The sequence below is a fragment of the Gobius niger genome, assembly GCF_951799975.1.
Source record: "Gobius niger genome assembly, chromosome: 15".
Lineage (NCBI taxonomy): Eukaryota > Metazoa > Chordata > Actinopteri > Gobiiformes > Gobiidae > Gobius > Gobius niger.
The window spans coordinates 8333906-8404941 of record NC_136866.1 but is presented as its reverse complement, the minus strand read 5'-3'; the positions used below and the strand labels follow the sequence as shown (position 1 = coordinate 8404941).

General features: G+C 40.0%; 5 protein-coding genes across 5 annotated transcripts; 3 read left to right on the top strand and 2 right to left on the bottom strand.

Moving 5' to 3' along the window:
- Positions 1–3421: 3421 nt before the first annotated feature.
- Positions 3422–5741, bottom strand: LOC306974409 (protein c-Fos-like). The gene is made up of 4 exons (XM_079571642.1): positions 5476–5741; positions 4866–5081; positions 4669–4776; positions 3422–4560 (listed from the first exon to the last, which is right to left on the bottom strand). Exons 1-4 carry the CDS (start codon positions 5605–5607, stop codon positions 3907–3909), a joined length of 1110 nt encoding a protein of 369 aa, XP_079427768.1. The 5' UTR covers positions 5608–5741; the 3' UTR covers positions 3422–3906.
- Positions 5742–8532: 2791 nt separating this feature from the next.
- Positions 8533–11075, top strand: LOC306974778 (protein c-Fos-like). Its single transcript, XM_079572165.1, has 4 exons — positions 8533–8789; positions 9069–9224; positions 9740–9847; positions 10031–11075. The coding sequence occupies exons 1-4, from the start codon at positions 8670–8672 to the stop codon at positions 10655–10657; spliced, it is 1011 nt and encodes a 336-aa protein (XP_079428291.1). The 5' UTR covers positions 8533–8669; the 3' UTR covers positions 10658–11075.
- Positions 11076–14637: 3562 nt separating this feature from the next.
- On the top strand, positions 14638–21885 carry LOC306974952 (jun dimerization protein 2-like). Its single transcript, XM_079572354.1, has 4 exons — positions 14638–14804; positions 20373–20587; positions 20882–20986; positions 21107–21885. The coding sequence occupies exons 2-4, from the start codon at positions 20396–20398 to the stop codon at positions 21296–21298; spliced, it is 489 nt and encodes a 162-aa protein (XP_079428480.1). The 5' UTR covers positions 14638–14804; positions 20373–20395; the 3' UTR covers positions 21299–21885.
- Positions 21886–27700: 5815 nt separating this feature from the next.
- ylpm1 (YLP motif containing 1) lies at positions 27701–62425 on the bottom strand. The gene is made up of 37 exons (XM_079572552.1): positions 61621–62425; positions 61262–61429; positions 57515–57553; positions 55368–55556; positions 54786–55141; positions 51904–54699; positions 51701–51830; positions 51482–51605; positions 51309–51398; positions 51036–51192; positions 50926–50949; positions 50676–50851; positions 50009–50148; positions 49864–49926; positions 49662–49781; positions 49392–49568; positions 49238–49321; positions 49081–49164; positions 48929–49003; positions 43515–43566; positions 42556–42668; positions 42316–42459; positions 31239–31301; positions 30540–30573; positions 30415–30457; positions 30266–30330; positions 30115–30189; positions 29974–30029; positions 29794–29902; positions 29320–29469; positions 29170–29243; positions 29001–29098; positions 28801–28931; positions 28655–28728; positions 28512–28595; positions 28258–28425; positions 27701–28174 (listed from the first exon to the last, which is right to left on the bottom strand). Exons 1-37 carry the CDS (start codon positions 62170–62172, stop codon positions 28040–28042), a joined length of 7212 nt encoding a protein of 2403 aa, XP_079428678.1. The 5' UTR covers positions 62173–62425; the 3' UTR covers positions 27701–28039.
- On the top strand, positions 32376–37210 carry LOC306974951 (prospero homeobox protein 1-like). The gene is made up of 4 exons (XM_079572353.1): positions 32376–33354; positions 33738–33839; positions 33972–34166; positions 36836–37210. The coding sequence occupies exons 1-4, from the start codon at positions 32518–32520 to the stop codon at positions 36992–36994; spliced, it is 1293 nt and encodes a 430-aa protein (XP_079428479.1). The 5' UTR covers positions 32376–32517; the 3' UTR covers positions 36995–37210.
- Positions 62426–71036: the final 8611 nt, after the last annotated feature.

The following is a 71036-nucleotide window of genomic DNA, read 5'->3' as shown; positions in this document are numbered from 1 at the left end:
GCGTTACACTGTTGCTCTCCAGTACAAGAGCTTCTAGATTTGGGTAATGCTAATTTGGGCCAGACTGGTCAGAGTCCAGGGCCGTTTTTAAGTCCCAGTCCGCCCCTGCCCACAGGTCAATGCCATTTGGTCTGAGACACAGTTTCCCATAGTGACATAGTAAGTTCGTTCCTCGAAGTAGGATCTGAACCACTCGAGAACCTTTCCAGAGATTCCCACCCAGATTTTTAACCTCTCTAAGACCCCATGGTCCACTGTGTCAAACGCAGTACTCAGGTCCAGCAGAACTAAAACTGTGACCGTGCCTGCATCTGTATGTAGCCTGATGTTATTTGTCACCTGATCAAGGCTGTCTCAGTACTGTGACAGGGTCTAAAGTCTTTGTGCGTGCCCTCAGTCACGCAAAACGACCAAAGATGTTGTTAGCATTTGGCCTCTCCCAATGTATTCCTTTAGCGCCAAATGGGGGTGACGTTGGAAGCGACCACGCTCTTCCACGGGTACAAAGACCAGACAGGTGTTTTTGCGTGCCCTCAAAGACCAAAGATGTTGTTAGCATTTGGCCTGTCCCTGTATATTCCTATAACTCCAAATGGGGTGATGTTAGAAGCGACCAAGCTCTTCCACGGGTAGACACAAAGACCAGACAGGTACGTACAACTCGTCTAAGCTCCAATAAGAACAAATCTCAGTGTGGAAAAACTATTACTGTTCCTTTAAAGACATTTTTAATAGGCTTAAAACCTGCAAATGTTCCCTTGGGTTCTCACTATATTGGTTTCGTAGCTGTCATACACTCAAATTGTTACATATAAATAGACATGGCCAATATTATGAAACACGGTGTCACCTACAGAGGAGGGATTACCCATTGCAGGCAATGAGGCCTTCCAGTTTCCAGGGAGACATCTTTGTAGCTTATCCGGGGACACGCTGCTCAGAGAGAGTCTAGCACCAGCCCTACACTCATTATTGGAGCGAGAAGTCCCACTCGTAAGACAGCAGCTCTTACGTCAAAAAGGCTAAGAATAGAAAACATGCTCCCTGTGAAAGTGAGATATTTTCTAACATTTATATTGCGTCACCACAAAGATTGTATTTCTAACTAATCTTACATCTACTTTACACGAATGTATACACCAATTTCTTTTTCCGTTTCAAAGCAAGACAAAAAACCCTATCTATAATACTATAATGTAATGTTCCTAAAAACTCATGTCTATACAATCTAAAATCTTAGGGTTGTCAAAAATTTTATTGTAAAATATTAACTAATTGAACTACTGAACCAGTATTGGTTTATCACCTTTGGCACGGTCTGTCACCAAGCACACCAAGATTATCTTTAACATCTTGCATGAGCCTGCCCCATGACGTACAAGTCTACACACCCTTTTTGTTACTATGATGCAATCTCATTTCAAACAGTATTCATTAGGCTACATATCGATTGATGAGACTTTATCAAATCAAGAAATACCTGATTTCATTGTACTGAAGAAGGCTAATAAGAAACAAACACACACCCAGAGGACAAAGAGTTTCCGTGATCATATTTAGGAGAATCCATGTACCACAAAATCTGCATGTTAACATGTTAGAAATAGATTTCTCTGTGTGCATCGATTGTCAGTAAACAATGAAGTCACAATTAGGTTAATTGTTTGCATTGTATGTGGCTTGTTCTGGATGTGGAATTTCATTGTGAGCTGCCATGGTTCTCTGTAAATTCACCATCAGGTTGATTTTTAGTTTGACTCGCTTGCCTGCTCTCGCTCATCTCCTCATCATGTTCTCCTCTCCTCCTCCTCCTCTCGGTGCCACGCTCCAGCCTTTCCCCGCTCTCTCACTCAAGCTTACGCTCCTAGTTCCTCCCCTGGGTTGAAGCTCCGACGCAGGTTGGCGTCATAGTGGTCTAATTTTACTGCTGTTGATGCTGATGTTAAAAGGAGCAATAGGCACCTGCTATTTCTGCCTCTACCTCAACCCCATGGGCCAGCAAGGAGTTATTAATAAGCACAGGTTCTTAGGCACAGCATATTGAAAGGGGGAAACTTATCTCAAGTGCTAACAAGAAAACATAATTAGAGTGCAACTTGTATTGTTAGTTTTGACTTCCAGAAGCACTTTTGGTGGAGGAAGTTAGTGATTTCTTGAACGTGTTGCACAAAAGGTTGTGTATAAATTGGAAAACCCTCCAACGGCATTGAAAGGTGCTTAACGTTCTTAACCCATCACAGTATATTTCCTTTATACACACATGTTGGTCTATGCATGTTGATACATCAATATTACATGATCAAAGATCATTACTCAAACAGTACACAAATGCATGTCTAAGTATTAGAAGGTCAAAGGTTCAACTCCTGGGCTGGATGGGGCCTTTCTGTGTGGAGTTTGCATGTTCTACATATGCCTGTTTAAGTTTGCTCCAGATGCTCCGTTTTCCCCTATTATTAAAACATGTACAATAGGATTCCCTCTGGGACTAGGACTCCCTCCCTTCAAAAAGTGATTCTAATCTCAGGGATTGTCCTGGTTGAAAAAAGGTAAAATATTTGTAACATGTGAAACATGACATTTACAAAATTGTATCCAGGAAGGGGAGTTGCGCGTCTTCAAATGTTTCCGAGTGCTAAACCCCCAGAAAAATGTAAAGGGTTTTAGAGATTATGTTGTTGCCATATAAATATACTATGAGTATCTCTGTCTGGATTTGTGAACCACATCAATGTGCGACCCTTTACATTTACAAAATATTTGAGCTGTTAAAAAATGTTAAAAAATGTAAAAGTTTGTTAAGATGTTTCATCGTGAGGTGGTTATGACATGGCAATTTAACGCTTCTCATGTAATTTCTGGGGGGCGGGCGTTATAACTGCGCGTAGCTACAATTTGAGGGACATGCAATACCTGCCAAATCGCAGGTATTGCGAATAACAAAAATGACGTCGGTAGTAAATTTTATTGTATTGCATCATGTATTGTCAGGTTGAAGCCTACATGCATTGCCTCACGTTCTTTGCACAGACTAGCTTTCTTATCCTTAAAGAAAATATGAATCAATTACGATCTTGATGTTACAGATACGTTTTAAATGAGAGCAACGACGTTCAGTCTTCGCCATAGCGCTCCATGTCCTCTGTCTTTGCGACTCTCAGCTAGAAACTGCAGTTCCTTGTGGAAATGCTATATTTGGGCACGGAAGTAAAACGTCATGACGCTAGGCTTGCAAATAAAAAAAATGGAAAGAACGTGCTGACGTGAGGGCCCTGACGTATGGGTTAACCCTGGCAACAAACGGAACAATAAATAGAGCTTGTCAAGGGTTTGGAAAACTACTGCTATGTACATCTTTTGAGAATGTGTTCAGTTCCACGGAGTGTGTGAGGATCAAGACAAGACGATTAACAAAAAGGTTAATTTAAATATCACTACGTTTTATTTACATGTTTTGCAAACACATAGACGCTCTGTAAAAAAATAAATTTAAATTTCATAAATAAAAGCACTATTGTTTTCACAGAAAACTTTATAATATAAGACCACTCAGACCATGGTTAGGACAAAGCACATACGTTTTAGAGTTCTATATAAACTTCACAATTATTCTCACATTCCATCAACCACAAACAAACTGGGCCAATAATGACTATTGCTGCAAACACAATACAATGTATTTCTAGCACCATTAAATCAAATATAACTTAAAACTCTATGTAGCATTGTTAAAACATGCCATATACTTGCTACACTGGTGTTATAGGCAAGTCTAGATCTATTAAAATAAAAAATAGAAAGTAAATTGCTAGGTGTTACTATTCTTTTTCCATAGCCCTGTGATCTGCACATTCCCTTTACTGGGGAAATGTGCTTAGAAGGAAGCATTAGAGTTTGTGAAAGTCTTTAAAGGGCCAGCAGCGTGGGTGAGTTGAGGGAATCAGAGGACTGGTCGTTGCTGTTGCTGCCTCTCCGGTGGGCAATACCGCAGCTGGAGAAGGCATCTGCTTCTGGGAACGTGAACACAAATGAAGAGGTGTACGTGGTGTTTGCTGGAGTGCAGGTCACCACAGGTGTGCACAGGGGTTCAAAGTCATTGTTACTGGTAGAGGTGTGAAGGGCCTCCCAGTCCTGTGTGGTGTAGAGGGAGCTGCTCAGGTCCACCTCAGGCACAGAGCGGGCGGTTTCCATCTCAGTCTTGGCGAGCAGGTCCAGAGACTCTTCCAAAACCGAACTCTCAAGATCGGTCATTTTGACTGTAGTGCTGGAGACGGTTGCGGTGGAGAGAGTGGGCCTGCTGGTGGAGAAGATGGAGTTGGAGGTTGAGGTGAAGGTGGTTTGGCTGGAGACCCTCGTCTGTGTCTGAGAGCAGGGATCAATAGACAGGCAGGAGAGGACTGGAGAGACAGCTGTCACAGGGAAGTCCACGTCAAGCTCAGACGGGATTTTGCAGATGGGTTGGTGGGCAGCAAGAATAAACTCAAGCTTCTCTTTTTCTTTAAGGAGTTTGGCAATATCATTTTGCAGGCTAGACTTCTCATCCTCCAGCTGGTCAGTTTCCTGTGAGCAAAAAGGAATATATAACATTAATTTAAATGACAATGGGGAACACTGAATATCATAAAAATGTTGTTGAAACACATTTCTGATTATTTAGTGGATACTTACAGCTTGGAGGGTGTCCGTCAGCTCCCGCCTCCTGTTGCGGCATTTTGCTGCTGCCTGCTTGTTTCTCTCTCTGCGAATTCTGCGTTTTGCATCTTCTTCTGCTGAGATCTGTCAGAACAAGTAAAAGTTAAATCTCCCATTCAGAAACATTAAATGCATAACTGATTGAGTGGGACCTATATATATTAAATATTTACCTGCTCATGTCTGCCTCTTTTGGAACTGTGAGCCTTGGTGGTGGACCTCATGCCTTGCCTGGAGTATGATGGGCTGGAGCTTGAAGTATATGGGTGAGCTCTGTTTGAGGGGGCTACTGAAGAGATCAAAGGCTGGACCATCCACTGCAAGTCCGGACTTGTTGAGATGGCTGTGACCGTTGGAATGAAGGTGGTACTTGTCAGCTCAGTGAATTCCTGCAAGAAATAAAGCACAAGCTCTCATCAGTACACCTGCTAAACTTGAAGAGTGGAGAGCAATGTTGGTTGCTTTTGAATAAAACCAGTCTATAAAAAGCAAGATGGGTTAAAAATATCCATATGATGCAACTATGACGTTCCACATTCTCTCTGGAGTGTCTAGTGGATGAATGGGGAAAGCAGCTCCGAGAGCAATGCTATATTAATGAAATACTACTTTATTGTTATCATTATCATTTAAAATTAGTTTTTAGCCTATAAATAATAGTATAACATGAGGTTTTTTTTTAAATGTTGCATTACATTAGCTATGCACTATTTAGTTAAAACAACAACAAACAAAGCATGTTAATTTCAAAGCAAACCATTCAAAGTTTTTAAGTGGACTCACCTGAGACTGGGGAGACCCCATGCTGGAGTAAGATCCGGCTGGTGAGGGATAGTAACCCAAGTTATCAGCCGGTGAGGCTGTGCTGCAGCGAGACGAGGAATCACACTCTGCGTTGAAAGCGTTAAACATCATTTTCTCAAAATGGAATAAATCCAACAAACTCTTCTTTGAGGGACAGTAAGACTAGAAAATCCCTTGAAAAGTTTGTTTCAAAAAATGTGAGTTGTCCAATATATTTGATCGTCCTGTTGCTCCGCGTTAAAAGTTGGACTGCCAACAGCGACAGCTCGCAGGGCTTTTATAGGCGCTGGCAATGACGTATGTAACGGGGAGTGCCATTACGCGATGTCCCGAGGAGCAAATGCACCAAACAATCGTATAACAGCGCAGTAATAGAGCAACTGGAACTTCTTATGGTGTACAACAACATTAAATATTGAAGATTCATTAACACAATGTGCACTTTTCAGTTTTAAATTAGCAAAATATGTTTTTTTCCCCCACAAAACTCATCCCAAACAAATGGAATGTTCCAGAGCGGGATCCCCTGTACGTCATCTTCCATATATGGTTCATCCTGTGGAGGGGCGTGCCCTGCTGGGAAATACACCGATCTGAGACTGGCCGACAGCGACAAAATACAAGACAACAGACACAGAAGCCACTAAAAAAAGAGTCTAATCGTCTGTATAGGTCCTGGTTTACATAACAAAGCAAAGAAATAAACCCTCTATATTTAGCTGTTTGAGTCAACGCACATGAGGTTGCTATAGACTATGTTTTAGTAGTAGTAGTAGGCTAATAGCCTAGTAGTAGTAGTAGTAGTAGTAGTAGTAGTAGTAGTAGAAGTAGTAGTAGTAGTATGGAGTAGTAGTAGCAGCAGCAGCTAGTAGTGGTAGTAGAAGGGGTAGTGGTAGAGTTTGTAGTAGCAGTAACAGTAGTAGTAATAACTTATTAATGAAATGTTTTTTGTTCCACATAAAGGCCTAAACAAATACAATAGTATATTGACTTCATGGGCGAAACTGGAAAGCACGAAACATAATTGCAATTGTATTTTAGGTCAAATAAAACGCTAAACCAAAATGCAGAGTCAGTGCGCTTTCACCCACGGGCAATCCTTGAACTTCTAAGAGGGGTGTGTTCAGTTGTCAGACAAGCTCATACCATGTCTGTGTACTTTTCCAATGTGCTTCTCTGTGGGTGTCATGTAAGAGAGGGTCTTTTCCCATGACAGAGGGAATCCCAGTCCTGTTTTCTTTTTTATTAACTAAAAAAAATAAAAAAATAAAAAAATATTTGCTCTAAATAATGTAGACCTACACAACTGAAAAAACTAGTCATGGTCTAAATTACGTGTTACCATTTTTACCCTATTTTATTCTAAACGCAATAACTGCCCCCACTGTGCAACTACCACATTCAATGTTTACATTAAATGTTTACATAGGGTTGTGTATCTAAGTCCACTTTGCCTACTATTAAATAACGTTGCATGTAACATGTACTTTATAGTAAACTTGTAGTTTCTTAGATACTTCGTAAAAGTTCATAGTTCATTGTTTTTATGTCAAAGTTCACACACATACACGGGGGTAGTTAAGACAAGTGTTTAGTTCCTCGCGCGGCTGTTGTGTTCAACATTCCTGGTTGGCATAGTAACACTAACACTCCACCCCTTCGGAGCAGTGACGTCTCAGTTTTTGCATAGTAACAAAGATTGTTAGTGGGAACGAACCATCACTAGTTTCCCATATTAAAAACAAGGCTGGCGTCAGTGAAGAGAGTGAGGTTACCAGATGAGGAGTACGTCCTCTGCTTCTGCAAGAATCTGTGTATTCGACTGCGGAACGAAACGGGACACCAGCCATCCAGATCCTGCAAACTAGAACAGGAGAAACTTCAAATGATTGTTTCACAGGCACTTTAAACTAATGTTTTTTTATATTGTGAATATAGGCTATTATTTACGTCCAAATGGACGCAGCCCCATAAAACATAGCCTATCCTACGTTATTTCTATGAACGCTAACCCCCAAAACCCCATAAAGCTGCACTTTGAACCTTTTGAGAAGTCTGTCGGACCCCTGATCCCCAGCTAATGATATGCCGGTAAACTTTAGGGGTGGGATTGCCGGGAAGCATCCGGGAGCAGGGCCCCATTCATGCATCACTGGATCTGTGAGACTGAGACTACTCTGCTAAAAATAGCAATGCAAAGTAGAGACATGGGCTAATAATTGCAACGGGGTCAACACCACAATTAAATGGAAGCCAGCGTGCATTTGGGCCCAGTCACATCTATCCTATGCTCCAACATCGACTGCCTCGGCCACTTCACGTGCCAGTGCGGCAGAGCGGTGTGCATTTGGCACTTTATTTATAGGCTATAGCTAATCTAAAATTGTTACTGAGACCGAGTCCTTAGACCATCACGTCCATCTAAGACGTACCTGGTCACCGGAAACTCCATAAATGGTTTTGAACGGGACCACTTCATAATTGGCTGATTTTTCTTTAATTCTGCGGTCTGATGGAGAAATTATGTTCGGCCAGTTGAGCAAAACTTTATTTTTGCTGTATTATTTTGAAGCGCGAGAGGCTAATTACCGTTATTGCCTAAATGTGTTATTTCTGTTATTTCAAAACACTAGTGCGGCATTTCTTGTGAGCAAAGGTGATCTGATATGGGGATAGCCCCGTACTCCATTTAGATATAAAATCAATGTTATCAAACATCAGTGGCACAATGAGAACATAATGTATCCTATAACCCATGATGCTGCAGATGCTGCATACATGACGTGACGTAGTGAGGTAGGCTGACATCTTAAAGATGGGCACAACTACAGCGTAAATGAGTGAAATTGTAAGCATTTTAACCATCACATTTTGCAATCAAGCACGTTTCCTAAATAAGATGACCGTATTTGCTTCACCTTAACATTATACTGAACGGCTAATCTGTTTGGAGTAACAAGACTTGAGTGTTTTACCCCCTCACACCTCCTCATGCTCTGCAATGGTTTGGTCTTACCACAGCGATTTCATTCATAAAATTCCAGCTCACTATAAAAGGAGAGTCTTCACTATCTGCACGGTGTAAGGACCTGGTACAGCATTAGGCCTTGATCAAATTAACGCAGGAGCCTATATTGACACATATGCTGCCGTTTTTATTTTAAAGCAGGATCATGCGTAAAGACTCCAGCCTCGAGCTAGACTCCTCATCCAGCTGCAGCGCAGCATCTTCCGCGGGGGACACCCCTGAGCATCAGCCGCCTGACTCGCTTTTATCGGTGGACGACGCTGAGGTACAAGCTCTTGTAGCATTCATAGTGTGCTGTTTTATTGCATTGAGTCATCATGATCTTGCCAATTGGCAGTAATGTCTCTGCAGTAGAAATGTAATATGACATTATTATTATAATATTTATTTATTTTTGCGTAGGCTATTGTTTAAGGGTTAGTTGCCATTCCACATGCTGAATGATAGATGTGCCATTTTGGCACAAAGGTCACGATGAGCATGGATGAATTAAATACAGATAATTGTAATTCACTACATGCATTTTGATGTCTGGCTATTTCAGGACACTGGAAACAGTGCAACAGACTCAGTCGTGCCCACATCCCGGGCATTCTCCACATCCAGCCGCGCCAAAGCCAAACCCCATGGCGCAGCCTCCAAGTCGTCTTCAGCAGGTGCATCCAAGGCAAAGTCCTCCAAGAGGGGACAGAAAGATCAGGTAAATGAAATTGAAATTAAATGCCCAAACAATCAACTGGCATCTATAGCTGATAAAAAGTATAGTGAGAAGATGGCCAACTAGACATTTTTATTATTAGGTGACTGTTGTTAGTGATAGAATTTAATGCTACTTAAGTACAACATCAATGGATCCAATATAGTCAATAACCAATAGTGGTAAGGCAAGTTTATGGTTACAGCACAATTCATAAGGTAATTCAAAGTGTTTCACAGCTACATACAATTACAACACGGTAGATCAAATCAATCCATAAAACATCAATATAAAAATGTATTTATTACAATAAAAGCAAAGAGTGTAGATAAAATACATTCAGTTGTGTGAACAGGATATGGTACAGCCCTCTCACAGAGGAGTCAGTGGTGCAGCAGTTATAGTAGCAGCAGCTCAACTGGAAGAGTCTCCACTAATGTGTGACTGCTTTAGATGCTGTGTAAGTGCTAGTAGAAGACATGTCGAGATAATCCAAAAGGCATTTCTCATTATTTCAGCTCTCCAAAGAGGAGGAAGAACGGAGAAGGATCAGGAGGGAGAGAAACAAAATTGCTGCAGCAAAATGTCGCAATAGACGGCAAGAACTAATAGACACACTCCAAGCTGTAAGTGTACCCTATCCATCCATCCATCCATCCATCCATCCATCCATCCATCCATCCATTTTCTTCCGCTTTATCCGGGGCCGGGTCGCGGGGGCAGCATTATTATTATTATTGGCAACATTTACCCTTAAATAACATAGAAGCTGTTTTCTAATGGCATACTGTATGTTTCGTTGGTGACAGGAAACAGATCAACTTGAGGATGAGAAGATGTCACTTCAGACAGAAATATCTGATCTGCTGAAGGAGAAGGAGCAACTTGAGCAGGTTTTAGCATCTCACAAATCTTCATGTAAACTCTCTGTGACTGATAGCAGTGAAGAAGTCCCTGAAGATTGTCCAGGCTCCCCACAGTTGATATCCATGTTAGACATCGTAAAGAACTCAGAAGACCTGGACAGTGTCCCTTGTAACCCTGCTGCCGCCATTTTAGGAAACTCCAACATCCTGCTGTGTTCTCATACACAGGAGCAAGTTCCAAATGCTTTGGAGGGAGATGATTTGGATGACCTTGTGCCCAGTCTAGAGATGGAGTTGATGACAGACACTGCAGCATCAGTACCTGACATAGACATGGGCACTCCCCTCTGCCTCCCAGATTGGGAAACCCTGTACAAGTCAGTGGCCAATGACTTTGACTCTCTCAGCACACCAGTCATGTCTTCCAGTCCCACATGTAGCAATTACCGTTCTGTGTTTTCCTTTAATTACTCTGAGATTGTTTCTTTGACTGAGGGTTGTGAAAGTCTCAAAGGAGCTGCATCTGACTTCACTAAAGATCTCCACTCTCCGACACTACTTGCTCTGTGAGCTGAAAACAAAATATTATGCAATGTTTTCAGAATAGATTTCAACCAGCCAACAAGCTCTGTACAGGATATTTAGATTTGATTGACTTAAAGAAAGATGTTTGTTACTGTAAAATTGACTACTTCCATTCTTGTGTTCTGGTAACAATGCATGCAAAAACACATCTCAAATGAAGTGGGTATGATCAGTTTTTGTGAAGTAAAGCGAAGTATGCTACGTAATTGTATACGTATCATGTGTAAAACTGGTTCACCAATGTGTGATTAGTTTGTCTTTATGGTCCTCTGTGATTTGTGTTTGTCTCATGAAATAATAGCTGTCAAGTAGCTAGTTGTGCTCAAATAAGTTTTATGATAACGTTTATTTTTTCAATGGCTGAAATGTTATATATGACTAAAAACAGGCAGACAAATCATGTCTTTGATTCTATGTTATTTGATATTCTGTATCTGAGATAACCACAATAAGAAGAATAAATATGCATATTTTATATTAATTTGTTCAATCATTATTAAAATGATGTCATTTAAAAGAAAAAAGAAATCACAAGGGATATACTTAATAAAATGATTTTGGAAACCATATTATAGCGTTGAATGTAGGACAGCCTACATGAGCGAGGTTATAGCGTCCTCTCCTGCCTGTTCGGCTCCTCAGACAGATGTCCCACTGCATATTGTGAGAATTACATAAGGAGCTGCGCGGAGAGCGTGTTCGTCAAATGAGTGGGAGCCGCAGATACAGTGGGCTAATTATTTATTCATAGCTCGATTTACAGCCTCTCTATTGTCACGGTCAAGTGATCCCGACTACACAACAGCGCAGTGGATACGTACAGCATGTGACGTCAGCACGTGGGGCTTCTTACGTATCACTTCCCTTGCCCATGTTTGGGCACATGCAGCTGTTTTGTTTCCACAGCAACGGGTGTCATATTTCGGGATTGAAAGATGTCGGGAAATAGAGAGGGAGAAGGGCAAGAGCTATTACCTAAATATACGAACGTTTCTCATCAATTACAAAGCGACTGACTTTCTAATCAGTAACACTGGCAGTTCAGCTGCAGCACTGGGCACAGAACAGAGGGTAAGATCCCGCTTCCATAGCCCGCTGCAGCCATGTGTTCACGGGGATGCTGTCAACAAAAAAAAACATTTAGATGGACCAACAAACATTGTCAGTTATTGTCAGAGACAAAAACGAATATTTTACTTAGTCGTTTTCAGTAGACCCCTCAGCCCCCCCAACCCCCCCTCCTTTTTCTTATCACAATATCCAACAGGGGGCGCCAGCGCACGAGGAACTGTCAACAGGGTAAAAGGGTGTAAAATCCACCTAACGTTAAATTAAGCCTAAACTTACATGCCTTATTGAAGCATAAATGTTAGTTTATTCCTATGCTTAAAACAAATCTCAGGACATAAGTGTCTCCCAGTACCACACTGAGCAATTTTCATGTGTCTTTAAACAACAGGGCTGCACAATATACTGCCACTTATCATTACTGCAATAATAAGACGCAATATTTAGCACAAAAAGCCACAATATATCATAAAACAGAGGTCTTCAATCATTTTCGCTTTGTATGTGTATTTCTTTCTCAGATTGAAGACCTCTGTTTTATGATATATTGTTGCTTTTTGTGCTAAATCTTGTGTCTTATTATTGCAGTAAAGATAATTTGGCAGTATTTTTGTGTACACATGGTATCTTGATTTATTGCATTTTCACTCATGATCTTTCTATTGAAATTCTAATTTAGCCTTGTTTTATTCTAATTGTGTCTTCCTATAAGTGTGGATTTTTAAGAAAATCACTTTTTTTTTTTACACTTATGTGTATCGTTCAGTCAGGCAGCTCTACTTGAAACTAAATAAAGGCACTTGTTCCACATTACTCATCCCTATTCAACTAATGACTGTTATCTTTCCTACGTACTGTGATTTTCCCAGGGAAGTGCAATATTAGCCTGGATATTTTAATGCTATTTAGTCACCTGACATTATATATAGGGTACCACAGAATGAAAGGCACATATGAAAGAACATTGATTGCTGCACAAAGTTACACTAACACAATCACCTTACAACAGCACTGTTCCAAGTGCACACTAAGGAAAAGCAATGACATTTAGCCAATTGTGACTATTAAAACTTAAGGTGTGATTTCTACTTGAATGTGATTACTTATGCACTCACTGGTATCATCAGAAGCATAAAAAGCTTGATGGAAATGTTTAAAGAAAACAATTTATTGGTACAAATTCATAAAGTCTTGAGCGAGATCCACCTTTCCACCTTGGATGCATAAATACAAAAGAACAGTCCTATGGATCAAAAATTCTTTCTTTTTTTTTTTTGTGCTGAGACAACTAATCGATTATTGAAATAGTTGACATGAACATGTTGTATTTATGATGAAAAACGACTTTGCTTTTAAAGTTAGGTTATGTAGTGTTTTGTAATTTCGTAAACATCTGTCTGTGTTTCCTTCCATCAGAAACCAGCACTAAGAGCGTCTTACAAACAACTTTAAATTTACTTTAAGTTTACGCCATCAACGTGTCCTCAAGCGGCGTCACTTAGGCTTATGTGGTAAAAAGTTTAAAAAAAACAACAACAATTTTCATACACCTTTCACAAGCGATTAATCGATTAATAATAAAAATGAGACTAATCTAGTTACCAAAACAACCGTTAGTTGCAGCCCTACTAAGAAGGAAGGTGAATAAACGTGAAGTTGGATGACACTGCTGTCTGGGGTCCCTGACTCACTGTCACTCTGTCTGGGTGCCAGGGTATTTCCCCTTCATAATTATAACACATCATACAAAGGTCTTTATGTAACTTTGGAGTCCTATGTTTTTGAACAAGCATAAAAGTACAACATTCAAACTGTTTATTAAGCCTGTAGTAAAGACTGTATTTTGAAATGCTTCACATATATTTCTGCACGCTCAGGTCTTACATAGTGCTGTTATCATCGCCTGTTTTTACTCACCGGTCTGCACTGTGTTTAGGAGAGTCTCTGTGCAGCCTTTCTGCAAGAAACAAAACAAAATGTAATATTAAACCTAAAATGGTAAGCAAAAATATATATATTCTCTCATGATGACTGATCTTACTTTATTTCTAATATTAAAACTTGAAAAATGTATTTGTATACTGCCATGCAACACTAAAATCATACGGTAAATGCATATGTGGCAATAAAAACAGTAAAAAACTGAACGAACTGTCAAAAAATATGAGTCATAGCTGAGGGGCTTTCCAGAGCTACAAATGAACGATAACACCAAGCTAAATACAATAACAAATAATCTTTTAGTAATACGGTAATACGTGAGATAGACGTTTCAGACTAAACCTCATCTTAATTAAACAACAAATGCTTTCCACCACTCCAGTTTCCTTTAACACAGAACACTTCCAATATGAATCCTCCAAAGTACAAACTCACTCTAAACATTTGTGATCAGCCATTCAGGTGTTCAGATAACTGAATTTTGTGATTGATATAAAAAAAGGAAGAGACGGTGATCCACAGTTTTCCTTCAGACACATTACATTTCATGCATAATTGTTGACCTAAATTGGAATAAAAAATAAGGGACAGTTTTGTAATTTGGCTACAAGTTTTCTCAGCTATGTGTCAAACCAGATCAAAAATCACAACAACATGGTAATGATGAACAGTCAAGAAATCACGCTCGTGGTATTTGGCAGGGTTTTGTTGTACTTCTGAATCTTTAAAATAGCACTCTTCTGATCTCTGAAACATAAAGTGCTTAGGGGCGAGAGTGTATAAACAGTGGGCAAATAAACAAAGCTATTATTGTCAACGTTGTGGCTGTAGGCGTTTGTTTGTGGCAGTCTCTGTCTCCAATCTGAAACTTTCCTTTCCTTGTGTATGTTTTGGTTGCTAGGGGTGGAGCTAATGAACGAGCGTCTACAACCCTCCTCTTGCATTATTTTGATCCATGCTTACGTCTGGGACACAAGTTCCGCATTCCTGAGCCTCATAGACCTGAGCAGCAGTACTTAAACGAGCTGATGCAACGAGCTCGGCTAGCCCTGCACAAGCACATCCAACTCCAGACTCCAAAACGAGCCGCTACAAGCTCCTGCGGGTTTTGGGCGCTCTACGGGTAAGCTCACGTCTGCTAGAAATGTAATCGATTATTTTCGGACCGGAGAGGCAAACAATATTTAAGATTAAATAATTGTCACGTTATTCTTATGTAACTTGTATCGCTCGTAGGCTACATGCGCGTAAAACGGCTCTTTGAAAAGTATAACTTTGAGTAAGTCACCATCATGCTCAAACTTTTTCCTCTGCCTCAGTGAACGTGCGGAGCTGCTGCGGTCGTTACATTGTTGTTACATCTGCCTTTAGCAGACAACTCGTATCTAATACAGCTACCGCTAAATCACTCTCTCTAGACTGAGTCGGTGACCAAACGCTAACAGTCTGTGAGAAGAGCCAGACTGCAGTGGGTGAGCTGCTTCTATAGGCTATTATGTAACGCTACACGGCACGCAGAAGTCTACTCTTCAGTGCGCCTGTAGGAAAACGGTTAGCTAAACGGCTTTAACACTGAGGAAGGCTGTAGTGCATTAAATGGGCTGCATCAATGATCGTTATCAGCCATAATGCTGCTCATTTGTTTACCAGGCTCTCTTTTCACGTATACTTAAGTCCTCAGTCATTGAAAGCTTTGTAACAGACTACCTCGTTGGAACGGTGTGCAAGGCTCATATTGAAGTAGTAAAGTACTGCAGCTGCATTTACTGCATAACAGGTGCATCACCGGAAGAAAAACAAAAGTTAGTAGTGTTTATGTCTCACAATGAATATAAGTGTAATCAGTATAGGCCTAGCTAAACACAGGACATAAACACATCTGGTCCTGTTAAGAATAAAGGCTAGACAATGCATGCTCATGTTATGTGTTGTGGACTCCATGAGGTTCATAAGTTCAGTGTTTTCCATTGATGCCACAGCATGCTTTCCGTCTTGTGCAATGCACACTGTATGCCAGACAGGACACACTTGTGATGAATGTTTTTCTTTTGTTTCTGACTGCTTGCCTGTGGATAAATGAGCTGGCCAATGTTGCAAAGGGTTTAAATGCCCTGGCCCCTGCCCGGGCACATCTATGGATGGCTTCTGCATAAATGGAACGCTGCAGTGGATTAATAGGAAAGGGCTGGCGAGCCGACAAGTGGTGAAGGGCCGATGGGGCTGAGAGGCTCGACGTGGGCGCACAGGGTTTATTTTAAGTAGAAATGCCTTCCAGTGCGTCTCTGGAGAGCAAGAATTGCCAAGCTACACCCCAGTACACTGAATAGACAGCAGACGCATTGCAGGCGAGCCAACTATGCAACAACCAGCTCTGTGATTCTAATACTAATTCTGGGAGTATCACATTATCAAATTCACATTGTAGTCCTCATAAGCCTTTCCACATGGCCTGTAAAAACAGTGTTGAGGCAGAGACAGGAGGTACACGGTGAAAACTAAAGCCCAAATGTCCAGAGCTGTAACTGAGAAAGACATTAAAAGCACTTTTTTTGTAGACACAGCACATAATGTGGCCTTTAACAAGGTTATGATTTCCAGATTGCCCACATTTCTACAGGAATGAAAGCCAAAAGTGTCTATTTACACGAAATATTTACCAGGTCTCATTCAATCAATCACTCAACAAAATCACGTGACTTGCAACACTGAGCACCAGGGATTTCATTTATGATTTAACTTACTTATTGACAATTGACCTTTCACAAAAGCATTAGCCAATGTTTTGCTAGCTCGGTCAAGAAGTGGAGTTTATCAAATATCATAATGGGGGAGAAGTGCGTGTAAATGACTCCTTTTAGTCCCCATACAAGCATGATATCATGAGGCAACTGGGTTGCAATGTCTCTTCTTTTGTTAAATGAGTATTGATTAAAATATGGCCAGTCTGCGGTCTCCCCACGGACAGGCCTGTGGAGGAGAGGGAGGCTGCAGTGGCTTTGTCTCCCCTGGCTCAGCGAGGCAACTCAAAATGAATATTCTCTGGCATAGACTATATATATAAGCTGCGATGTCCCGTGTGCTATCAGTGCAGTGACAACAACAAATCCACTCACAGTTTAAATCTCAAGGCTCTGCTAAGAGCAACTAAATGCTTCCTGTAGCACTTAAAAAGTAAATGTGCCAGATTCCAGCGTCAGAAACAGTTTCTTTGTGATGATGTGCAGCAACGGCAGCTCATGAAACTCTTAGCAAACTACAAGACGCATGGTAAACGAGTATTAGCTTGGCTCTAGTTAGCTGCCGGTGTTTTTCTTTAGCTTGTCCATCTCCTTTGAATGGCGAGAAACGGCCATTGGTTTAAATGGGAGGATATGTGACCACCCAGAGGTAGAATATAGATGTGAACAGGACTCATGCCAACTATCACAAAGCTATATATTAGAATAACGTCTGCTACAGCACTTACATTTTGTTTTATGTCCAGAGCAGCTTCAGACAGATTTCTCACTTTCTCAGAAATACCTGTTTTGTTGTGTAAGTTAGCATGAACTCTAATCTCACTAAAATCACAATATTATGTTGTTCATAATGTAACCCTAGATGTTACTGGTGACACAAATTTTACAAAGGAAACCAATTTAAATGAAATCACATTTCATGTTGATGCTGCGTGCGTATTTGAACTGTCTTGTCCCGGTGAAAGATATGCCAAATTCCCCGGTTTCCTTTGGGGATTGCAAGAGGCTGTAACTCGACACAAAGCCTGACTAAGAGCAGACGATAATGATGATCGCTGAGACCTTGGCCAGTGATGGAGACTAGAGAGCGCGCCGTGGCCAAAGGCGCTCATTGTTCATGCTAATGTTCAGAAAGGTGTTCCTTTTACTCAATGCATGGATTTAAGTAATCTTCCTTGCACTAATTCTCCTGGTAAGCAAAGAATGTTTGAGAAATGTGTTTCTCTTGCAGATGTGTGCTGCAAATGGAGTGGTGTTAGTAAATAAAAGAGTGTATTTTTATTAACAATAATACAATTTGAAATAAATTAATCAGTATGCTCGTCACAGTCTGATAAATAATAGAACTGAACCAAGAATTATACAAGAACTGCCCTTTAAACACACAGTATTGATTTTAAAAATATATATATTTTAGATTAATTTGATAATTTTTGTTTTGTTTTTTATTTTACTCAAAAATACTTAAAAATTTACTTAAAATGAGATTTACAGTAGTTGGTACTCATTTAGGTAAAAGACTGTCGTAACTCCTAACCCACTCATTTGGGTTCTCTGCAGGCATGAAGATAGTGGGGCGGGTGGGCTGACGGCGAGGGGTTGAATTCCTTCGTCGAGTTAATGGGGCTCAGGAAATGGGCCGATTTAGTGCATCTGAAGACTGATCGTGTGTCAGCAGAGAAGTCAGTGGACTGTGTATGTTTATGTAAGGCCAGCATACTGATACAGTCACAGAAGACCTTTCTCTTCTCTCTGCTATCCACACAGCTCATAGTGAGAGTGGTTGGTTTTGGGCCAATGCCAGCACCTGCACTCTGCACTGTATTTCATAACTAATAAATGACATTTCCGCTACCCGCCCTGTAGCGCGTGTCTTCATGCTGTTCATGAGAAGCAGTGGCACTGTGTTTGCTGTAAGGGTTTTGCAACATTATCCGCTAGTTTTATGGTAACATGGTTGTTGTGCTGTTCAGGTGTTGTGCACTATGTTATAACTATTTCAAAACACGTAGAGCATGTCCTTTGTATCTATGTTCATTTGAATCTTGAAGGTAGATTAGTTCCATTTCAGGTCAAGGTTTGTACTTGTCAATACTCTCGAATGTGCCGTGTGTGTCCGCCTGCAAGTTTTAACATGCAGTGGTAAGGAATGGGGCTTTCCTTCCATATGGCTGACTAAATCCATATCCGCTCACTCCACAGTACATTTGTAGCCATCTACTGTGACTCAGACTAAAATAACATTAACTTTCCAAATTGTTTAATGTGTAAAATCCAGTTTTTTCAGGGTCAGAGATATTTGTCGGTGAACAATACTGGTGTGGTGTGTGATGGTTGCTCCTCTGGTGTCCTTACTTCAACATAAAGTAATTTGCTGAATATAGCATATTAGGCTTTAACGCCTTCTACACGCACACCTCTCAGGGGAGCGTCAGAATGAGGGGATTCTGTTTGAGAGATTTTTACCAGAGCTTGTTCTTTTCCTCTCCAGTAAAAACAGCTGGCTTCAGCCAAGCGCAGTGTCAATGGGAGTATACATACAGTACGGTGGGGGGAAGAAGGGCGGGAGGCGAGCAATTAAATAAAAAAATACAAAAACGCCTCATTGGACATTTGCACCACACGAAAACTTGTCCTCGGGGTGAATAAATCTTTTTCTTTTTTTGGGGGACGGGTCGGGTCACTAAAACACTGCTTTGGCACCACTTCTGATCTGTGGCTGACACTGAACAACAGTTGGACACTCGCCTCTGCGTAGGGTGGAGTCAATTAGAAAAGGCTTACATAACGCTGCTTTTATGCCGCTGTAATAGTGTGGGTTTGCTTTCATTTTAGCAGAAAACAGTCAAAGAGAAAGAGAGACTTTGGATACAGTCAGGTTGTCAGCTACTCAGCCACCAGCAAAGTCAGCTGTTTTACAGACCCTCACAATGCACGTCTTTGTGGTTTATACATGAGAGGGGCTTTGTCTGGTCTATGCCCAACCTGCCCAACCTCCAGCAGGATAAATACTGTATGATCCAATAAGGCTCATTCTAGTGTTAATATTTTTAAGATTCTTAACGTCAGACCAGTGTGGTTTTCATACTTGCCTGCTCACTTCTGCAGTCTTCCTCAAAATGGTCATGTGATGTCACATTTAGGGATAAATATTGTTCCAATTGAGATAATGTTTAAATTGAGCTTGTAATCTTTAATTTACAATGATATGTCGCTTTAGAGTGAGCAAAGCTTTTTCTTTGGTATTTGTGGATAATATTTGCATACGCAACACAATTGTATTTTCATCAGCAGTTAATTTCATCGTCAGGATGTACACAGCCTGTGGGGCATCTTATGTGCACAGTGTGACAGAGTGTGCCAGGGTTTTCTGAACACCTCTTCTGAGGTTCTGAGATTCATCTCAGATTTCTCAGTTTCCTCTTCTAACATTTGTTTTGTATTCATCCATTCGTGGTCTTAAAGCCATTTGAGAGAAGTCTTCATTTACCAACTTCCCTCTGGACTTCACTGGTTCTGCTTTTTTCTCTGTTCTCATTCCTCGCTGATTGCATTAAAAAACCAGTGGTAAAATGCTCCACACGTCAATATCTGGGATGAAAGACCTGACTGTGGCGTGTTGTTTTGAGATTTTACTGAAACTAGCTAAATATTTAAAAGAAAATTCCTGAGTTTGACAAACCATTCTCAATTGTAGAAAACACATTTTATTGCTTTTCAGTGTGAAGTGTGAACATGTAGCTACAGAGTCTAGTGTGATTTTTACTGGTTGGTTAACTGGTTGCTAACAGACAGAGCTGCCAATGTGCATTTAGGGAAAGTATGACTGGTATTCAGATCTGATGAATTATGCTAAAAGCTGTATATACTCTTGTATAAGGAACATAAATATGAATATGAATATGTTTGCTTAAAGTTTCTTTTTTGCCCTTTACCCCCATGTTTCTGTTCAGGAGCCGAGGTGTCCGGGGTGGACATGATGCCGGGACAGATCCCTGACCCTGCTCTGGCAGCAGGCTCCCTCCCCAGTCTGGGCCTGGCGGGCATCTCGGCCACCACACTCACAGATCAGCTCAAACTGGCTGACTTTCACCAGCTGGGTTCCATGCTGGCCCCCCTGCATTTTCTGGGCCGGCTGGGGAAGAGGCCACTGCTAATAAAGACGGAGGTGAAGACCATTAAAATAGAATTTGAAGTGAGAAGTTAAAATAAACAGTCTCTGTGAGAACGGCCAACTGTTTCAACTATTTCTTCACTTACTGAACCTGAACTGCTCCAAATCTGGCCTTTTTAAATTAGACAATACATTAATATTAACTAATTTAGTGGAAGTAATAAGAGAGTAAAGAAGAATGCACCTAAAAGCAACCACGTTGAAGTAAATGTATTTATAGATTAGCAGAAATCTAGAAACAGAGATATAACAGTATGATATAGTTATCATGCAGCTTTATGGTTACAGATGGATGAAGATGAGGAAAGAAGGAAACGTCGAAGAGAGAAGAACAAGGTAGCAGCGGCGCGCTGCCGAAACAAAAAGAAGGAACGAACCGACTTCCTTCAGCAGGTGAGACTTGACACTGTTTTCATTTTTTTACTGATGACCAGAGATTGACTGTGTAGGATAATAATACTTATTTTATGATACTCTGTGTTTTTCTGTAATAACATGTCTTACCCTGTCCAGGAATCGGAGCGTCTGGAGATGGTGAACTCTGAGCTGAAAGCTCAGATTGAAGAACTGCGGCATGAGCGCCAGCAACTCATGATGATGCTCAACCTGCACCGGCCCACCTGCATAGTGAGAACAGACAGTGTCAAAACTCCAGAGACTGAGGGCAACCCTCTGCTGGAGCAGCTGGCCACAAACGAGAAGTGAAAGGCGCACACTGGGACTGAGATGTGGAGAACAGGCTTAATGCACAAACATAGCCATTTGAGGACAGAACTGGAAATGCATCTAATAAGCACTTGAGCTCTGAACTGGAGACTTTAAAGACTCTGCCCAAAGGCCTGCAGGACTGCTACATGAGCTGGCTCTGTCTTTTACAATGTCATTTCTGCACAAAAATTATGTCTGTGTTGACACCTGCTGTGCCTAGCTGTATCTGGAACCACCTCTACGTAAAGGGACCTTCAGTGGAAAACTTTAATAATCACAAGAAACAACAGCGAGGAAACACTAACATCAGCACGGTGCTCTGTATCAAAAGCCCTGAGTATTATAGCTTATTTCATGATGAAGGCCTGAAAAGCCCAGTGTTACAGTTTTCTTGATATGATGAAATACACCAGGCCAGGGGTGACATGTTGATACATGAAGTAGGTTTATTGTTTATCTATAGTATGCCCAAACGTTGGCAGTTACTGGTAGAACGTAATAAATGGTGACGCTGGCGTCTTACTGTATAAAAAGCACATACTCAACAAATGTTTACAACTTCTTGGTTCATTATTGAACTTGTTTTATACTGCTTTGTACTCATAAACTTATAAAACATACCATTGTTTTCCCTTTTCATTCTGTCACAAGGGCATTTAATACATTTGGGTTAGGCAGTGAAAACTATGTGCTCTGGAACTTGTAGCCTAGTCCCTCTAAAATAATATCATCAACTTTTATTTTATATTTTGGACAACATTTTACAACACACTCCATGAGGAAAGATAGTAAGAGAAATAATTACAGATATTAATAATAATTGAAATATATTAATTATGAGGTTTAACACATTTTATTTAGGCTTTCAAATTATTTTTGTGGTCAATTGCCCCACCTAGTGGATATAGTAGTGATTGCAGACACTGTTTGGCTTCAGGATTCATATTCCCATAACGTTACAGATCTATGGAAATACAACGCGACGGAAAATTATGTCAACTTTTCAAACGTGTTGCCCACTAGATACAAAGCAAGCATTATTCCAAACCATTCGATAAAATAACTCCACCAATTTACCCGCAATATAAATTATAAGTTGTAAAGATGACGATTCAGCAGCATCCTTTTAGTTAACGTTACGTTAACTGAAAAGCTAACACGCTAACCGCGGCGACGTAAAACTGTGCACATACATATAACTGATAACGTTATGCACCAATAAGTGTCACTTTGGTGAACTTTTACACTTTAAACTCACATTGGGCCTGTTGTCTGCGACAGGTGATAACGATGGATGAACAACAAGTAGCACAACAGTCTCGTCCGGAGGTCCCGCAAGAAACTGAGGAGGAGATGCGGGGAAGCGACGAGTATGACACGGATTTGGAAGACGGTGAGTTACAACAGTCTGGAGAAGGAAAACAAAATATCTCCCATAACCGAGGCAAAAACACATCATGTAAAGATGGATTTTGTGTGTGTGTGTGTGTGTGTGTGTGTGTGTGTGTGTGTGTGTGTGTGTGTGTGTGTGTGTGTGCGTGTGCGCGTGTGCGCGTGTGCGCGTGTGTGCGCGTGTTTTAATCTAATTTATATTTTTTATTGTTAGTTATGGAGTGCACGCTGGAATAATATTTCATATTATTCACATAATGATAACGCTTTTTACAATTGTCCCTGGTTTGACCTTTTTTGTTTTCGAAAAAAGGGTGTTTTCTCGTTTTATGTTTCTTCTGCAGGATATAATAAAATATGGTTTAGGGGCAGAATAAATAAAGTGTCATCAAATATAGTAGTAGATATATCATATACTATAATAATAATAATAATAATAATAATAATAGTAGCAATAATAATATTTTTTACATGGGGACGTGATTTTGCATCATTTAGCTACAACAGAGGAAAGACAGATGTAAATGCATGAATGAATGCCCCTCCCTTCACTCCATCAAAAGCTGACTATGGTTTTGACTTGAATTTGTGCTTTCAGATATACCTAGTGAAGAACATAGTCCCTCCCTGGAGAACATGTACCTCCAAGCCTGTAACAGGCTTGGGACCGTCCCCGTACGCTCTTTCCTCCGTCATCTGGGTCAATCCTCTCTGAATCTGAACCATTATGGTGTAGGGCCTCTGGGGATGAAGGCTTTGGCCATGGTGTTGCAGGTAGGCACGTTAGATTGGACCCAAAATGGCAACATGACTATGGCATGTATATGATTTTTTTTTCTTTGCTTTTTTGAGTATGACAATAGTTTAACAAACCTTGAACTGGAGGACAACGGTCTGGGGGTGGAGGGAACTCTCTATGTGGTGAAGATGCTGCAGTTAAACACGAAAATCAACACTCTTGTAATTATTATTAATGAATTTACACCATTTAATCTTGCAGCTGCACCGTTGTTCATAAGCTCTGACATATTTTACAGAATCTTTCCAAAAATGACCTGCGTGTTGAGGGTGCACATGTCATCTCCAAAATGATGTCGAACAACTATTATGTCAAATCCATACGACTCTCAGGTAATTTACTGTCTATGTATTTTGACTATGAAAATTCAGTTCCACTGTTCATGAAAAACATGTCCCACTGTATGAAAAGGAAATGGCTTTGATGATAATTCTGCCAAATATCTCGCCGATGCCTTAAAGGTTTGTTAACTTGAATATTTGTAACAGTAAGCTCCCGTTTTTGTGTGTAATGTTTCTGTTGTTGTTTTTTTTAACCAGGGGGACTATGTAATCAAAGAGCTAGACCTCAGTGACAACAAGTTTTCTAATACTGGAGGAGAGCATCTGGGTGAAATGTTAGGTACAGCGAGCCTTGTTTTAAACATGTGAAACGCCTTGTATTGTAAATTCAATCATGTTAAATATGTTTATCATGTTTTAGCCGGCAATGTGGGCATAGAGGTGTTGAATCTGAGCTGGAATAACCTCAATATGAAAGGAGCAGTGGCTTTGTGTGCTGGTCTGAAGGTACCTTTGAAAACTTCCTGCTCGAACGGGCAGAGCTAAAAGAATATTTGATCACTGTCTTGAATATTGCACAATTTCAACTGAGTATGTTACATTAAATTCAAATTTAACTTGTAAGCGATTTGTCTTTGCATCAAACTGTGTCAAACGTTGCTTTAAAATTGTTCTAAATTGGGACCAAAACAAGTCTGAAATGGAAGTACATAGGAAACTTAATTTCACCGTGATTTGTTTTTTCAGGCTGTGTTAGTAAGAAAAACGTCAATCTCAGTCAGATGGAAAAGTAATATTGCGATATATTGTGGCTTCTTGTGATAATGATAATTTGGTGATGTATATTGTGCAACATTAATGTATACTTCATCTGCTGATTCCACTTTATGATACTCAGGTGAACTCGACACTGAAGCAGCTCCTGCTGGCGTCAAATGGTTTTTCTGGTTTCGTGGCAGAGTCTTTGAATCTGGCTCTGAAGGTGAACAGTACACTGGTTTTGCTGGACCTCAGTTATAACCTCATAGATGACCATGCAGTTAGTTTGATCAGCGCCGGCCTGGCTGTTAACGGCACACTGAGATTCCTAAAGGTAAAGAGTGTTGACAACAGTAATCACTCAACATTTACACACAAACAGGTTTGGCCATCTAAGCAAGGTTTCACTCCTCATATTGCCACTCTTCTTCCCTTTGACGACTTCTGAAATATTGACGTGAACCTTGCACTGCAAAAAACATTTCAGTGACATTATAGTTTAGAGCAAACTTTTTTGACTGAGACCCCCATTGTATAAAGTTATTGACCCTTACGCTACTTTAGGGAAGAAAAACATGTCATAATCAAGTTAATATGTATCTTAACAGTTTATGAATAATTGAATGGATTTAACTAATTATAGGCTGGTTTGCACTAAAAAACATACTATAAACAGCAGCATTTTTCTTTTTGTTTCATCTTGAAATCGACCCTCAAATTTGGAACCACTGGTTTAGAAGACGCAGAAAAAGTGTTAAATGCCGACTGACAAGTACCAGTTTAATTCAGTTCAGTTAGCTTTATTGTGTATACTGCTTCATTCTCAAACTCTAATGGCTTTATTGAATAGTTAATCTGTGTTATTTACCAGGGCCTGATTTGTGTGATTGTTATTGATACTCATATGAATCGGTTTTGTTTTGTTAGCTTTCTCACAACACCATCACAAATGTTGGAGCTCTGACTCTTCTCAAAAGTGTTAAAAACAACACAAGGTCGGCGCTGGAGGACATTGATATATCTGTAAGTACAAGAAAAGAGCATTTTGGAGGATAGATTCTGCATGTTTCAAACGCTCTCGCTCCCACGTCACAACAGACAGTCTTTGTTTGTGAAGCCTTTGTGGAGTTGCTGGCCGGTTTTCGCCAGAGGTCACCTGCATTAGTTGTCCATTACAGCGTTATGTCACATGTCACCAAGAGACTGTCTGCCCTGCCAGTGTTCAAGGTTGGTGTCTGCGTTTAAGCTGTTTGCCACACTAGTTTATCCAAAAGTAACATAATTTGACTTTTGAAGGAATATCTGAATGAAAAAAGAGAGCCTCTCATGGAGTCTTTCCGGGCCGTGGATAAGGATGGAACAATGACGATTTCCACTGCAGACTTTAGGAGCATTTTAAAGGTTTGACAGCATTTGACATACTTTACCTTACAGTTATAATACACAGTTTTCTGCAGTCCGCCGAAATACCTCTGGACCGAAATCAGATTGAATGGTTAGTTAGAAAGTTTGACAGTCAGTGCACAGCCAGTATCAGCTACAGGTAACTTGTTCATCCTGCGACCTCATTCTCATTATAATTTCAAAGGTTTCTGCTTATTCTGTTTTTTATTTTTCAGCCAGTTTGCCTCTATGGTATAGCGCTAACAGAACCTGAATAAAATGATTTTTGCACACACCACAGACATCATATGAGTGGAATTATTCATTCTTCACTTATTATGCTCTTGTTCAGGGAGCGCACTTGAACCCCTGACACCAACCAAACAGCTGCATGTCCCTCAGTGCTGCGAGGCCTGGGCTCATTCATTCGGCCCCAAATAATCTTCAGGTATGACAACAGGGCAGGAACAGGAAGACGAGCAGAACTGGCATTGATATCAAAGGCTCCAGGAGAAAAATAATGGGACCAGATGCAGGGTAGCTGTTGATGCCTCATTAGTTTGTAGTGAAATACAGTAGACAGCAAAAGGAAAAACACCTATAAATATGTGCATATGCAGCATTACTTATGCAGGCTGCATGGTGTGGGATTAACAGCGAGTTGGCTCATTGTTTATTTTTTGTTATAAATCAATGGACCTTTTCTATGGCTTCTTGTGATGGGGAAGGACAATCGTTTAATTGTGTGCATTCTCTGCTACAGCAGTAAAGATGATGTCTCAAGGCCATAATAACCTATGCTAATGCAATATTAACAATAACCCACTGAAAGAATAGGCCAACTGGTTTCTCTTAAAACATATAGGGAAGAAAGGGCTTGTTAAGAGGAGTTAGATAAAAGCATGTTAGCCTTCAAATTAATTTCTTCCAAAACATTCCAGTTTCAAAACAAGACAAAGGGATAATAATTTAGGTAAATAATGCTAGTGACCTGGCAAAAATAAATATAAACAGAGTTGCCAATTATTAATGGATCATCTTTTCTCTCAACAGGCACAAAGATGCTAAACCCACGTTGTTGAGCAGTCAAATTGAAAATTCAATCATTTAGCCAAGATTCAAAGGCAAGGCCAAAAACCTGCCAACAAGCCCTTGAGATATCGATGGTCCCGCTGGTACATGCACCAATTAGCATGATTTGAAAGCGATAATGGAATCTTGAGAGGTAATACAAGTAAATAATTAAATTAGATCAACCATCGAATCATTGTTAGCCATATTCAGGCCCATTAGAAGCTCGAGTATTCTTATGTAAATCTGTGGCTTTGGTTGTGTGCTCTCATAATGAACTCGTGTGTTTTTCCTGCCAAGTGTTGTTGAGACGTTTGTGTAGGCACTGGCACAGAAACAAAGACGTACATTAGAAGCAATTGTCCTCTTGTGATTATGAAAGTAAACAGACGCTGAAGGAGCATCATACACAGCTGCACACACTTGAGCGTATGCTTATGAAGTAGGAGAAAAGAGCCAACACAACCCTCAAGTCTTGGTCCGAGACGATCCCAGTATGGAGGGCTTCTCAAGAGCCGCACTGCACTGAGGGCTGGGTAATGAGGCTTTGAAGATCAAGCTTTGGCAGAGTTCACCCAGAACATCATGACAAAAGTTGGCAAACTACCATACGCCAAGATAACTAATTTAAATATCACAGGGTTGCACACATGGACAAAACAATAATGTTTATTCTTGGTTCTTTAAATAGCATATTGTTTGTGGACAATAAAAAAAATCTGCTAAAGCAAGAGTTAAACGTTGCTGCCTTATTGTGCGTAAAATATAGACCCAGGCAGAAAACTACACAAGTGTAGTGCGTTATACAGCGTAATAAAATATGAAAGACTTATAACAGAGCATACTTTGATCCATCACTGAGATTTGGAACCAACAGGAAAAAAATATATGAAAAAGGATTGTATTTATAGGATAAAGTCCATTTGTTTTGACATCGGTCTTAGATGAGTTAACAACAGTAAAGTCTAATCGTAACAGTCCAATAGGAAATTAACTTTGAGGCGACTTTGTGAAGTTTCAAGTTTTTGTGGTATGATGGACTTAAATACAATGTTACATGTCGAGGAGAAGCAGACGGGGATCTTCCACAACAGATTTGATTTTCCTCAAGAAAGTGACCGCCTCCCTTCCATCGACCAGTCGATGATCATAGGTCAGTGCCACATACATCATCGGCCGAATCTCTACCTGCAAATTCAAAAACCAAGTTGTAGTTGAGTATGGATATTGTAATTTGTAAGTGTTTATTTCAACCTTGAGCAACTGCTCACCTTGCCCTGAACAGCGACTGGCCGGTCAAAGATGCCATGCATGCCCAGGATGGCAGACTGAGGAGGGTTAATGATGGGTGTGCCAAACATAGACCCAAACACACCTCCATTACTGATAGTGAATGTCCCACCGTCCATATCTTCAACAGCCAGCTCATTCTTACGAGCCTGTGGCCAAAAAATAATAGTATAGGTGGCAAGTCAAAATGATGGCTGTGAAAGTCTTTTAAGAAGTAAAAAGTATTTTATTTTACCTTTTCCCCCAGAGCATTGATGGCTTTCTCAATGTCAGCAAAGTTCATGGCCTCAACATTGCGAATCACCGGGACCACAAGCCCCTAAAATAATTGTGAAATTAAAATCAAATTTCAAAACTGCGGTAACTTGTATAAAATACCTTTGGTGTTGCCACAGCAACACTGATGTCCACATAGTCCCTGTACACAATCTCTTTGGTGGTATCATCAATAACTGTGGTGGATAAAAATAAAAATAAAGTACTTAGACTCTTAACAAACTCATTTATAATCTTCGTGATCTTACCGCCATTAACAGCAGGCTGGTCGACCAGAGCATGAGCTGCAGCTTTCACAAATGCAGACATAAAGCCCAGTTTGGTGTTGTGTTTCTTTAAGAAAGCATCCTTCTGGAGGTTTCTCATTTCCTGTATGTTGCTGAAATTTCATGGAAAATACATTGACTGAACCAAACAGAAGAAGTTTATACAAAAGACTACGGCTCACCTCATGTCCACTTCATTAAAGGTGGTTAACATGGCGCACGTGTTCTGAGCTTCCTTCAGCCTCTCGGCAATCCTCAGTCGCATACGATTCATCTTAACCTGAACAATGCAAGACAGAATTATGAGCAGCGGGTTTATGAAGTCATGGTGCGTGTGCCTCAGTATGTTACCCTGCTCTCGCCTCTGCGTCCGGCCGACTGAGGAGCTGGTGCAGGAGGAGCAGCAGCGGGTTTGACTGCAGCCACTAAGTCATGAACCATGATGTCAATATGGTGTTAAAATAAAAGTTTTTTTGTGTGTGGACAAAGCAAACAGCAAACCTGGTTTGGCTTGTGCAGCGGGAGGGGAAACAGGTGTTACATGAGCGGTTGCAGCTGGGGCTGGCGTGGGAGCCGCTGTGGGAGTGGGGGGTTCTGGAGGAGAAGCGGGAGCCTCTGCGGCTGGAGATGGATCCGCTTTGGCTGCTCCAGCTGACGAGAGAGAAGTTTGAGAAATGTACTGAACAACACTGACAGGTTTTGTAGATATTTTTTCATTATAACATAATACCTGGTTACAATGAGGATTATCTTCATTAATATATCTAATTCTCACATAAAAACGGGATACTGTTCTTACCTTGTTATAACTATCAAGTATTAACAGACTTTGCTTGCATTTTTGTACTTTGCTTTGCAGCGGCAGATCAGCATTTTATTACACGAGATGACTAAGATCGATGGAGAAAACGTTATCAAGCACGATGGCATTTATGTCCTGCAAGAGTTTTGAAACAAAGAGGTTCTGAAGGTCACCTCCTTTTCTGAGCTTGAAGAGTGGAGTTCCTCCTTCAACCTTTTCTCCATCTGCAACCAACAGTTCCTCGATGACTCCTGCAGCTGGAGACGGCACCTGCACTGACGTCTGTGTCCACAGAGAAATGACAGGGTTTGTTGTTGTAACACATGACGACCATCAATGACTGGTTATTTTACCTTGTCAGTTTCAATTTCACACACGACTTCATCTTCTGCTACAGAGTCCCCAACAGCTTAAACCAATAAAAACACACAACGTTTGAGTTTTGTTCACTTATGGAAACTTTTTACTTGTAAAAGATCATGTAATGAACTGACCTTTCTCCCATCTGACATCTCCCTCTGAAACAGACTCAGCAAAAGCTGGAGTTTTGACCACGATGACTTCATCCCCTGCACAAACACTCAAGACAGTCAGTGGCGACGACTATGTTAATTATGATATGTGCATCAAACATACTGGACTTACTGTGAACAGCTGATGTCCTGAAATATCTTATTTGAGGTGTATGTGCTGTCGATTGAGATTCACATCTGTGAAAGAGGGCATTATGAAATTAATAACGTTTTCGTATCATTATGGAATTATCATATGGAATTTGTTGGAAAAACACTTACAGTTGACTTTTCCTGTGAATTATTTGGCAGCACACAGACCAACCTTTGAGGGAAATTCAGACACAGGGAATAAAGACAATTAGATTCTGCTAAGCGTCTTTGTAAAGTACTACTTTTGCACTCACCTGAAGCCCTCTGTCTAACCAGCACATTATTAGCCTGAAAGATAAAGCCAAAAAGTTAAAGGAAAATCAGCACACAAGACTGCAAAAGAGAAAGAGAGAGAGAAAGCTGCCTTTGGCGTTATGAGTCATAGGTGGCAAAGATTTTTTTTTGTCTGAGTCATGACCACAACTGGGAGGAGTTGGCAAAGCTGTACCAGAGCTTTCAGAGTAGACCAGCAGCAGGATTCTTATAGTCAATTATAGTCAATATCAAGTAGTAGCAAGTTCACTTTCTAGGAGAATACAACCTCTAACTTACCCTCAGTCTAAGTGTAACATACAGACTAACCCACTGAATTAGCTCGGGTAAGTCTTTTCAACTTGACTTCTTGAGGAACAACACATACATGTCTAATATGACACGGGCTATTTTGGTTATGGTCAGCTGCTTGCCCCTCGGTCACAAACCCAGACAACACCTTTGACATAAGCTGCATTCTGATTGATCAATCGTGAAGTACGTCATTACACACGTTAAAACCATCAGTGTATAAGTCTTCTTCTTATTCCCCAGAAATACATTGCAGGACTGTAGATGAGAACTGCCTGGTCCGTCCTTGGCGGGTTGAGCTACATCGGCTAATGTCATCGGGCAGATTTAGAGGCTAAAAAGTGAATGCGCCTCGAAGCCACGTTGTTACTGCAGAGACACAAACCCACCTGGCTCACGGCTGTCAAAGAGCGGCCCAAAGTCCTGCACAGACCCCGGGAGCGTGGAAACATCGTTCACGGGCGGCTGCAGGATCGGAGGAACCATCAACAGCAATGGGAACGGGGAGTACGGAAGCCGTGAGGGGGCAGGTCCGGCGGAGGAAGGAACCACTGCGACTCGGAAAGGGGTGTGTGGAGGAATAAATACACAAATAAAAATATAATAATAATATTAATAATGATGGTGATGATGTAATAATAATAAAAATACTACAAATAAAAATAATAATGAAAAATAATAATGAAAAATAATAATAAATAATAAATAATAAATAATAAATAATAAATAATAAATAATAATAATAATAATAATGATTTGCGTGTGTGCGAATGTGTGTGGTTGCAGTTTTATTTTACTCAAGAAAGTAAAAAGTAAAAAAATAGGTAGGCTACCAGACTGATAAAATAAGTAGCTAACACATGAGTAAATTAAAGGTAAAAGTATTTTCCGGAAGAGTGGCTGTAAACATTACTGTTGTCATCAAAAGGCTAAAAGACATCATGGCCTTGTTCTGGTTCAAAGGCCTATGATTAGGTCCATTCAGAGAATTAAGTAGGCTACACCAATTACAGGTGGAATGTGTAATTACAATAGCTTAACAAAATTAACAATTATCTGCCATGAATATTCATGTACAAACTACAGTGTAACCTGGGTGGATGGGATTGGAGGGTTATTGGGAGATGTCCACGCCTCCTCTTTGATCAGGACTTGGGGTCCCTCAACAAGTGGTATATAAACCCTCCTGTTTTCCGCATGTCACAGAGCTGCAGCCGGACACCCTCAAACAGGTAAGGTTTTCCCTCTTTTTACAAGTTTCACAGGAGCAAGAAAAAGTAAACAACTCTTTACAAATAATGAAAATGCTACATAGGCTAGTATCATTTTATAATGGAAGGCTATAGGTGTAGATCTATAACCATGCTATCAGAATCTGGAAATGTCCTTAATTCACTTTACCAGTTTTGAAACAAAACATATGAATAGCTAGTCTATCTAGAAGAGGCTATTTTTAGTTCATCTTAAAAAAGGTTTATCACTTAAAGCTCACCTTGCTCTTTCCTTGTTGCAGCAAAGATGTTTCCAAATACCTGGAGCAAAGGCTTGTATTATTCAAACTTGTGTCTTGAGAGACACACTGCAGAGCAGCCGCCGTCATTTCACCTTGGCCCCATTGCAGAAGTCCCAGACATTTATTTCAATAGGAGTGAAGCAGGTTCGCATGTGATGCACTACCCCTTAAGAGGTCTGGGTCGTGAAGCCAAACGTGCACGAGTGGAGAACATCATCAAAGGCATGAGTGGCTCTCCTGATGTTTCAGATGCAAATCACCAAGGGGTTATACAAGAAGGCACAGGCAAGACTATTTCCTTGTATCCAAATCAAGTGGGGATGTTTGAATTGCATCAACTTCAGAACCACAATCAGTTCTGCCAGCAGGATGTAGTCAATATTCAAGATGGAAACAGCCCAAATGGGAAAGAAACACTGTGGGGCACTTCTCTGTCAAGAAACTCATATATGTATCACGAGGTAAAGCCAATAAACTATGCTCAACTCAAGGATGAGAAAGTAAAACTGATGAAAGATGCTTTAAAAAGTGAACTTTCCAAAGCTCTGAATACAAGCGTGGACACCATTTTTAAAACAAAAGCAAAACACGAGACCCGTGAGCCTCCTCTGCATCATCTTCTCCGCTCTGACACCCATTCATTCAGTGAGATGTCAGCTCTGCCAACGCCCGCAACTCAAACCGAAGCACTGTCGCTTGTGGTACGAAATGATAAACCTCACCCTGCGTCACAGTCAAAACACTGTCCTAATCATGAGCTGAAATATCACCAAAAGTCACTGAAAAGCCTACGAGAGAGAGGTTTTGAAAAGGGGCGACTTGAGGTGACTGACAGGTCTTGGCATCCTCTAAAAATAAGATCAAAAGTGGACTCGAGGGCAGAAAGACGTCTGTTCACTGTGGGTCACACGATGGTGAAAAATCTCCCTCTGTCCCGTGTGAAGCAGAGTCCAGGGGAGCCCAGCAGCTTGAGCAGCATCTACAGCATCAACGTATCCTTTTGGGGGAATTCATTATGCAGATTAAATACAGAATTATGAAAAACTTATTTAAACTATATTTTCTAATTTTCTTTTCAACTGACCAAGCACATGTTTTCCAATATTGTCAGGAGATCTTGAAGTAACCCAAGTTCATATACGCTTTCAACTTCGGGCCAGTTTTTGTTTCATGCGGATAGACCCAGTATACTAGTGGATGCACTGAATCAGTTTGTGTTAGCCTGAAACACATTGTTCTAAAATAGTAAAATTGCTCTACAATACTGTGCCCGTTTTCTGTGTTGCTTGGTTGGTGAAAGTCATCAATATACAGCATTATTGACACGTTTGCTTTTATTATTGTGATTTATTCCCTTAATCCTCAATAACATCAGGAAGGGCTGACGACAAATCATCTGAAGAAGGCCAAGCTCATGTTCTTTTACACGCGCTACCCGAGCTCCTTTGTGCTGAAGATGTGTTTCAGCGATGTGCAGGCGAGTTTTATATGTGCAAGTTCAGAAATAAGAACACGACAAAGCATTGTTGTGTGAAATGTTTTATTATTCCACGGTATAATGATTTTGCTGATTTTTAACACACTTACCTTTTTTTTTTCTGCTAAACAGTTCACCCGCTGCATCACGTCCCAGCTGATCAAATGGTTCAGTAACTTCAGGGAGTTCTTCTACATCCAGATGGAGAAGTTTGCGCGGCACGCCGTCCTCCGGGGCGTGAGCGGAGACGCGGCGCTGACTGTGGGCAGAGAATCAGAGCTTTTCAGAGTCCTGAACCTGCACTACAACAAGGCCAGCGACTTCCAGGTAAAGGCAGACCACAACAAATACTGTTCAGAAATATTCACACTCCTTTACTCTACTTATGACTGTCATTACATGTTGAGGAGTGACACTGAAAAGGTTTAAATTATATTAAAAGAAAATCTATACACCTAGACTTTTATTATGCAGGTCAGTTAAATCACAGTGCAGTTTTTACAATGTACTTTATTATACTCATGTGTCTCTCAACAACTGTAAATTTTTTAACTAAAGACCTGTTGCATTTGGAGCTTTATTTTCTTCAGGCTCAAACCCATGACTCTCCAAAATAATAAAATTGTTAATTCTGAGAGTGGGAGTAATCTATACAATACACCCATTGACTCGACTTAAGGGTTTGCACTGTATTGCTTTACTTTACTTAGAAATGCTAAGTTTTGACCCCAAAAAACCAAAAAACCTCAAGTAACGAAACACTTGAGTACTGAGAAACTGTTGGGAAAGGTTTGTGTTGTGTAATTGGACAGACAAAACATAATATAATATAGATACACATTCTGAAGTTTTCAACAACAACAAAAAACAGCAAAAAAAAAATTCATTTGTAAAGAAGCTTTTGTCACTTTCTTCAGTTTCTTCAAATAATATTTACTCAAGTAGATGTAAAAAGTTTAAGTACAGTTACTTCAAAAAGTTACTCAAGCCCATGCAGTAAGTAAATATAACAGTACTGCCCGTCTCCGTGGTTAAGATGCAGTATTGAGTGACTAATCTACATTTTGTTGGTGCCGCTCAAAGATTATGTGGAAAAGTGTGTTTGCAATATGATTGAAAGTCAACCACGAAGACAATGCGGGATTAGGAAAAACAAGTGAAGAACAGAGAGTTATTATCATACTTTTAGAACCTCTATAATCATAAAACAAGTGTGAAGGCGCAACACTGCACGCCCGGAATCGATATTTGTGCAGACTTTCAATCAAACCAAATTTTCCCACAATAATCTGATACACCTTTTATGTTCACTTTCTTGCTAGTATTATAAATGTATAGTATTTATTAAAAAGGGTCAATTATAGTATCAGCAATTTCCTCTAAATCTTCCTGACGCAGAACAGAAAAAACAGGACATTTTCTCAGACTAAGCTGTAACACATGCAGTCGATTTAAACTACGCCTGTGAAAAAAATCTTCCTGGACTTTTAAGTCACACGTTTCCCTTTTTGGATTCTTCTGGCATGAATAAAAGGTAAAACAAACAATCAGCCGCTAATTGGAGATAGGAGGGGGATTCCTTCTTTTCCGAATGAAAAGATACAGTCTGCCAGATGGATAAAAGCAGACAAAAAAAATCCAAGGCGCTCAGATTGTTTAAAGTTAAAATGCCTTTATTTTTACATGGCTTATTCAGCTCCTTCAAGTCTTCTTTTCTTTTGTCTGCTTTAATCCATCTGACAGACTTACATCTCTTTCCCTTTTAGTATTGTAGAGCTAGAGCATATTATAGTGGAAGGATATTGAAACGCTATAATTTTGGGGGCATTTTTCTTGGATAGAAAATATGTTTTGTGCAATTGAAGAGAAAAGATGTAAAAATTACTAAATAAAATAAGAGGATGCTGTTCACAATGACCTTCACTCTTTGCGGTTTTCTCATTATGGTTAAAGCTAAAATTATTCCAATTTTTTTTTTTCAGAGTGGTGAGATTTTGCTCATGAGAGTCCAAAGTAGCTTTGTCTGTTTTAGAGCCAATACTCTTTTCACTTTTTAATTGCGTTTAAGACAGACGTTTTCTCGTTCAATTTTGCTCAGTTTGTAAAAAGCTCTAACGCTGACAGAAATCTCTGTAAAAAAAAAAAGTGGATAAAATGAAATGAATAAAAGATGGCTGTGTTAACCTCTTACCCCCCTATTTAACCAAGCGCATTTTCCCTAGATCGGCTTTTGCTCAAATCTAAAATCTTTATGATGTCTATAGGCCAGTGTAAAGCCTCATTTGAAAGCTAAGACCTGCATAACTGATCCTAACTTCTGTCATGTTTTCACCATCTTTTTTTAATCACATTTGACGCGTTTTTTGTCTTGTTTTCGTCTCCTATTCATCACTTTTTTTAACGTTGCTTTTTTCATCAGTTTCTCATCGCATTATTGTCATTTTTTAGGCTCTTTTGTTGCGTTTTCATCACTTTTTGTCACTTTGTTGTGGCTTTTTTGTTGCATTTGTATGTTTTTTTGTCACCTTTTTAGTTGTGTTTTTGTCTCTTTTTTTTTTTTTTTGCGTTTTCATCCTCATTTTCATCCCTATTTTTGACACTTTATTCCAAGACGCTTTTAGATCTGAGTAAAGCCAAACTGGAGAAGATGTGCTCGGTCCAGGTGGGGGTTAAGAGGTTGAAGAAGAGAATGAAAGGTTGAAAGGAGTAGAAGAGTTGAGAGACACTCCGTGAACTGCCAGAGCCGGGACTCGAACTCACAACACAGTGTTTCCTGTACATAGCGGCAGGTAGCCAGTGCAAAGACGCTAAAATGTGTGTAATATTTTCATGTTTCTGGCCCGTGTCGGATTCTTGACTAATTGCAGATGAAAACAAGTATGTAAACTGTACATCAGATGAGCCACTTAATAAAACTGTTTATCTTGCGTTCTTCATACTCACCTCTTTCCCCGAGAGCCAATTACTGACAAAATGTTTAATGTCTGTGTCGACAGGTGCCTGACCGGTTCCTTGAAGTGGCTGAGATTACGCTGAGGGAGTTTTACATCGCCATTTGTTTGGGGAGGGATCAAGACCCGTCCTGGAAAAAAGCCATCTACAGAGTCATCAGTAAACTGGACAGTGAAGTTCCAGCACACTTCATCTTAACTTAGTTCATCTAAAAAACAATCTACCTATGACTGTGTCGGCGTTCAATGTGTCACTGTGTAGAAGAGACAGATGCAGAAGACAAGGTAAAGCAAAGGTGTCTCTGAGACAGTAAAAGCCATATTTCAGTGTAATTAAGCATCATTATGTATTATTACAATCAGCTAATTTAGACTTGTGGCAAAAGTGAACAACAGGGGGAAACATTGAGTTTATGTAATGAAAACCACATTTGTCAGTAAAGATGCTTTACTTAAAAGTCAATTTTTTTGAGTGGTCAATAATATAATAACGCTAATTGTATTGCAAAAAAAAATGTTGCAGAGTAGCAAAATCTTGTATTAGTATGCACCTTTTCTGTAGGGTAGCCTCAAAATAAGCTGGTTTATTTGACATATTTGCTGATACATTTGAATGAATCCCAAAGCCTATGTATTTGATGTGCATGCCTGACGCCACAGGATCACACGTTTATTTGTAAAACTATGAAATGCAATATCCTTGAAAAACATCGAACTAGGGCTGGGCATTAAATTGAAATTTAATCGAAATCGCAATCTCAACATTTGTCAATTTCAATAATCATCTTGGGACTTAAAAATCATCATTTTTACAACTAATTCTTGGACAGTAAAAGCACATTAGTTTGAATGAGAACAATGGATGATTTTTGAATGATAAATGATACTGGGAAACGATATTTTTTGCTTGATCTGAGGTATATCCAAACAAAAACAAATAATCATGATTATTTTTTTTGCCATATCGCCCAGCCCTACGAAGAACCATAATATAATTCACCAAAAGAAATCACAGTTGGCTTGGCTTGAAAATGGTCGAAGATTCCTGGTAAATATATTTAGAATACTTTCTTTAGGTCACCACGCTATTGCTTCACATGTTTTTTTTGTTTTTTTTTAAATATCAGTTTTGCTATGCTGACGAAGCTCAGGTTAGGTCCAGTGTCTCTGCCAGCATCAGGAAAGGCTGATAAACCTTTCCCTGTCCCAGGACATCCAATGTCCAACCACTCTCGATGGGAGAAGAACATTGTGGCATTAACACATTTAAAGAACATAAGATCTGCATGAAGCAACATATATGTATATAAAATGTGTTATATATGATATGTATATGATTTGCACGCACACGCATGTCCATGTGCTATGACAGGGGAAGAATTAGCAAAACAATTGGACACATAACAGATGAATACTTCAGGCATTGCACTTTGTGTGATCAGTGTATATGGTATAAAATCTCTTCAAGAGTAGAGAGAAGCAATGATGCATCCCTGGTCTGTGCCACGGCCACAAAAATACACTTTGAAACCATGCAATGCAGTCAGAGCCAATGATGTGTGTGGGAGACACTCCAGGAGGAGTTTGAGAGTCAGTGCATTGCCTTAGCAAGGCAAGTCAACTGAATGGATAAAACAAAATAGTACTTTCCTAAAAAAATAATAATCCTGTTTAACTTTGATTTCATAGCTGGGGTACCTGATTTTAACCTCGCAAGCAAGCTTAATTTTTACAGCGTTTGTGAGTTCATAAACATGCAAGAATCCATCTTGTTACTCGCGTGTTGTTGTGACATTTGATCAAACAAGCAGTTTGATAAATACTAATTAACGCGCTAAATGGGTACTTCAAATACACAACATAAAAAAAATGATTTGTGGTTTTGAAATTTGGCTGTGATTCGCTAAAATGAGACGAGTTTGATCCAATCAGCAACAAGGCAAGGCAAGTTTATTTATACCGCGCATTTCGTACACAAGGCAACTTAATGCGCCTGCAACAAAAAGCAACAAATACTGCACCACAAGTTTGTCCTCTCCCAAATGGTATAAACCAGTGCTTATGTTGTTGGCACTGCAACATCAATGTGGCTCTTGCTGGGTTAGCGTAATTTTTCTGTTTTAATTTTTTATGTACTGCACGGAGTTGCCCTAACTCAGTATAGTTCTCGCCATCCCTCCTGCACATGACTGATTGTTCAGACACAGGTTTCAGTTGTGCAGCTTTCTCGACAGAGTCCGGGAATGAACGCGTACTTCTGTATCAGCAACAAGAAAACATCTACTCCATTTCCTGCCAAAGGACTTTTTCACAAATTGCTGTATTTAAAGGATAAACTTGTTGTAGCAGAAGAAATTTACTCCACCACTAAAAAATAAAATCAATCAGGTACCTCAGCTTCAAGGGGGAAAAGACATGACAAGCTCCAATAAGCCTCTTGACTCACATCCAGGTCAACGGGCTGTGATCACAGCTCAAGTCAATGGAAAAGGCTCATGAAAAACAAAGGCACACACGGTTTATGACACATGAGATTAGAACCTTTATTTGTTTTTTGCTTATACAAAAATTAAAGTACATTGATACAATATATTTAAAATTAGATCAATAGACAAAGTTTATCATTAGCAACAAAGAACTGCAATTTCATTAATTGCAATAAAATCCAATACATTTTCTTGATGTCTCCAGTTACATTATCTTAGCGTCTCTTTACAATAGTCTTCATCAGGTAAAAACGTTTCTTCATTTGACCTCGTCTTCTGTTCTTCTAACCGCTCAAATCAGGGAAAAATCTGCATCCAATACTTAGAAGCGCAAATGTCACAATTGAAGAGTACTTCCCTTAAAAATCAGTCACAGACTGTTTGTCAGTGATCTGCAGAAAGGCACATACCGGTAGTTTGCTGGATATTTTGTTATTACAACCTTGTTAGTATTGATTGAGGTCCCATATGGTGAACCTTTGGCTGTAAACAGATTTCCCCAGATCTACGTCATACCCGTGTTTTTAAATACTTTCACAGGATTCAATCATTTTCAAATTGAATTAAATGTAAAACACCTAATAATTATAAAGCAAGCTTTTACACTGCAGTATTTGAACTGTTTCATTCCCTCACAAGTGATGTTTCGTGAGCAGAAATGTTTTTACTTTTACATCACTATTTGAAATTATGAAACATAAAATACCAATGTATCAGCAAGTATTTTTAAAAGCCTAAGCATAAGTTGACAATTTGGTGAAATGGTTTCGTAGTTCAAGAAATGTTTACGCAATTGTGAAATGTAAAAATTATTTAAGGTTACATTAATTATAAAAGGACTCGAGATGAAATACAGCACGATACAATCTTTGCAAACTTTCCTAAAAGTATGCACAATGTGAAGCCATCAGACATAGTAATGTGCATCACAGTGTTGTTGAACGATGGTTACGACAGTGTCAATTTGCCGAAAAGCTCGGTTAAATTTAGATATTGTAAGTATGCATGCAAGTATGTTGGCCAAGCAAATTGAACCTTTCATTGCTTGACAGTACCGACTTTTTTTATTACCTTCAAACCATTTTAAGAGACTCTTGCACAAACAATGGGAAAAAAACAAGTTTCTTATCTATTGTCTTAGTTACAATCTTAAAGTATGCACTGTTCATCCACTGTTCTGGACCAGTGTCTGTGCCATCTCTAGATCTTAAGCGAGGATTGATCAGGACTGCCAAGCTGTAGACCCATTTCATGTGACGTCAGTATATTAAATTAGGTGCATGCGCGCACAGGCTAGGTGCAAAACTGGAAAACTATATTGTACTAGCACCGCCACGCGATGAACACGCTTTTGATTACGGATGAAAACACCGTAAAGCCATTGTGTTGCATTGTTGATTGCACAAACAGAAGTACCAACAACCCAGGACTTGCATTCTATAACAAGCCTACCGGCTTGTGCGCACCCTTTCAGGAGAATAGACGAGGCTTATGGTTGCGTTTTATCAAAATGAGAGACAAACGGTCCGATGTTGAGATCAGGAATATACATCGCGCAGCAATTCCGATCTGCTGAATCCAAACGCAGCAAGGAAAGTGCATGTTCTTTGCACTTCTGCAGTGACAGTCGGGTCTCTGACGCCTGACGCACAAAGAGACTGCAGTGACCTTTGTTAGGAGGGACGAGAGGAGCAGCTGAAACTATTTTCAGGACCCTTCTTCAGTCAGTGCAGGGTTAGCAAAACACTATTAACACGCAAAAATTAGCCCCATTTCCCTATCTTTTGCAACAATACCTATGTGTCTAATTTCATTTATGATAAATGGATAAATCACACGTTTACAGCACTGCACGTTTGAGAAAAGCCTTTGAAGTGTCACAGAGCTCCAGTGTGTGTTGACACGGCACATGGACGTGTGTCAAATCGCCTTTAGATTGATCTTGTAACTCGTGGTGCAGGTCCTACATGACTCAGTCTGCACCCGCTCGAAACTAATGTTAATTCCAGTATTTAAGAAGTACATTTACAAAGCCAATGTTGGCCTGCATAATTGTAGACCTTAATGTTCACTTGTACATAAAGTGAGTTTCCATAAATAAGTGCCGCATCCTCAGGTGACGAGCTTTCTATGTACTTAGAACCATTTTTGAGCCATTATTCGTGCGTAACCCATGTAAACAACTGACATCCAATATATCTAATTGATGGGTGATTTATATATGATTAGATATTGAAAGCATCTGGTTTCTGCACCGAGAATGCGCGCACATCACTCACGTATCTGTCAGCATTGAAATCCGTCTTGTGCAGGTTGCACGCTGATTGAGAAAACCAATGAAACTCACCCAGAAACTGGGAGAACAGCCGGGCAACTGGACACAGGACTTTCTTGCAGCGAGGCGAGAACACCAACCAGTGAATAAGCTATAATGGCATAATTATTATACAAGCATTATAGCAACCAAAGACACTGGACTTTATCACATAAGCTTCATAATTGTGTAGCTTTTATTGTCTTTTCAAGTATACATTTTAAGAGACATTGCTACAGAAATTCAGTGAGCATGAAGTATAAAACAGGAAAAAAAAACTAATACACGTTACATGACTGAAACAAACTATGCGCTTAGCTGATGGACATTTAAAAAACTAAATTTAATTCTGATTAAAGAAAGTAACATGTATTTGATGATCACTACGTACAGCACATTTCAGAGCAGCTTCAGTGTTGTCACATGACCTGCAAAAAAAATAAAATCACACAAACTTTAGGCATTTGCAGATAAAACCTGAGGGCAAAACATTCTAACATGAACAGCACAAATAAGCTCACAACTATCAAAGTACACTTTACAACTTTAACTGCAGCTTAATAGACCGTTAACAATAGAACACAGGACATTTTGTGGTTACTATGGTTATTGTTACGGGAATTGCTCTTTGAAAGTATTAGCCAGTGACAGATGCCTTTAAAGAGACATGAAAAAATAAAAGCTTACCATGAAGAAAATCATTAAAACGAGAACTGGTCTCCTCAGAAATACTTTGTGCGGTTGAGAGCCCGCTGTGCCAGCTGCCCACTGTCGTCCGTTATCCGCTCCCAGTCCGTCTGACCCACGACGAAACCAATCGCACGTTTCAGATCAGCGTTCTTCTGCTCCTCAAGATCTGCCCAACGCACCTGAGGAAAATCAAAGATATCAGGTTACACTGCGAGCATGAAATACAGTAACCACTAAATGAATTGTGGGGACAGCTCGTTGCTCAGCGAGTTTACCCTCTTCTTCCCAGGTTGGGACATGCGTGTGGCATAGTCGTCTGGAAGCTGAAGGAAGTCCTCAAGCCCTTCACGTTTCCTCTTTCCACTGAGGCTCAAGCCGTCCAGTTTATCTGTTTAAACAAACACTCCTGTCATCTAATGCCACACAAGTTAACTCTCAGACTTTAGGTTGTTTTATTTTATTTTTTTCTAACTACGGTTGACCTTCGTTAACTTTAACAATAGGTAAACAAAATAGGTCGCAATTTGTTACATATAAATTCTTTTTATGGCTCAACTCCTAGGAGTAAGACTCCTAGTAATTTGTACCAAGGAACATAGGTCTTGCATTATTGATCTGATGGTATGGTCAATATAAATCTTATCACCCAAGTGTCAGTTGCACTTGCACTACAATGTAATGGATCAACAATCTTAGCGATCCAGACTCATAGTTTTATTCTGTACAATAGTAGTCGTCTGGTAACCTCAGTCATTCAGATTCATTTTGAACAGATTGCATTGGTAATACACAACCCTTGCTTCTATAACATGGAGTGTTTTACCTTTTTTATTTCACAAGGGCAACAGAAGCAATAAGAAACAGAAGACTGATCAATGTAGATTTCAATAGCATCAACAGGTGATGAAAGAAAGCACTAACGCTGTAAATAGTGGTAAGAGACGGTATAAAGTTCACTATGACGGGGCTTTTAGGGCAGATGTGATTTGTTTATGTTCTTTTCTGCTGAAGTGAAACAGCTAAGCTCAGTTTGTCACAAAACACATGCTTATACCAGACTTTTTAACATTAAATGGGAGGAGCTTGAAGGTCTGGCAAAATAACAATATTATGAACAATATTCAAGAGAAGGTTAGTGTGCACAAATAAACACAATAGCTGAACACGTGGAGCTTTGAGGCCTAATATACAAGACACATATTGTCATTTATAAAGAGCAAAAAATAATACATACCGAGTTTTGCTTCAGATGTGTCCATCTCCCATTTGCTTTTGGGTAGGTAGACCTATATAAAATATAAAGACTGGAAAGTTAAACCTCTTGGAGCCACTGGGACAGAACAGGGAAGAGAGCTTAGGCTGAAAGAAAGGACATGAACAAAAGTAGAACAACAATCAATAAATAACAGGAAAATTACTCAATTCCTGATTTTGTCAATAAAAAATATTAAATGGGAGCTTTCTAAAGCATAACTTGTAAATAACTGGCTAAATGTTCACATAAATGAACTAATCGTCACAGAATGTGCTGATTTGAAGTCCAAATCTTCCATTATCTGCATTCATTTAATTAACAAAGCCAACAAACTTTCCAAAGCCAAGATTGTGACGTGGCATTTACTTACTGTCCGTGACCTACAGTACATTGGTTACACATACCAACAGAACTGATACATTTTGATGGTATGACTTGTTCAGCTGTGCAGATAGGGTTTAAATAAATATACATCAATAATAATATCTAAATAACCCCATTTATCTGTGGCCAATTTTCCCCCAAACAAACAAGCTACAGAACGTCGTTGAGGTTCCAGTAGGAACAGAGCACTAACCATCTCTTACCAGGTTTCATCAGTTAGTTCTTAATAAAATAACAGTATAGTTTCAACTAGTTTTTGGTTTGTTAAATGCAAAGCACATATTTTTCCCCAAGTTGAAAACATTTTTAATTCATACTTCTATTCATGTGTATGATTTAGGGCTGCGCAATTAATCACAACCAAATAAAAACAGCATTAGTGAATGTTAAGATTAGCAAATTACAAAAACTAGATTATTTGGATCAGTGGTTCCCAAAGTGGGGTCCAGTGCCCCCTGGGGGGCCTCAGAGGCACTACAGGAGGGCCCCAAAGCTTGTCTACAAAACAAGTACATTGAAAAAGATTACGCTTGAGAGGAAAAATACATTTATTTGGACAGATGTACCGGCAATGCTAGATGTTGCTTTTTATGCAATTTTAGCTGTAAATAACAACAAATTCCTTTGAATAGAGTAAATTATTATGATTTGTTAGGGGCCACGATGTCCCGGAGTTTGGGAAAGGCTGATTTAGAGAGTCTAATTATGTATTATTTTTAATGATCTGGAAAGTATAAACACAATGTCTCCATGGATTCTTGTGTTTAATATAAAGCTGCAATGAAGAGATCGACCAGCATTTCCTGAAATGCATGCGATTCTCGTACTACTTTAGCAAATCTCTCAAATATTACTGTTACACGTGTAAAATGTTCACCACAAGGTTTAAGTCTTGACTTAAAAGTAACGTAAGATGCACATGTGTAAATATCACTAAGTCAGTGTGTGAGTGAATGTTTTTTTTTTTAACAATTTCATCATGATTGAAATGTTTTATGACAGTAAAAAGTAGAACTTAAAATACACAGTGAGGAATATTGAATGAATATATCCATTCATTCAACTTTGTGATAATCAACAGAGCATTAACATTACTTTACTGCAAACCAACTCTATAAATGATTAAACTCCTGAGTAAAACAATGAAAGTCATAAAGTAAAAGAGCAAGACAGTAAGTTTGGTAAATGCTTCTTTTTGACATCTCATGAGGTCAAGCTGCCGTCGCTGTCTCACCCTTTCACAATAAGACTTATTACAGCGGTAATATAGACATTTATTGTGTAAAAGGCAAACAAAGTATTTCAGATACTTGACAGAAAAAAAGGAACCTGCAGTCACCAATAGTTTGGATCTTTTTTTTAATATATAGATCCCTCCTCCCCAGACTGTGCAGAGGTAATTGTGAATTACTGTTTTAATTAAAAAATTAAAAAATAATCTCTGTGGATAACCGCGTAGCTTTACAACCAAAACTTTCTCGAAGCAGGAATCATGTCCAGAGGAGGAGAGGATCTTCAAAGAGGACCAAGTCTGAAGTCAGGTATTTTGGGGGGTTTTAAGAATGCCAAGGGACAGTTGATAGAAGACAGTTATCCATTTGCAGAACGTGCAAGACATACATTGTCTGCTCAAGGCAGCAATACTTCGAACCTCATGACTCAGCACCCACAACTCTATAGCCAATGCAAGTAAGTTAACATTTTAGCTGAAATGCATGATGTGGAGACTTTGGGTTGAGAATGCAATGGCACAATGCATTACGTGGGCTCCAGGGGGCAGGTAAGAGTAGGTCGCAGCATTATTTTAGAATTTAACAATGATTACTGTCTGATGACATTTTCACACACTGAGGACAATTGTTTCCTGATATAGAGGGTTTATTTAGTTGTCACAAAATATTATTTTCTGGCAAAAATAGTACAAGTAATACCCTCGAAATGATCAACAACACATGGTAATAGTTCCTTTACTTTGATGTGAAAAGTTGCACTTTTGAGAAGGCTTTGTATTTTTTTAAAAATATAATAAACACTGTTTGAAACTATTTCAGTTTGACTATTTCTAAACATATTAAAACACTTAATAAAAAATACTGTGATAATTCCGAAAATCGATAATTTTGGTCACAATAACTGAGGTTAAATTTTCATACCGTAACACCCCTAATTGTGATCAAACAATCTCACAAAAATGACAGGTCGTCAGAAACACTAACATCGTCATATCGCCCGCCTCTTATACATTTTTATCCAATATATTCAGATGATTAAAAAAACCTTCCTTCATGAAAACGCAGGACGACAGTTGTGATGAAATGAAAATTATGAGATCCTACAAAGTTTGAAATCTGAATTCAATAAATATAGGCTCCTTTTACATGTCAAGAACATTTCTGTTCAAATGTTTTTATACATTTTTATATATATATATTTTTGAATATTTGTCATTGACTACTTGGTCCATGTACTCAAATGATTTGCATCAACTAATCCATTATCAGTTTGAAGTAAATTAGTACATCATTATTACTGTACTTATAACTATCAACGTTGCACTAAAATGATCACAGAGAAGACGACAATGTCTTGAGAAGGCAAGAATCACGTGTCTGTCATTCTATTTAGGATATGCAACAATTAAGACGGTCATGAAGGGATGAAAATATTTGACCCTTTTCTCTTTGTAAAAGCGGACTGCAAAGGTGAGAATCATCAACATATTAACAACTGAAACTTGACCACGCTGTGGTGAAGATGAGAGTCAAGTCATAAAACTATGAAGTATTTCAGTTTGAGAATGCTCAATGACTGCATTTCCTCAGGTCCTCTAGCTGTTCCTCAATGGAGGAAATTTGCTTCAGGCAGAGACAGAAACAAGTCCTTATTTTGCACAAGTCACAAGTTAGGTCAAGTCATTGGCCTAAGACCTATCAGTTCAAGATAACTTACTGGTCAGTTGGGATTCAATCGGACCAAAACCATTTTGATTGGACAGATTAAACTCATTTATTGCTGTAATTCAACTTAAAATGTGAAAATAATATATGATATACACTCAATACATGTAAAGTGACATGTCAAGTCTTCATTTGTTATTTTGATTTTGATCTCAGAATATTCTAATTTGATGGGATTATTAATTTGGGTTTTTATACAAGCTGAGCCATAATAATCAAAAGGTGCAACATATTATGTATGTTCTAAACACGTGACTCAACATTTAATGTGCCATATTGTGGAATCACAAGTATTTTACTAGTTTATGCCTTTATAGTATTTTGTTTATTCACAGATGTAAGTTTTCTCTCGTCCTTAGCAGTGTGTAATGCTCCCTCTTTTTAGATAAACAAACTCAAGGCTAGAGAATTTCTCCTTGAGGATCAGTATCAAGTATTTCTGATTCTGAAACCATGCAATACATGCCTTTACCAAGCCTGACTAGCCAGACAACACGATTTTTCAATTCTGAGACCAGTGTTTGGGGCCGCCCGTCAATCACTCCTGAAGGGCATGATTGACAGGCGGTTTAACCAAAGAAACTGTCCATCCAACATGGCTGCTTACCAAAGTACGAAAACATGAAATAACAAGAACTCAGCATAAATAAAAGGGTTGTTCTGAATGCCAAGCGATTTGAAATTCTTCCACATTCCCAATCCCATATGCTCCTGCTATTGAACGGAAAGCGGGAGTAGCTGGCTGACCAAGCCAGTTACCACCCCTTCCAAGTGTGGCAGTTTGCTTTGGATAATAGAAAGATCCTAATGCTACATCGCACACCTAATGTGTCAAATCGTGTTACGTGCTTCTAGTAGGACACTTGACATCAGAGGCTCAAGACGCTGCAGTGACACGTGTAGCTTGTGCAACATGTGCCACTGCAAACAATCTGTGCATATTTATTTTCTCAACATTAGCAAACATCCTGTCAAATGCATTAATGAGGGCACAGTTTCAATTTCAAAGGCAAAAGGAAACAGAAAAGGTGTCTACAATTTTAGCCAAAACAGTTTTGGATCATAATTTCTGTATTTCTGATGTGCAGCAAAATGTTGTCATTTTCCAGAAATTTAGAATTAATGCCGGTTTGAATCTAAATTAATGATTTTTAGTGACAGTAAGCTTTGGTACAATTCAGTTCATGACTTAATGCTTTTTAGGTTGATAGTGGAATAGTTTTATTACCTTCCCCCCTTCCCCTTACTCAAAGCTTGCCCAGCTTTCAACTCTCTTGGAGACTCGGATACGCACTCCTCGACACGGTCACTCCCATCCCCAACCCCGTTCAGTGCAGTGGCAGAGGTAGCTTCTATGCCGTGCCTCAGAACCCTCGCTGTCGTGAATCACGCACGCAGCTAATTACGTTTGCACACCATTGACAATAAACAGAAATCACCCTCACATGACACTTTTGACACACCAAAAGACGACTTCCACCCACACCCCAATTCATTTTACGTCAATGCGCCATGGCCCCACATCTCTTCAACTCGTCATACAATGCAATATATTGTGTGTATATAGTGCATGCTATGTTAAATGCTTTCTAATGCAGAAATACGATCATTTTCTTCTCGAAGCAAGTGCCCAACCAGAAACGTTTGTTGCTGATGACTATCATTTTATTTTTAGCTTGCAATCTCAAGGAATACATCTGCTTATCACAAAACAGGTAAATGGCTGGTTAAAAATAATGATTTCTGTTTTTTGCCATCTTTTTCCTTGCATGTGCGTTCTTTTTATCTAATCACTGCATAGCGCAGCATAGCACCTCCTTAATGGATGTAGCTCCTAGGCCATAATTGCCCTGCCAGCAAACATAGGGCACATTTCTAGGGTATCTTATTGCATTTTAGATTCACTATTACTAACTACCATCATCAGGTCCTTCCTCCCTTTTCTGCAACCCAAAGCTGCTGTCATTAATTTGTTTTGGCTAATGGGAATTCCATAAAATACTGTGAAAATAAATGTTTCTGCATGAAGTAAATTGGACAGATGCATCCTACCTGATCAACCTCATCATCCTCTTCCTTCTTCAGTTCCTTTACTTCATCATCAGGATTAAAGTCCTCCATCTCCACCTTCAAAATAATTTGTAATCATTCTTTAAAATGATCTGCAATGCACTAGGATGTACAAACATTTTCCAGGAACTTGCCTCTTCTATAGCAGCATCCTGAAGAATGGACCGAACATCTAAGCACACCATATGGCCTGGTGAGGGTTCCCAATTGTTGGCCATCTGTTCAATAGAAAGGGTGATGGTGGTCATGACACGTGCATATTTGAAAATACAGTGAAGTTCTCATTCAAACCTTTGTTATGTCCTTGTGTGTGCGTCCGTGAACATTTCTCTTTGCACAGGTTTGAACATCCGCGGTGATTTCAGCAAGATACACCTTTAAAACAAAGACCTATATAAGCACAGAAACAAGCGTCAAGAAAGTTAGGAAACAGAAGATGGCAAACCTCAAATCCTTTCGTCTTCGCTGCGCTCCAGAACTGGTCAAAGTGCTTCACTCTATCATTAACAGTGTCTAATATGATAAATGGGAAAAAGCCGTCATCTAGAGTTTTCTTAAATGTCTTAAGCATGCTGCTCCGGTAGGTTTCTTCCATCTCTGGCTCATATTCATATTCAAGAACCTAAACAAACAAAGACAATCAAACAGTAAAATATGGTTTGGGCAATAGTTCAACGCACATAAAATATCTGCTGAAATTATTGCCAGAACTTGCCTTTGTTTTGACCCTCCTTCCTGTGTCAGGGTCTTTTTCCACTTTTTCCACTTCTGTCATGAAATAATCATCTAAAACTAGAACCCTCGGTGGTGCACCTCCACAATGCACTTCTTTGTCCTAAATATATACAAAAAAAAACAATAATTACCTAAACCTAACAATTAGGCATACTTAATTGACATTTAACTTCTTTACATACCCGAATAAGCTTTGCAACGTGACTTTTTCCACTCCCAGGGAGACCTCTCATTATGATGACAATCTACAAAACGTGCATACGCTACCTTAGACATATTGCTCAGTTATACTCAGAATACATTCAATCACTGGAATCACAATATTACCCGGTCAGGTCGAGTTAATCTGCCAGGCATTTTAAGGATATCATCAATGTTCTTCATTTCTGGTTTCTTCTCAAGTCGAGATGAAGGTGGTAAAGCTGAAGCAGAGGGAGGAGCTCGATCTTCGTAGCTTCTTCGGTTCACTAGATATGGAAGTTGAAAGACAACTTAAGTCATTTAAATTCCTTTTTGCTATTTTCCGTTTATCCATTTATATGTGGCAAAATATTTACTAATATTTATTTTTTGGAATGTTTTTGAGTGTTTCTTCAACCACATAGATACAATGCGAGGTTTACAACCATTATGGCTCAGGAGCTCAAGGCAGTGTCAGTGTTCAAACCTGTCAATGTCCACAGTAATCAAGGACAAAACTAATATCTATCCAGGGTTTCTCAGAGACCTTCGCTATGAAATTGAATAAATAGGGCAGCACAGTGGAGCAGCGGTTAGCGCTTGTGCTTCACAGCTGTGTGGAGTTTGCATGTTCTCTCCGCGTCTGAGTATGTCTCCTCCGGGTATTCCGGTTTCCCCTACCACTAAAACATGTACAATAGGATACCCATTAAATTATAAATGCCAACAGAGCAGGTACCATCAACATTAACAACTGGAAACATATATAATGATACAACACACTCTTAAGGGTGAATTAACAAACTGGACATACTCGGAGGAGAGGGTGCCCGGCTGTAGCGCTCACGTTCCAGACTGGATTGCCTGTAAAGCTCTCTGTCGTAGTCAGATCTTCCATAATGTTCCCGATCACGACTGCTACTATGGTCTCGCTCTCGAACATCCCGGTCTCTCTCCCTCTCACGGTATCCCGAGCGTGGCACTGCAGATCTATAGAAAATTGATTTTAAACAAAACCATGATGACTTATCACATAAAGCAACAACACAATGTGATAAGAGTACCTTTCTTCAGTCAAAGACTGTGAGCTTAAATTAAAACAAGCAAATAGAAAATATGATAACAGTAAAGCAATGGCTTTACTTAAGTATTCAACTTAACAGAAGATAGCTACCTGTCATCTCTTGGTGGAAAGCGCTCCCTCTCGTATCGTTCTCTTTCTGGTAACTTTTCTCTATACTCTCTCTCTCTGCTGTATTCACGACGTTCCAAATAAGGGTCTCGTCTGTCATAGTAGTCTCTGCTGTACGGATCTCTTGGACCAAGTGGCTCTAGAATGCAAAATCATGAAGAAAAAATAAACTACTATTCTAAATGCAGTAGCTATACACAAATGATTTAGCATTAAATTGATTCTTATTATTTTATTATTTTTTCTCAACAGTACCTTTCTCATAACCCCTTTCAGATGGTAGAGGATCTGGTCGAAGAATAATTCTTTCACCATAAGATATTTTCTCAACTGTAGCTCCTGGCTCTAAAAAAACAAAAACAAAACATATTTTTATAAAATTAGATGGGCATTGATTTCTGTTAGACTTCAAATGTTATTGGCCCTACCATGTCCATGTGCATAATCCACTGTCTTTGGAAGAACTGGGGCTTGAAGAGATAACTGGTAATCAGTGACATGTTTACTATCTGCAGACAAGGGCTCTTTTGTTGCTGATTGTGAAGCAATACCCTGAAGAGGAATAAAACAAAATTAACTAACCTTTGAATAATTAAATATGGGTTAGTAAGATCGTTATGACAATTTCACAACAAACAAAAAAGGACCTTTAAAACACTTTTGATGTCCGCTGGAATCTCCAAACCAAGCAGACCAACCGGAAGCTCGGGTAAAATCTCACGAGCAACTGGAGCAGGCTCTGGTTCCATGCTTGAGGGCTTAGTTTCTTGCAATTCTCTAAAAATGGACATATCACAGTTATGCAAGTGATTTCCAAAGCATAACTAAAATGGAACCATGTGCACGTTACCTAATAAATTTGAGTTCTTGAGCAGCTTTCAAAATGATCTCATGCTGCCTCTGTGAAAGGGCTAGCACACCCGCAGCGCTAGCCCCTTGTGCTGCAGATTCAGCTGACGTTTCTGGCAAGTTGGACACAGGCTCAACAGCAGGTGCTGGTCTCTCTAAAGACCCCTCTCTGTCAATCTGATAAGAAGGTCTAGATTCATAGTCAGGATAATGTCTTTCTGGAAGAGGGGAGAGTCTAGCACGCGAAACAGAGTAAGAGGGATCTTCCTGACGATAATGTGGTTCATCTCTATATTCTCTCACTCTAAGTTCTCCTCTTGGCCTGTCTCTGTCTTCTCTGTCAGGATATGGATAACCCCTATCCCGTTCATCTGCCCAGGGGTCATCTCTGTATGACTCTGTATGAGGTGGTGGCACACGAGGGGGATATCTCCGCTCAGGTGGAGGAGCTTCTCTATGCCTATGTGATTCATAGTCATCTCGAGGATAATCTGGTCCCCTGCGGTACTCTCTTTCTCCGTGTCCATAATCTGCAACAAAACCCTCTTTCAAACCTTGTTCATATTCCATAACTGGACCTGGAGGCCTTTTTTCTCTTATCATTCCATGATCTATAGGCTGCCTCTTTGCTTCATCTCTCTCCATAATCTCATGCGGAGGTGGAGGAGGGCCACGACCATATGCAGGATCTCTCTCTTCATCGTACCACTCTTCTCCATGCTCAATCATTTCACGCGGAGGTAGTGGAGCCCCCCTTCCTCTTCCTGCTTCAGGGAGCATTGGATGTCCATGAGGGTCATGGTATATTGGGTCTAATTCAGGGTCCATGTTGTAATGGTCAGGACCCATAGGTCTATGAGCTGGAAAAGGTGGTCGGCCTCGAGTAAAAGGTGGACGACCCCGGGGTGGACGACCCCGACCAGGTGGAAAAGGTGGTCTCATACCACGCATACCCCTTGCAGGTGGACCCCACTCCTCCCAGTATTGTTCTTCTTCAGGTGGGTACTCTGGTGGGTACTCAGGTGGCAACTCTGGATCCTCCCAGTGACCCTCTATTGATTGGGGAGGCCTAATTGGGTGGCCCCCTCTACCCATCGGTGGGCCCCCTCTACCCATCGGTGGGCCACCTCTACCCAAAGGTGGACCCCCTCGACCCCGTGGTGGGCCTGCCCGAGCCATTGCCAAACCTCCCCTGGGCATTGGTGGGTACCCTCTGCCCATGGGCGGACCACCTCTAGCCACTAGAGGACCGCCCCTACCCATAGGCGGACCGCCCCTCATGACTGGAGGATGCCCTCTGCCCATTGGAAAAAGTCCCCTCCCTCTCGGAGGACCTCCCCTTCCAAATGGCATTGGAGGTCTACCTCTCATCATTGGGTGCCCTCCTCTTCCCATAAAGTGACTTTCTGGGTCTTCATAGTATTCTTCCTCTGGTGGATAAAAATGCTCATCTGGCATCCACAAGTCTTCGTTGGTTGACTCTAAACCCTCATCAAACTCAGCATATGAAGGATCTTGCCAGCTATGCTCCTCTTGCTCCTCAGGTAAAGCTAATTCTGCTTCTGATTGCCCATAATCATAAGACGGTTCACCCATGTCACTCCCAAATGATGCATTGTTTGGTCCACTCATTTCCCCGTGCTCTTTTTGGCCACGCCCTAGTCCACGTCCTCGTCCAGGCACCGGTGGCTGTCCACGACCTCTACCACCTAAAGGCACTGAAGGGCCAGGCTTTACAGCGCCTTGCTTAGAGGATTGGGAATCTTGTGGAGTAACAGTTGGTTGATTTTTTTGAGGGACTGGATTCTTTGTTACCGACTCATCTTTTTTGAGAGGACTTTGTGCTACAGGTTTACATATCACATCAGACTTTTCAGATACAGAGGGTTTGCCATCAGCAGGTTTGGATTTTTTATCATCACTTTGCTGTGTCTGCGGAATAGGATCGTTTTGTACAAAAAATCCCCCATTTCCAACCATATTGTCATCTGTCATGTCATTTTCAGACGAACTACCCTTCTTTTCTTCAGTCTTTGGATCCTTGTCGGGCTGTTTAGCAACTGGACCAGTCTTAGGAGGACCCTGTGGTTTTTGCTGTTGTGGAACAGGCGCACGGGTTGGAGGGCCAGGAGGTCTTGGGAGTTGTTGTCTTGGTTGTGGGCCACTTTGAGGTTGAAGACCTCTTGATGGCTGATCAAGTCTTGAAGGATCATCGAAACGCTGAGGGCCATCGAAACGCTGCCGTGGCTGGTCCAACCTTGGTGGACCATCAAAGTGTTGGCCTGAGCCATCAAATCGCTGAGGGCAATCAAATCGCTGAGAGACATCAAAACGTTGTCGTGGAGCGTCAAATCTTTGGGGACCATCAAATCGTTGCCGAGGAGCATCAAACCTTTGGGGACCATCAAAGCGTTGTCGTGGAGCGTCAAACCTTTGGGGACCATCAAAGCGTTGCCGTGGAGCATCAAATCTTTGGGGACCATCAAAGCGTTGCCGTGGAGCGTCAAACCTTTGGGGACCATCAAAGCGTTGCCGTGGAGTGTCAAATGGTTGACGTGGAGCATCAAATCGCTGAGGGGTATCAAATTGTTGCCGTGGAGCATCAAATCGCTGAGGGGTATCAAATTGTTGCCGTGGAGCATCAAACCGTTGTTTCGGGCCATCAAATCTTGAAAGACCATCAAAATGTTGCCGTGGATCACCAATTCTTGAGGGACCATCAAATCGAGAGGGACCATCAAAACTCCGCTCTGGTTGGTCGTAGGTTTCTTCAAGTTCCTGTCGTGTCTGGTCATATCTGGAAAACAATTAATATCATAGGCCTTCTTAAATGCAATGAGTTAGAATTTCTTTTTTTTTTTTTAACTAGTAGTTATGACTTACCGTGGACCTCCACCACCTGTGAAAGGGTAATCCGTACTTCCTTTGTTTGCAGACTGATTCAACGGCTCATGCTCAGGTTTATACTGTCCCATGGTTCCACCACTGTATTGAGTTGGTGGATAGGGAACCATAGCAGTAAGAGTGGCCATGCGTTCCTGAATATGAGCATTTGTGGCATTCATCTGCTGCTGCCACTGCTTCCATTGGTTCTCATAGTCCTGTAGCTGGTCTTTGTGTGGGTAGCTTTGGAACTGCTCATACCATAAAACAAACGTTCGATCCCAGTCTTGATATAGTGGCACAAACTGCTGCTTCTGTGTTTCATAATGTCGTAACTGCATTTCAGCAGACATAGTCTAATAAAAAAATACAGACAAACCATTATTTTTTAGAGGGAAACAGTTTCATGAAAAAAAGACCATGTTTTTTAAAACTACATAACTGATCAGATTTAGTCAGAAAGTAGCTATTAAAGATTCTGCAACAAAAACATCTTTGTCAGAAGACATCTTCACTGGCAATGCTTTCTAATGTTTTATGTGTATTCCATAACATTTTGCAAGAAGAAAAACAAATGAGCACCTGCAGGTTTGGAGGTTGTTGAATAAGCTGCTGATATTGCTCAAGGATCTTCTGAAGCTTTTCATGTTGCTGCATGAGAGCCTGGTATTGTAACCCAGCTTTCTGCTGCTGCACCTGCTGCCACTGAGCCGCAGCAGCCTGGAGTTGTTGGAGGCGTGCAGTCTCCTCTGGATTCTGAGGAGTTTCAGGCTTTAAACGGAAACAAGGAAGAGAACTCAGCATCCTCTATGTGTACTGAAAATGTGTATATTTCATAAAGATGGTGTGACAGGTTATGAAAAATAGTGTGATCTGCAACAGTAATATAGAAAAAATGAATACAGTTGGTTGAGTTTATGTATTCTATCTTTTTGACCCTTCAGTCAACCAGTCAAAAATAATTGAAGGAAGGTGCTTTACAACAAATGCAATGTGAACGACTAAAATGTGCTAAGAGAAGCGTACACTCTCAGGGAAGTTAGGACATACTGTACAGAGGGGGAGTTTGCTGACTGATACAGAGCAGTTGTGAAACATAAAGAGAGAAAGATGATGTTAAGGCTCTCATTTGTCCAGGAAGTTTTCATCGGCGTGAAGCTTAAATCGTCAACACTGTATTCTGTGAATTTAAGCAAAACGTCCTCAACTCACACAAACGCCAGTCCAGTCCACAATTTAGGCTTCACAGTGATTATTCATGTTGTATAAGAATGTAGTATTTTATTCATAATTGTGCATCCCACCCATAAGTTCACTTTTGAACAGGTTCAACAAAAATATTCACATTTCAATTTGAGCTCATCACCAACTAAAGGGACTATATGGAGTTTAAAAATGTTAAATTAAATATTTTCCTCCTCCTACATGTTCCCGCAATGTCCTAATGTTTAGAATGAGCCCAGACCCATTCACCACAACTGCCTCAAAAATCCTGCACCGTTGCTCAAAAGTTGTTAATTCGGGTCCGAATTAATTCGGGTCCATGCACGAGCTTAATATAGAAGCTGCAGTTACGCATACGACCTGAGGTGGTGAGTATGGGTATAAAATGACCAACTTGCATCTATCCCCTTTTAGTTATACTTTCCAAATTTGTTCATAAGAAATTTGTGTTTGTTTTTGTTGTTATTTTTATTAAAACATTTAAATAACAAAACTGACTCCTCTCGTTCAATAAGTAGATCAACATCAACCTTCATGGACCATAGTGCAAACATTTAAATAGGGTAAGATTCAAGAACAGAATAAAATATGGAGGGTTTTGCTGCTTAAAGGGACTATACAGAGTTTAAAAATGTTAAAACTAAGTATTTTCCTCCCCCTACATGTTCCAGCCATGTCCTAATGTGTAGAATGAACTCAGACACCACATTCACCACAACTGCCTCTAAAATCCTGCACGGTCACTCAAAATGTTGTTACTTCGGGTCTGAAGTGCATGAGCGTAATATAGAGTCTGCAGTTACGTGTAAGACCTGAAGTGGCAGTAGTGAGCATAAAATGACCAACTTGCATCGAATCTCTTTAAAATGTGCTTTGCTTTTGCAATTACTGAAACGCTTCTTGCTATTTTTCTAGATATATTGTAGATATTTAATATGACATTTCTAAGTAATTATATCATCAATAACTGAGTACGAGTTTATTTTAGGTCATATTTTGTTTTACAGATGTTGATATAGAACAATTTTGGGCCTATAACGGGACCTTGAGGTAAAACACACAAACTTCTGAAAACTCCTTTGATAATTGCCTGTTTTAACACGTTTCCTTTTATTTAATATAATTGTTCAGCCACTCTAATGATTCACCTCTAATGCTACTCTATCTTTAAACAGTGATTTTAAAAAGTGATTTATTGTTTCAAATTACAATACTCAGGTCATGAAATCACTTTATTCCATATTTCTTGTTATCTATTGTGCTAGTTATTCCTTCAGTTATATCAAAGAGTGCATGTGATGTTGAGTAATTATTCCTAAAGTCATACTGATTATCAGAGAGTAATTTATTTATTTTCAATGGAGTAAAGTCTAAAATTGCTCAAGGTTTTAGCCAAATGTTCATTTTAATTTCTTGGACCAAATAATTTCTTTATTCATACTGAAAATAAAACGTCAGCACAACATGTGGCATGAAGATGGGATAGTGTTTGTAATGGCACTTACTGTGTCTGTAAGTGTAGGTGGTTTATCGACATTTTCACTCTGAAAATTCAGGCAAATTATAAATATGTTTAGACAGCCTACATATGAAAAAGAGGACATAGACAATGACTCTACCCAACAACCTGTACTTCCTATTATACCACTTTATGGCATAATAATAAAAATGGGTCATTTTAATACCAGATATGCTGGGGTAAATACCAACATGAAAAGTGATAACTATATTCAAAAGGAGAAGATATTTTTTAATTTTCTGTCAAAACCAAAGGTGGTAACTTAAAGGTAAGATTATGCAGCATTATTGGCAAAGCCAGGAAAGCTGTCAAGCTGCTTAACAAGGTCTGGTGCGCAAAAAAAATACAAATGGCCACAAAAAATATTGATTTTCGACTTGAATGTCAAATGGCTCTCTATGGCTCAGACGTGGAAAACCAGTTATGCGTAATAAAAAAGTTGCCTCTTTCATGAACGGATGCCTCAGATGAATTGTTATAATCAGGTGGCCAACAAAAGTTGCCAACATAGCAGAAAATGGTGGGTTTCCAAATCCATACCGTTGAGAACCACTGATATAGGTCAGCAGTGATCACTGTTGTTTACAACACAAGTTTCACCAGATGTTTTAGTGAATGGCAAACGGCAAACAGCTGATGCATCCAGACATGTAGCATTGCAAGAGAAACATTGCTCAGTTCATATGTTTTCCCCATCATAGAATTATATCTATTACTGCAGACTTTTATATTATATTTACAACATGTATTATTGCAGATGCTCATGTTGTGGGCTGCAGCAACTTGTTTGGGGAAACATTTTACTCACACTCTTCAAAAACAGTGGCATATGCAACAATTTTGTCACAAAGTGGGGGTGGGGGTCGGGACCCACACGAGAACATATTGAGACAATAAAAACAAAAGATCGTATTCAAGGCATTTTTTTAAGACCAAATAACAAAACAAAGTATTCAAATACGCCTGGTAAAAAATAAGAATGTTGCTGAGTGTCCGGTGATGGCAGGAGGGAAAGTGGGGCGATACCAGCGTCAAGTCAAGTCTGCTAAGAGACATGAACTCGCACAGGGAGCGGACAAGAGGAGCGAACAGGGGGTATTATGCTTTCTGCAGGTATTCCGTAAAAATCTCAAACATATCTTTAAAACTGTCTTGCACTGTGTTGCTTAGAAAATGCCATAGTGATCTGAAACTGCCAAAAATTCCAGTAGTTTTATATCCAGATTGTCTGCTGTCTCAACAAAAAGTAGAGAAACTAAAATACAAAAGGGGGGGAAAAAAAGTCTTCAGATGGCGACTGTTTTCACTTTGCGATGAGAGGATTAAGCTTAGCAAGAAATCAAGAGGTGAGGAACACATTTTCCGGATGCCTAGGACCTCAGGAGGAACCTTTTAAGAGTAATATTAGGAATGTTGTTCATGGTTAATTAAGTTTTACCTATTACATAACCTGCTGTGAGGTTTAGTCAGTTCTTCTGTGTATACTTTTTTATTTACACAGGAGTGCCTCATTCTTGCAAGCATACTCTTCTACCTTACATTATTTTAAAGCAGTACTAAGTAACTCTTCCCCTAGAGGCCATAAGCGCAACTGCAGGTGTCGTAGCAAGTTACGATTTTTTAACTTATTAATTGTCTTGGAGAGTAAATACAACGCTGACAGGAAAGGCGAGGGGAGAGGGGGTTACTGTGCATCAAACTACACAATGGAAATAATTTTTTTCACTCAAACTTGGCCGTAAATACTGTTTAAAGTGACGTTAGCCCGCAGTTAGCTTTGCCCGTTAGCATGTTAGCTTCTTCTTCGTGATTCCATTAGTGTGTATTGCTTTCTCCGGACCGGTGGCAGTCAAGTTGCAAACATGGTTTTCTGTCCAGAGACACCAGGGGGAGATGAAAGACCCTCCATTCATCCCATAAACACTTGTATAATCCCCACAGGGACTACGGAAAGGATTTATTAAGGTAAACACGTTACTTAGTACTGCTTTAAGCTTTTTTTCCACAAGATTTCTGAAGTTCTGCTCCACCTGCTTCTTCTTCTCCTCCACACTCCTCTCACATACGACCCCGCACTCGTCCACACAGTTTTTCTCTTCACTGTCATAAGTGGTACTAGGCAACTCGTTTTTAACGGACAGCAAAACTAAATGGATCCATCTGTGGAGTATTTACTAAGAAAGTAAAATGAAACCTGGAGGAAAATGAATTTCAAATGAATTTCAAGTGTATGTAAATGGATAAGTTACATGTCCAGCGAAGTGAACAGGCTGCAGGAGATGTAAGAGAAACAAAATGTCCACACTTTACAAACAGAGCTTAAAGATCATAGTGGCCCCATCAGGCCATATCCAGCTCTGCAGTGCACATGCGACTGAGATCAGGGGAAAGTCTTAAGTTGTCTCAAATGAGTCCCCCATGTGTGTAACTTACGAGCTACCGTATGTAACTAACGAGCTAACGTGTGTAACAAGCTACACTAACATACAAGTGGTAGTCATGGCGATATAAATGATCAAGCTACCAGTATATGTTTCCGATGCCACACACATTTGACCAGCTGGACTCAGTCTTTGGACAAACCTCTGATCGCACTGGGCTCAGCACAGCCGTGTGGATAAAAGCAGGCCAGCGCTGCTTAAATACATCGTTCAGGTGAGTTACATTATTACCCTTATTCCTAAAGTTCACATGGGCGCCACCATGAATTGTGCCCGTTCCTTCTCTCGTATTAGTTTACATAGGACTGCAGAATTCAAGAGAAAATTAGTTACTATATGGACACAAAGGCGTTTTCAGGCTGCCCACAGAAACAGTGCAGTGTCGACTTGTTGATGCAAATGAACATTGGACATTTGACGCATCTACTGCATGTCATATTTTACATGTCATATTTTACAGGCAAATAGCAAAGGGTATAAAGATTCAGTATGGAAATTTCATCGTTAACCAATTCTTGACGACTAACGGATAAAGAAAAATTAGAAGCCATGCATCCCTAAATATTACTTTTATATAATTCCCATATGATTATAGGCAGTTACATTCCTAAATATCCCCCAAAAAAATATGTTCACACAGACAAAGTGTGTTAACTTTCACTTTAAAAAGTCTTTACAGTCTTTAGAGTCCTTAGGATAAAACTCTGCATATTATTAGAGTTAATAGTTCTCATTTAACATCATCATGTGCAGATTTGATTCCATATCTACATGTGCTTCATTTAAATAAAAATAATGAACGCATATCACAGTGTACGGTGGTTAGATGAACATTGGACAGAGTGACCAGAGTGGAATAGAAATGGTACCAACTTTTTACACTTTTATGTACACTAAACATAATTTTATAATGACAACATTAGGGCTGCGACTAACAATAACAATGTTAATTGACTGGATCTATGGATTATCTTTACACGAATCGAATTTTGAAAGCTGAAAAAACTATGGCGCACAGACCAAGAGTCAACAGAGGGAACTGGACCCACTCCTTCACTGCAAAGGCTCAGTTCGAGCGGAGGTGTTGTACATACAGGTGAATATTGTTCATTTGTAAGTAATTGTAACATTCTTAAGAATGCTTTCACTAAAACTGCAGAACAAATTATCTTCTTCATCTAATTATTACTCTGTTGACAAAATGGCACATGTCCTGTGATCTGCGGAGTGGTTGCAGTCTAGACAATACAACTACTTGATATTTGCTGCACAGTTACATAGATGTCGCTTACCTCTGAAGGTGGTGGTGGAGGTGGAGCTGGGGGTTCCTCTTTCGGTGGAGGAGGGGGAGGTGCGTGTTTAGGGGGCTCAGATGATGGAGGAGGCGGCTGTTTGCCTTTTTCTTGCTTCATCTTTTGAAGATTATGCAGGTGTTGTTTATACCACTGTTGTTGCTGGTTCTGTGGGTTATGTCAAAATGTGATTAGGACATAAGTATATTATACCGAGAAATACCCTGACATTTAAAATCTTTTATACAGAATCTAATGCTAATCCTTTACTTATTACTTATATATTCATGTTGCACAATAAGTGAGGCTCAAACACCAATAGGAACTGAAGTGAAGGAAGGATGAGTCCACGGCATTACCTGTAAAGACATGGGTTTGTCACCTCCCGGTGCTGGAGGCACAGGCATGTCATCTTTTGGCTTAGGTGCGTTGTTTTCTGGAGGTTTTGGTGTTTTCACTGAGGGGGGTTCTGGAGGTGGAGGGGCCGGTTGGGATTCTGAGGGGTGCGGTTGTGGAGGTGGTGGAGGCTGGGAGTCTTGTGGCTGGGCCGGAGTCCCTCGTATCGTATTGGGTGAGTTACCCTGAGTGTAATAGGACGAAGGCCCTACACCACTTTCAGGTGACTGCCATGTAACGTTAGAGCCCGAGTATCCGGCAGAGGGTCCACTGTTGTACCCACCACTGGGAGGAGGAGGAGGTGGTCCATGGTGTAGCACCGACTGGAGCTGTTTCTGGTGGAGCATCTGCAGCTGCTGCATCTGCTGGCGGTGCTGCTCCTGAAGGCTGGAGAAGATGGATCCACCACTTGAGCCTCCAAACCCCGCGACCCCTCCGGTATTATTATTATTGCCACCGGCTCCATAGTTCTGAGACTGTTGAGATCCGCCGTAATTCCCCCACGAAGGATACATTGTGTTTGGAGGCAATAATAATGCGAATACTGGGCCTTTGTGTTGGTTCACGGCCCCAGCTCGTGAGGCTAACACACAGCTAACTTTGACCTACCTTGTATGAAATAGCTAACTACATTTTTATTCTCAGGTGAGATATACCGCCAATCACAAATACAACACTTCGTTTCAGATAAATGGTGTGTCTGTGAATAAGCAGTACATGTATCTGCTTGTAAAATGGAAAAAGTGGAGCTGGATGCTCTGCTATCCTGATGCTAACAGACTGCGGTAACTCACGCCTCTCGCGACGGAAACACGTCACAAGTCGGTAAACGAATTTCCTACAAAATTATACATTGTTCTTAGTGTTTTATTAAAGTTTTGGTCATTAATTTTAAATGGTGTTTCGATCTCAGTTTATTCAAATACCCCTTTTGGCGTCCAAATCAGATGAAGAGTGAAATATATAATACGTTCATTTAAACTGTGTTAACCGCACTCGCCACTAGAGGGAGACATGGATGCACAATAACACAAGGAAAGACCCGGACGCCTGATGCAACTTTATAACAGAAGTTGGCCAGAGGATTCCGAATAACCTAAACAGGTCATAGCTTTGGCACCAAAAATGAGTTTGTGTACAATGCAGAATTTTGTTTTATTCGCCCATAAGGAGGCTTGATAGGCATTTTTATTTTTATTTTAAACATTTGTTCATTTTAACTTATCAATATTGTCATAATATAGCTTTTAAAGAGTCATTTATTAAACAGTAAGTAGATAGAGACCTTGTCCCAGACCCCAGCAACTCTCTCGACAGCCCTGGGACTGTAGGTTTTGGAGTTCCTTTCAGAAGCTAAATTGAACCTGAAAAACTATAGACCAAAATTGGAGGTAGGCTATTGACTTTAGATTGCCCTTGAGGTCTGGTGCACATAAGAGTATTTTTTTTTTCTTAAGATCACTAGTAAATCTGTATTAATTTTGACCAGAACCACTTAAAAAGAATCGTTAAAGCGGATTAATCAAGCCCGTCCTGTTTAATGTCTCCCGTTAATTAGTTTGTCAGCAGTGTTTTAATATCGCCTAATGACTTCATATTTCATTGATGACATTAAAGGGGTGTTAAAAGAGGGGAAATGGCCCATTCAGGATTCAGTTCTTTCGCTTAAGACGCCCTCGAATGAATAAGACAAGGTCACAGAGGCCTAGCCTTTAGGGAGAGATACATTAACGGGGGAGGGGGTGGGAGAAATCCCATAGAGGAAGTGCATTCCCCTCTAAACAGCATGACGGGCACAATGTGATACAGTTATGTCTTAGAACAATATAATGCATTGGGTATTCATCAGCAGACTGTTTGGGTTAGCCCCGCAGAGCATAATATAATTGAGAAGTGCTGCCTGTTTCTTCGATAAACATTTGCATCACTCAAAACAAAGACAATTATTGCCTATTAAATAATCGACTAAGTGGAAATGTAATTCAAACACCTTTAGGTATTCATCAGCACTTTCTAAAGCTGTCAAAGCAAGAACAAAGAAATCAGAAATCGTAAAGTTGTAGCTCCCAGTATTGAGGACACTGCATTTTCTCTGTGATGAAAATCCTATGTTAAACAAAATGCTCAATGGAAGCTAATGGATCCCGAACAAGTCCATGCGCTGCTTCCAAAATGCTTTGTTTGACAGATCAATTTTCCCATAACCCGGTGAGGAGAAAAGTGATGCGGATTGATCGGCCCCTGACTTTGTTTCCAGAATATTGCTTGATGGCTGGATAGATTAATTGGTATGACATTTGAAAGCCTTCTCCTGACTGTCAGCATCCAAGCCTCGGTACACCAATCGAAGTGTGGTCTAATTGTCTGCTCTATAATACCTCACTTCACAAATTAGAGACAGGCCTCCATAAACCATTCCCAATGTAAGCCCTAAACAAAATCACATTGCACAATCACACCTGAGTTTGAATAGGCCGATGCTGGCTGATAAGACAGAGAGCATTAAAGGGCATCACCCAAACCGCTACGCCAGCACATTTCCTCTCAGCAAGGTGTAGGTCTGAAAATACAAATCAGATCACAAGCTCAGAGAAAACAAGCTTCAGACCATTAGTCTACAGACTGGAGCCCCTCATGCATTTAAGTTTAGTTTATGACTATTAGAGTGAAGGGGACACTCACAAGAGACTGAATATTTGATAACCATTTTCACAATTGTTCTTCATTTAGTGTCATGTTTGTTTGTTATGTCTAAAAAAAAAAGTACTGTACTGAACAAGTTAAATATTTGTATATAAATGTTACGGATACATGCAATAGAATGTGCTTATTTCTGGCTATTATTTTAGTTAAGATCTGTGCAAACATTATAAAACATTAAAACATTTTTCTTCTTGGTTCAAGTACTCTAGGTCCATTGTTTTTATTGAGTGACGCTCTGATATGGGCTCTGATCACTATAAATGTATCATTCACAATGACTAATTGCCTGACTTGGCTTCAATTTTGGGGGCTGGGTTTCTCTCAGAGCAAGCTGCTTAGCTGCCCACCTCCCTATCACACCAACACACCCACTCGCCTTTGAAAAACTGTAATTGAATGAGTTTATGTCGTCAAATTGATTAATCATATTAATTTGTACTTATTAGTGGGATGGTTGAAAGCCATGACAATTAGATTAATGAAATTAGTTAATTCTTCTAGCCACACCACACACCTCCAACTATAACAGAAAGCCGAGGCAGAGAATGGAGAACTGTTATGACAAAAATTGGCAATCAAGATTTGGCTGCTAATTGAATGTCTATTTTATTAATGATGAGGTTTATAAAAAGACCTTGAGAAAAGAACATTAATTGATTAATCAAAGCTCTATGAGCCACAGTTAAGCACAAGTTCAGACATAGACACAATACTGCACATAGTGTACAGTTTCTTGGGAAATAAATCAAATATTTTCATTTTGCACCAGGGCTAGCAGCATTAAAAATAAAATATGAAACAGGCTTGTGAGAAAACACAAAAACAAGTGGTATTCTGGTGAAAATGTAAGCTTGTGCCTTAAACAGCAGTGCTCATTTACTTGAGGAAGCCACATAAAGTGGTTATTTATGTGATTATTTGAATCAATGATTCATTAAAAAGGTTTATCATAATTGCAACGAATGTTGTGAACATCCCGTCAGTTTGGTCCACATTGTCATGTTCGAAGAGGAGAGAGAAAGTGAATATTATTAGGAAACAGAGCCTCCTCGCTGGATGGAGCTGACCCGTGTTCGATCACTGAAGAACCTGGTGTCACCATGGGGCCATAACTAGACATTCATCATGCCCGTGTGCCTTTTGTGCAAAATAACATTCACATAAATATATGTAAATATAGGTAAACAAAAGTAAGATGCTTGCACAGATAGACTGCTTTGAATTTCATTAAGCAACACGCTGTCGGCTGGTTATAAACGAGGCTCATGAAAAAGAGGTGATGGTTGGAGCTGATAAAGATGAAATGTAATAGTTTATGCCACCCTGAATCTGATTGTAACGTCCACACTATTAGAGGGGCTGATAAGAGCATTTATGACTATTTGCTTTGTGTCATAAAGGGAAGTGGGCTGTTTGATTAATTCCTGCAGCCGGTTGGCCCGCTGCTGCAGACTGTGCAGTTGCATATAACTTACCGAGGCGGTAATGGCTGGCCTTACACACTCAGACGCGTCCTGTCACACTTATGCGATAAGCAGAATTATGACACCCACTGTACTCACAAAGTAAGATTCCATATGCATGCTGTGTAAATGTACGTGAGTAATGTTTTTGTTTTCTCTACAGGAATATTCACTTATGGCTGCAGATACTATCAGCTGGACTATACATAACAATCAAATAGGTTCCTTTCTACATTCAAAAAACATATAAATCTTGTGCGTAGTTATGGATTACTCCTCAGTTGCAGCTATTCAATCAAGCCACAGGGTCAGTGCTTATTTCACCCACAATGCGATATATTCCTGCGCCCATAACATGAATTTGAATCCATTTCAGTGGTAGAGAAAACATGTTTGACAAACTCTCCTCTGTTTCATGAAAAATGTAAGTAATTCTCCTATAACAGACCAAATGCACTGTAAACGTGGACTGTCATTTCTATGGTTTCCTGTGCACTACCACTGCTTGTGGGATATTAAAATGCAGTTTCTCCCCTGAAAATATGTGCCCAGAAATCAAAGGAAAGCCATTTATATTGTATATATCGTATATATAAAGTAAAATATTGATATTCTAAAGATCGTGGTAACTGTAATATTTCTGGATTAATATACTGTTTGGTGTATTGTTTGCAATTGTAATAAACAAAAGGGCAATTATGATTATGGAAGTCAGTAAAAAGGGAGGTAAAAAATTCTCCTAGATCCATGGGGTCCACAAACTTGCCGTTTTTATCCAATGGCCTGGAGCAGGGGTAGGGAACATCAGGCCCGGGGGCAAAATCGGGTCCTCCAGCGTGGAACCTCTCGCCCCTAAGATGATTTTGAGAAATACAGTTACACACATTGGAGATCTGTTACCTATAAAACAGTAAATATTCTTAAAAAAACTGTAAATTCCCATCAAATTTCTGTTTTCCTTTTTTTACCATGTGAATTGATCCAGTAATTACACATGTATTAACCAGTCACCATATCAAAACATATGCAATAATAAAGTGCACCTCAGCAGCAACTTGTCATGTTTTTTGTCAAGTAATGTGGAATCATTACCAAGGACTGTTTTGATCTTTAACTTGTTGAGAAGTCAGTCATTTTGTAGCTAACCACATGCTGACAAATTGACGCTGCTGTAATAAACGCTGTTTCAGTGTTCGGCCTGATCAAAAGCGGTCGCACCAGTCAGAGTCCATCACTGGCCCCGACCTCCTCATCGGCACCTCCTGTCTCCTGTATTTACACACTCTTTAAACAGAGCTATCGATTCCAGCCCAGGTCAGGAAGCTTTGGCATCCTGCTGGTGGAGAGACCATGAGGTTTAGGATGCGCCGAGAGGAAGACGGGTCTCCCATTTGACTCGTTTGGCATTTGACCCCGCTCTTGGCTCCGTGCTAGTCAATGCTCAGGGCTCAGTTTCAGCATATAGTCAATAGTTGCCAATAGTTCCGATGTGGACTTGAGGTGAGCTTAAAAGAAGAAATACAATGCATAACGGATTGGAGGTCAAAGGCCAACTGTTTGTTTGGACTTTTTATTTTTTTTAATTTGCACTTTTGTCTATTTGATTCACACTTGTAACAATTAATAATCCTCTCCGACATGAGATGGACACTTGTACAGATTTGCTTTGGTTTTCTCACCTTAGATAATCGCTATCCATAGAAAGATCCTTTCGGCGCCCTGGCTCTTTCGATTTTCCGTTTTAACACTTGGATACGGTGTCTGTCACCCTTTTCTCTCCACCCTGAGGAAAGTAACATGTTGACATGGCTAACTAGCAGAACAGATATTAGTAATAAGATACTTGCAGTCATAGTGATAAAAATAGGAAAATTAAATAAGGAAACCACAAAGTCTGATACAGTGAAATGACATAGGGCCTCATTTCCTAGTTATCCAGAGCATTGTTGATTTCTGGAGATTTTTTATTTATTTTTATTCATGCAGTCCTTATATTTGAAGAGTTTAGTGGTGCTAGGCTAGTGCTAGGCTAGCGCATGTCTATGGTAACTAGTAGCCTGCATTATAAACCTCTTCAAAATTATAGGGTCGTCCTCCAAACATTGCCAAATCTGATTTGTAGAAAGCTCCTTTGTGAATTCCACGTGTAGTAATGTCAGCCGCAGGTAAACAAACTACTGTAGATCTGGAAAAATAGCTGATGACTCCGTCGCTGCGTAGCTACAACCAGGAAGCTGCGCTGCTCAAATATAAGTTCTTCTAAATGCAAAATGGTTATATTTCAAAAAATATTCAGACATATATGTCGGTAGTCTGGTGTGATTTGCCTCAGGTGCACTGTGCTTGGGTCAGACTGTTTTTAATGCAGGCTACTAGTTACCATAGACATGCACTAGCCTAGCACTAGCCTAGCACCACAAAACTCTTCAAATATAAGGAAATGTGGCCCTATGTCAAATATCCTTTAAGGTGATCCATCTTTGTCTCCAGGGAAACATATCTAATTCTAATAGTAGTTATATTGTTGTTATTGTTGATTTATTCACACATTTATTCACAATGAGTCCCCCACTTGCTCCTTGGCCTCCCTTTAAAGTGTGGCAGACTTAAATGTGCTTCTCACACATGAGAAACTGTTCAAAATGCATCACATACGAGGCATGGCTGCACCTGGGAAGTGGTTATCACTGGGAGGACTGGTTTCCTTGCAGTCGCCTGTTGCTTGCTCCATTTTTACAGCTCCGCGCTCCACTCCATTAGCGACACAAGTGCCAGAACGGAGCCGATAAACCATCTGGCCACAGCTTCTGAAACAGATAGCAGGTTCTTAATGGAGTGAAAAAGTAAAAGCAATTAATGTCGCATTAGCACATCACTAATAAGGCCTACCCACGCTGTGCTTAGGAGAGAATAATCATTTGTTTTTGAATGTGGCCATGTTCACACTGACGCGGTGACACGCAACATATTGTAGCTTCTTTTTTTTTTTTACCCATGTGCTGTGGGTGTGACAAATGTTTTTACCAACAGTTTGTTCAGCCTTAAATCAATAGTTGGACCTACATTTCTATAAACATAGGCCTAGAAATGAATGGCAACTGCTGTGTTATATATATCTTTGACTTCGCCTTGTTAACTGAACCCACACGATCGCGTTGACCTACACCACTTTTAGTCTTTGAACTTCGATTCAAGTTTACCACAACAGCCGCCCCTCTCCAGAGCTTTACCCCAACAATGCATGTCCTTTATGGCTCGGATTGGCTTAAATCTGCTTAGCTGTTGTCATTGACGCTGTGTTAATTGCTTACAAAAACCCAGAGCTCTGTCATTGCGGGCTAATTTGACTGTGTTGTGCTAATTATGTTGTGTTAATAGGGCTTTTTCTGTTTTGGCGTTACACTCATTAACTCACTGTGACACTGCCCTTAATTGGATAAGAGGCCATTAAGTTAGTCTGCTTTGATTGAAATTATTGCGTCCTCCTTACAAACCATAAACAGCCATACGACATGAATGCTCCAGTATCGATGGCCGTTTAGCTGAGCCAGTTCATGAAAAGTACAGGTCTATTACCAGCATTTGAATTCAGTGGTCACTCAACTTGGATTACAGCAAGTGCAGAAAAGCAAACTGTAATGTTTTTGTCATTACGCCTCACAGGCTGTTTTCTTTCCTTCTTTTTTCTTTCTTGATCTCTTTCTTTTTTGTCTCTTTTTTCTTTCTTTCTTTGTCTCTTTTCTCTTACTTTCTTTCCTTCACTCTCTCTTTTTTGTCTCTTTTCTTTCTTTCCTTCTCTCTCTCTCATTCTCTCTATTTTTTTCCTTCTTTCTTTCTCTCTCTGTCTTTCCTTCTTTCTCTCTCTTTCTTTCCTTCATTCTCTGTCTCTCTTTCTTTCCTTCTCTCTCTCTCTTTCTTTCTTTCTCTATCTCTCTTTCTTTCCTTCCTTCTTTCTTTCTCTCTCTTTCTTTCTTCCTTTCCTTCCTTCTTTCGTTCTTTCTCTCTCTCTCTCTCTTTCTTTCTTTCTTTCTTTCTTTCTCTATCTTTCTTTCAAATTGCCTCCACTACACTGCTAATAGGTTCTACTGCTTACCTTCTTTTTTTCTTTTAGCACAAATACATAAGCAGTTATTTTAAGGATACTGGTTAGTGATGTTCTAAATTAGTGGTGTGCTCAGTGGTGACCGATGCCTGTTTCCCCTTTCTACCCACTCCTCCGGCTTTTGTCGTGCTCTCATTAAGTGACAGAAAGACTTAACCAATCACAGCGAAGTGTGAACCCTCTGAAGAAGATAGCGTTACACATCACTAGCGCAACAAACTTCCTTCAGTCCCTCATACTCTGTGGTGCTACTTTGGCTTACTCTTAGTGAGCCTCTTTTACCGACATCAACCACTCGCGCAATTACTACATTAACAGACTAATTGGTGAAGTGTCTTGCCAAAGGACACAAAAACAGAATAAACTGGACTGAGATTGATTTGCCAACGTTCACACTCTGAGCCACTGTCATATTCTCAGCCAATTGCACCTCGTCTGATTGATTCCACACTGCAGTACTTGTACTTACTCAAAATCATTCAAGTCATCCTGGAAAACACTATAGCCCAATAATATTTTACGGCCATCCTTTTCTTTATGTGGCAGGTCTCAAGTCAACAATGCAATGGATCACATCAAGCGCTGCACAAATGACTGCCTGCAGTGTATGCCCTGTCTGGGAAAGCATTGTTTTCTTAAAGGTACACTGCTGGTTTAATAAGGATGACTGTGACGGGAGCAGCTCCACAAACCTACACCAAAATGTCAGACACTGCAGTATCATCACTCACAGCAAATAGGCTCTGGCGTTTGTTTCTTTACATTTATTTCAAATGCTCCGGAGACGCAGAGATGTTGTGAACACATTTTTCTATTGCCTAAAATTTCGAAATGCACGCGCCCTCGGCCTGTTAATGAATACATTCAATAATATAAGCGGAGGGTGAAAATGTCTGAGTTCCTGAGAGAGACACACACACACACCACATAGCCCACTGCAGACAGTTACCATAACATGGCTGAAGGAAGGGCATCTTTTGTAGATTTCTACCAAAACACAGGTGCTTTTTTTGCTGTGTCAGCCCCTGCCAAAAGAGAGGGAGAGGTCAAGGAAAACAATTCAATGAGAATGTTAATCGTGTGTTAACTGAGAGAGCAATAAAATGGCAGT

Bases quoted from the DNA above. Each gene is read 5' to 3' on its own strand.
- LOC306974409 (XM_079571642.1), bottom strand. From the start codon at position 5,607: ATGATGTTTAACGCTTTCAACGCAGAGTGTGATTCCTCGTCTCGCTGC. The intron at 4,777-4,865 runs GTAAATATTTAA...TTGTTCTGACAG, and splicing joins AAAGAGGCAGACATGAGCAG to ATCTCAGCAGAAGAAGATGC. The intron at 4,561-4,668 runs GTAAGTATCCAC...TTTTGCTCACAG, and splicing joins TGACGGACACCCTCCAAGCT to GAAACTGACCAGCTGGAGGA.
- LOC306974778 (XM_079572165.1), top strand. From the start codon at position 8,670: ATGCGTAAAGACTCCAGCCTCGAGCTAGACTCCTCATCCAGCTGCAGC. The intron at 9,225-9,739 runs GTAAATGAAATT...TCATTATTTCAG, and splicing joins AGAGGGGACAGAAAGATCAG to CTCTCCAAAGAGGAGGAAGA. The intron at 9,848-10,030 runs GTAAGTGTACCC...CGTTGGTGACAG, and splicing joins TAATAGACACACTCCAAGCT to GAAACAGATCAACTTGAGGA.
- LOC306974952 (XM_079572354.1), top strand. From the start codon at position 20,396: ATGATGCCGGGACAGATCCCTGACCCTGCTCTGGCAGCAGGCTCCCTC. The intron at 20,588-20,881 runs GTGAAGACCATT...TTATGGTTACAG, and splicing joins CACTGCTAATAAAGACGGAG to ATGGATGAAGATGAGGAAAG. The intron at 20,987-21,106 runs GTGAGACTTGAC...TACCCTGTCCAG, and splicing joins GAACCGACTTCCTTCAGCAG to GAATCGGAGCGTCTGGAGAT.
- LOC306974951 (XM_079572353.1), top strand. From the start codon at position 32,518: ATGCACTACCCCTTAAGAGGTCTGGGTCGTGAAGCCAAACGTGCACGA. The intron at 33,355-33,737 runs GTATCCTTTTGG...CAATAACATCAG, and splicing joins GCAGCATCTACAGCATCAAC to GAAGGGCTGACGACAAATCA. The intron at 34,167-36,835 runs GTAAAGGCAGAC...CTGTGTCGACAG, and splicing joins ACAAGGCCAGCGACTTCCAG to GTGCCTGACCGGTTCCTTGA.
- ylpm1 (XM_079572552.1), bottom strand. From the start codon at position 62,172: ATGTATCCTTCGTGGGGGAATTACGGCGGATCTCAACAGTCTCAGAAC. The intron at 49,322-49,391 runs GTTTGCCATCTT...TTTGTTTTAAAG, and splicing joins CGAAGACGAAAGGATTTGAG to GTGTATCTTGCTGAAATCAC. The intron at 30,190-30,265 runs GTAAGTCCAGTA...GTGTTTGTGCAG, and splicing joins CAGGACATCAGCTGTTCACA to GGGATGAAGTCATCGTGGTC.